This window comes from Sinohyriopsis cumingii, chromosome 4 (genome assembly GCF_028554795.1).
Source record: "Sinohyriopsis cumingii isolate HCF-2022 chromosome 4, ASM2855479v2, whole genome shotgun sequence".
Lineage (NCBI taxonomy): Eukaryota > Metazoa > Mollusca > Bivalvia > Unionida > Unionidae > Sinohyriopsis > Sinohyriopsis cumingii.
Genome location: NC_142964.1, coordinates 130,071,192 through 130,143,280, shown reverse-complemented (window position 1 = coordinate 130,143,280; position 72,089 = coordinate 130,071,192).

The following is a 72,089-nucleotide window of genomic DNA, read 5'->3' as shown; positions in this document are numbered from 1 at the left end:
GTGTTAACAGATGAGTCCAGTTTTCGATGGTTTGTTACTTTACAGCTTGTGGCTTGGCAGTGTGAACACACTTGACTATCATTTACGGACATAAGGTGTAATAACTGTTCTTATTACTTAATCTTTCAGTGAATGAAGAAAGAGACGGGGATGATGGATTCACATGAGAGAAAGAGAGAAGACAGTGAATGTTCAACTTTTACTGAGGCTGGCACACCTTATTTGGAGAATTGTCTTCTTCTTACTCCAGTGTTATGTATATTTAATTTGCATGATGTACTTGACCTTTGTCCGTAAATGAGGTTAGGAATTTGGGCCTTCTTAACTAATGTCATTTTTGTTAAAGATGTTTACTTGAATTGAAGTTCAAGACTTAGCCTTTACCTTAATAGGTTCTGGAAGCGAAGTTGTTTACACTTTGCTGTAATTTTCAAAGAAAGGCATTGATGTATTTTTTGTCAGAAAATGCTATTCCTACATAGGTCAAGTGGGGATGTATATAAAAGATGTTTGTCAAGAAAGCCTTCATTCCTGATTTAATATCAGTCTTTGGGAATATATTATCAAAGTCTTTGGTTGTGGTCAGACATATTTTGATATGAAACGTTGCTTAAATTATTCACTGGAATTACAAAGTGATCATTGACATTTTGGACTAAAACTTCTGGATTATTGTAAGTTTCATTTAAAGACATTCTTACTATTTTTACATCTGCATATTCAATATAATTGGTATATGATTCAAAATCTGGAATTCACTCGGAGCATTCTGTACTTTTGTAATAATTGTGAACATTAAGGACTATTTAGGATTTAATTCACAATATTGTCAGTTCCTTTTAAATTTTCACTTTGTATTCTAGAGAAATAAATTGTTTGCTGAATTTTACGAACCCGATTGGTTTCGCTTCTTTATGTTACTTATTTTAAGACTGTAGAGTCGTTACATCCTGGAGGCTTTGAGTTTCATTAAAAAAAAATACCCTGTTTCTAAAATTAGACATTATAAGAGTCTAATGGAGATTTTACAAGAGTTTTATGAATATGACATCACACACGCTCAAAGTAAAAGAATAACTAAATGAATGGTCAAAATTATATATGTGTGTGGGGGTGGGTGGGAATAGAAATTGCTCTTAATTTGTTTTGAAAACATGATCTTAATTGCCAGACATAGGATCAGCCACCACTTTATAAATTTATATAAAATAGAGGACTTCATTGGTCAATACACCTCTCACCCACATATGTCCCAATAAAGTGTGGCGACCTTTGTGGCTCTCTATATCTGCTTTCACTTGAAAGAGGACCGAGTTTGTGAGAAATATCTATTTAATTTGCTTTGATAAGTTACAAATGTTACTGGTCAGGATTATGCAATGGTTAGAATATTAAATACTAATTTGTTGAATTGAAAGTCACCTACACAAGTTACTTGAGTTTTTTATTGGTGTTTTATCACGGAACCATTCAATGTACATGAGCATCTTACATAATTCCAAAATGAGTAAAAGAAAGTAACCATGCAAAGTACCTAAGCAATGAGTCATTCAAATATGCGCCTTGATCCTGGGCCAGTATTAAATATCTTCAAAAATGTGTGTGTGTGTGTGTGTGTGTGTGTGTGTGTGTACGCGCGCGCGTGTGTGTGTGTGTGTGTGTGTGTGACTGACTGTTTTCTTTTCTAACTCTTATGGCTCGGTGACAAATCTTATATGGGGAAACAGTAAACATAATCAGCAAATGCAAAAATGATGATGATGACGATGATGACGATTATTATTATTATTTATTTGCTGACGTGCGCGCGAGTCTTTGTGATGGTTGTGAGTGGGTTTGGTAAAGCGTGTTTGTGCATGTGTTTGTATGAATTAAGTCCCACTTCACTACTAATATTGTTTATGTATGTTTGTCATTCTTTTGAATTGGTTTTTTAAAAAAAGTTACTTCCAAAGATGTTTGTACTTCCGATGTCTATCGCCGTAACCATGTTCATATATTGCACTATCTGCAACTCATGTACCGAGATTTTATTCTAACGTTTCATTTCGACTAATGGAAGCAAATAGGGTGTATTTCTTGACTTGCATGTTTTTTACTGCCTTGAGTTCTCAAGAATCGTATCAGTTTTCATAAACTTCTGGTTTAGCTCCATTATTTCAAACCACTTAGAAAATGACAGCGTACTCCATGATCCTGACAGTAGTATGCGCCATTTCTAGCAGACTGAGAACATAACCTCATATTTTTCGAAAACCGATTTTATTTCAGAGAACTTCGAGTTTAGCTGAATTTAGTTTAATAGATTTCCCATAAAAATGTAACATCTTACATATTTTGTATAAATTAGACAGATTTAAATGTAACGAAGAATCATGGGTCTATAGCTTGCTCGTGCTCTGTCATGTCAAATCCTGTTGTTTTGCTCGTACTCTGTCATGTCAGATCCTGTTGTTTTACTCGTGCTCTGTCATGTCAGATCCTGTTGTTTTGCTCGTGCTCGGTCATGTCAGATCCTGTTGTTTTGTCCACTATAACAGGTGTAAGAATTCAACAATCCGTCGGTGTAATCCATGTAGACGACTATATATTTCCTTCAGGAAGACCTTAAAGTTTCTTGGCTTCAAGACGTTAAGGTAACAGGGATGGAAAAATGGGCATATCATCATCAATATTTCAAATGATGATTTTGCCAAATTTTCGGCATTTGTTTTACATCATTTTCAGCAACCTTATATTCTGCTACCGGAAAGCGCGGGATCGAACTCCGGCCAAGGCATACCGAAAGCTTATAAAAATGGTACTACCAGCTGCTTCGCTAGGCGCTCCGCATTAAGAAGTAAGTGTTAGGACTAGTCGGCCTGATGTCAGGATAATATGACTGCGTGGAAAATCATGCTACATGTCTGCGGCATGATGCCCCAGTGCCAGACAACACCTTGAGCTGCCACACTGCAAACATCTTAGCGATTTGACTGAGAAAAAAATCTTCAAAGCTACGTTAAAAATGATAATCACGCACAGGTCTTCTGCTACAGTTTGATAAATGTTCTCCTGCACAAATAAACGCTCAGTACATGCTGAGTTTTATTCACTGAAATTATATAATTTAATATCTAAGCTTTCTCAAATACTTCAGATTTCGGTATTATTTGATTGATGCGGGTCTTATCATTAAATATATCTGTTACCGTCCTGTTTTCCCCAGTTTTCATAATTTCCATGACATTTCCCTACATCTGCAGAAGATCGTGACTTTACAAAGACCGTGGAGCTTTATCCTGATTTATTTCATATCCATTTTAATTTTAAGTGCTTGGCATGACTTTGATAATGATGTTCAATCCGTATTTCCGTATCGCACACACGCAGACTGAAACTATTTAGTGTTTTCATTGATGTATGCGTTACGTTCGCGTGTCATTATTCTTTCATACACCTAATCGAACATTTATCAGTTCCAGTTTGCTTTGAATTCCGTTCGTGCTTTAATTCTAACTATATTTAGAAAGCGTAAAAAGGTGAATGTAATAAATGCAAAACTGTAGTCTTGCTTTATGCAAGTTGGTGACAAGAAATCGTTTGACATGGTTTATAGCAGGGGTCTCAAACTCAAACCACCACGAGGGCCGCATGAGGGCATTTTCGATGGTCCAAGGGTCGCACCACCTATATTATCTCTTATGACACCTTGTAACACCAATCATTTTGCGTGCCACAAGTTTCGGCTTGGCGGGCATGCGGCCCGCGGGCCGTGTGTTTGAGACCCCTGGTTTATAGATACGTCTCGGCCTGACGGCATCGACGTGCGTCCACGCCATAGCAAAATGTTCTTTCTGCCGACTTGAAATAAATACGTAAGTAGTTTTGTGTAATTGTTACATGTCAACGTAATCTTACATGGCTGTTCTAACACTGGATACGAAATTTTAATAGGAATTTGCGAATCGCACACACGGGACATGAACGATTTATGTTTCCATTTACGTCAGAGCGTCATACTTACACTGGGTGAGGGAATGTGGGAAAGGGGATATCAGCGTTGATGAATACACAAATCAATTTCAAACTCGACCATTCCGCTGACTCAGAATTCAAAAATGACATATGTACTTTTGTGTATACACAGTATTCATATACATATAATATGGAAATTTGAATACATGTAAGCCTTTATAATGAGCTATAAGTAATTATGTGTTACAATGAGATCAATGACGATTATAGAGGACAGATGAGATCCTTGGCTAGGTACAAGAAGAATTCATTATGAGTCTTCTAGAAAAGGGAGAAATCTTTTTTTTTTTTTTGGTGTTATTGGTTTAAGTTAGGAGGGTTCAGAAAGTTGTCCTTTGCTATGTGTCACCATGTCAGTGCTATCTTAGGTGTTCCTTAACATTTGTCTTAAAAAGCCGGAAAAAGTCACTCCGCCCGCCCCCCACCCCCACCCCCCCGTCCCTTTGGATTCACCACTAAGTGACGATTGTGTAAGCTAGACACACTGGTGATTGTTTTTATTAGGATATGTGCCAATATTCTTGCTGTTTTATAATTCTATTGCACACTTACTTTGCAATTTGGTGAGAAACTGATTAATGAAGTGTAGGATGATTCAACGCATCCAGTACTTGTGTAGAATCGACTTAGAGACCGAAAGCTTCGCAGCTTCACTTATGTGTGTGTGTGTGTGTGTGTGTGTGTATATATATATATATATATATATATATATATATATATATATATATATATATATATATATATATATGAACGTTTATTCTAATGTCTTTCTTTGAAATATATTTACTATTGTAAATGGAATGCTTTAATTGTTAAACTCTTAACAACAATGCTACTTTTTTAACATTAAGGCTAAGTGATTATTGTACATATCGCTTTTGCACGATATGATGGAAATGCTTCGTCATGTATTCTGGAACCTGAATATATTGTATTTGTATTCCATACTTGAAAAGTAAACATCTGCAAAGCTTCGTACTGTATTTTCATTGCTATCAGCAGAAGTACTCTCTGGACAGTCATTATCCTCCTAATTACTTGTCAGCTGACTGCATTTCTCTTTATCCAAGCTGTGAGTTGCCACTTTGATGAAAGATTGTGGCCATGTTGAAAGATGGTGGCCATGGCGAAACCTTCACTTGTCTTTGATTAATGCTGTAATAATGGTGTGCATCAGAAACGCACAACATTTCTGGTTAGGTTGAAATAAGAACACTTGAAAATATTTTACCTAGTGGCTTTGGTTAGTTTCTGTTGGACATTGAGAGCGAAGATCCTTGCCAAATGATAACACACAGCAGCCGACCAGTCTGTTCTGTGAATGGAACCCAATACTCATGCGTAAGAATCCAGCACGCTAAAGACCAAGCTACTGCGTCTCTCTTGATTCTAATGTCTCCCCGTATGATTGTTTTTGTGAAAATGTAATCATTGGATGATTTGATTATGGGTCTACACTTTTATGTCACCCAGCCTATGAGCTTTTAGTTGCTTTCGTTTTAGGCACATTGTTTTTGGTTCATAACCTTTGACTTTCACATGTCGCAGTATCACTCATTTCATTGATAATAAGTACCAGGTTTTACAATTTTAAGAGACGAAGATTTGAAAGTATAAATAAATATTATTTTTAAAAAATTGGGAACAAACATATTGGTAATGTATTTATCCGCGTGAATAATGGTTGGCAAGGTTTTTGAGAAAATGCAATTCGTACCGGTGATTTCTTTGCTTGACCATTATAAGATAACGGTAACAGTTGGCAAGGTTTTGAGAAAATGCAGTAACAGCGATTTCTTTGCTTGACCACTGTAAAACAACGATTCAAATAAAGATGAATCTAGTTGCTCGTTGTGTCATAAAATTAATGATTGTCCAACATTTATGTAGGTTTTGTACACTGCCACCGATATCAGAATGTACACATAACAATTCTATGATTATTACGATCAGCCTCATAGGTGACAGTGAACATTAATTCATTTTCTAGAACTTGATTCAGATTTTAGATTTTCCAGAAACATAAATTTGATATGAATGTTCTTCTCCAACCGCTATATCTTATCAGAGCTGCATTTACATCAAATGGGATGTAGGAAACGGTAATCACAATTATGAAGACGTTTTCATAATGACAACAACAATAATGGTTCCAAGTGTACTCAAGTGTCTCCGCAAGGAAAAATCAGAAATTGATGTTACTATTGATTCCTAACTATGATAATGAAAGAAATCACGAATTGGTTGTAAACAATACGAATGTGAGTCACAATGATTACATGAGAACATCATCACCACCAAAAATAACAATAATACACCATAAATTAAAGATGACAAATGACCATTAAAACACCACATTATTTCATACATAATTATATTGCTATAACCATGCTGTCGATGTGGTTCTGGCCAGGAACGTGTCATTGTTCTTATTCTTCAGTCGTTTTGGCCACCTAGAGAAAGGCGTCTTTAGTCTGACTATAGTGTAGCTCGACGAAAGCAAAATGGCAGAAACAGGGAGCTGCAAAATGGAGCCGTATTTTATGTACTGGATCAAAGCAAGATGGTGGACATGTGGTTTACGTCTGTGTGCTATTCTGTACAACTCTGTGCTTTTATATTATAGACCATGTAGTATACACAAAGACCAAGATCGACACCAGACTAGATATTTTTTTTACAGATCTATGGGTGTTCCTTTCCTACAACACATATTTTACAGGTTAACAATCAACGGAACTAGTTTCATGTGCTGCTGTGACAGGACATTTGAGACACCTAGTGAGATATCCATACGTTAAAGAAGAATATCCATGGCAATCTGCAGATGGTTTTTCCTTCCTTCATGTATATTTTTCTCAAAGACTTCGCTAGTCCCCCAATGGGCTGATTGGCCGCAAGGACAGGCTAATAGATAGGAGAAATCTTTTGAAACTTGGGTCTCTTAGGCCGCAAATATTAAGGATAGGTGAAAATCACACACACACACACACACACACACACGTTCTGGTGTATAGTTTCATCTTTTCAATTGGATTGGATCTCTGCAAAAAATGAATAGCTTTGTATCGTACCAGAAGAATGTCGCTGATTTAGAATAATTCTACATTTTCCCCAGTAATATAAGATGAATAAATTAGGCAGCATCTGTGGCTAAGTATAACATGACATCTCCTGAATATAAAACAAGTCACTAATGATGGATTCACAGGCTGGATCTTTTTTATCGCTTCTTTGGTTATGGATATTGCTCCTATACCTCACTAGAAAAAAACACATTTTTAAGGAATGACCTCGATCGTTGATAATTGTTAAGGTATTAGAAAATTTGCAAATCTTCAAGGCATTCTAAGCAATTGTTAAATTGCCAAGGCATTAAAAGCAATTGCTGAATTGTCAAAGCATTAAAAACACTTTTGCTAAACTGTCCATGCATTATAAACAATCGCTAAGTTGTCAAGGCATTATAAGCAATTGCTAAATTACAAAGGCATTATAAACACTTTCTAGTATGTCGAGGCAATTAAACCAAATTCTAAAAGGTAAATGCATTATGAACAATTGGTAATATGTCAAGGTATAATAAAATTGCTAATATGTCAAGGCATTATAAACAATTGCTGAATTGTCATGGCGTTAAAAACAATCACTAATATGTCAAAATATGAAAAACAATTGCTAATATGTCAAGGCATTATAAACAATTGCTAATATATCAAGGCAGTAAAAAAATTACTAATAAGTCAAGACATTATAAACAATTGCTCAATTGTTAAGGCAGAAAAACAATTACTGATATGTCAAGGCAGAAAAACAATCTCTAGTATGTCAAGGCATTATAAACAATTGCTAAATTGTCAAGACATTAGCAACAGTTGCTAAATTGTCAAGGAATTAAAAATATGCTAATATGTCAAGGCGCTAAAAACAATTGCTCATATGTCAAGACATTATAAACGATTGCTAAAGTGTCAAGAAATTATAAACAATTGCTAAATTGTCAAGGCATTATAAGCAGTTGCTAAATTATCAAGTCGTTATAAGCAATTGCTAAATTGTCAAGGCATTATAAGCAATTGCTAATATGTCAAGGCATAATAAGCAATTGCTAATATGTCAAGGCATTAAAACAATTGCTAAATTGTCAAAACAGTATAAGCAATTGCTAACATTTCAAGGCATTATAAAAGATTGCTAAATTGTCAAGACATTATATAAAATTGCTAAATTGTCAAGGCATTAGAAACAATTGCTAATTATCAAGGCATTATGAGCAATTGCTAATATGTCAAGGCATTATAACAGCTGCTAATATGTCAAAGCCTTATAAGTAATTGCCAAATTGCCAACTCATTGCTAGAATGTCAAGGCAGTAAAAGTAATTACTTATATGTCAAGGCAGGAAAACAATTGCTAGTATGTCAAGGCATTATAAATAATTGCTAAATTGTCAAGACATTATAAGCAATTGCCAATATTTCAAGGCATTAAAACAATTGCTCATATGTCAAGGCATTATAAACGATTGCTAAATTGGCAAGGCATTAGAACCAATTGCTAAATTATCAAGGCATTACAAGCAATTGTTAATACGTTAAGGCATTAAAACAACCAAGACATTATAAGCAATTGCTAATATGTCAAGACAGCAAAAGCAACCGCTTATATGTCAAGGCAGGAAAACAATTGTTAGTATGTCAAGGCATTATAAACAATTGCAAAATTGTCAAGATATTATAAGCGATTGCTAAATTGTCAAGGCATTATAAGCCATTGCTAACATGTCAAGGCATTATAAACAATTGCTAATATTTCAAGGCATTAAAAGAATTGCTAATATGTCAAGGCATTAAAACAATTGTTATATGTCAAGGCATTATAAACAATTACTAAATTGTCAAGACATAAACAATTGCTGAATTGTCAAGAAATTATAAGCAATTGGTAATATGTCAAAGCGTTATAAACAATTGCTAAAATTTCAATACATTATAAACAATTGCTAAATTGTCAAGGCATTATAAGCAAATGCTAATAGGTCAAGGCATGATAAGCAATTGCTAATATGTCAAGGCATTAAAACAATTGCTCATATGTCAAGGCATTATAAGTAATTGCTAATACTTCAAGGCATTAAAACAATTGTTATATGTCAAGGCATTATAAACAATTACTAAATTGTCAAGACATAAACAATTGCTTAATTGTCAAGAAATTATAAGCAATTGCTAAATTATCAAGGCATCATAAGCAATTGCTATTGTGTCAAGAGGTTTTAAACAATTACTAATATGTACGCGGCATTATAAGAAATTGCTAAATTGTCAAGGCATTATAAACAATTACTAATATGTCAAGACATTAAAAATAATTGCTTATATGTCAAGGTAGCAAGAACAATTGCTAATATGTCAAGGCATTTTAAGCAATTGCTAATATGTCAAGATATTAAAACGATTGACAAAATGTCAAGGCATTATAAACAATTGCTAAAATGTCAAGGCATTATAAACAAGTCCTAATATGTCAAGGCATTAGAAAAAATTGCTAATATATCAATGTATTATAAACAATTGCTAAATTGTCAAGGCAGTATATCCATTTGCTGAATTGTCATGACATTATAAGCAATTGCTGAATTTTCTAGGCATTACAAGCTATTGCTAAATTACCAAGGCATTTTAAGCAATTACTAAATTGTCAAGGCATTATAAACAGTTGTTGATATGTCAATGCATTATAAGCTATTGCTAATATGTCAAGGCATTAAAAACAGTTGCTAATATGTCAAGGCATTGTGAACAATTGCTAAATTGTCAAGACATTAAAACAGTTGCTAAATTATCATGGCATTATAAGCAATTGCTAAATTGTCAAGGCATTAAAACAATTGCTAAATTGTCCTGACATTATAAGCAATTGCTAAATTGTCAAGGCATTATAAGCAATTGCTGAGTTGTCAAGGCATTATAAATAATTGATAATATGTCAAGGCATTATAAATGATTGCCTATATGTCAATGCATTATAAGCAATTGTGAATATGTCAAGGCATTAAAACAATTGCTGATATGTCAAGGCATTATAAGCAATTGCTAAATTGTCAAGGCATTATAGGCAATAGTTTATATACCAAGGTATTATAATCAATTGCTAATATGTCAAGACATTAAAATAATTGTTAAATTTTTAAAACATTATAAACAATCGCCTATATATATCAAGGCTTTATAAACAACTGCTAATATGTCAAGGCATTAAAACAATTGCTAAATTGTCAAGACATTATAAACAATTGCTAATATGTCAAGGCATTATAAACAATTGTTAATATGTCAAGGCATTATAAACAATTGCCTATATGTCAATGCATTATAAATAATTGCTAAATTTTAAACGACCTGCATGTTCTCTATTAAGCTGCTTTGAACAACGTAGCAGATTACGTTGTTGCTTATTTATTTATTTTTTCGGACAGCCGTCATCGTGAAAACATTTGTTTTCGTAGATTGGTACATTGTTCTTTAGCTCTTCCGCATATTTTAATTGATTAGTCTCTTTGTTAGTTTCTATTTGCCTTCTCGAAACTCGTTAGTTTTGTAAACAAACAATGGACGCAGACGCCAGCACTTTTGATTTGTAAAAAAATCATGTACACTCGCGTAGTAGGCGCTTTACGTTTTGGTTGATGAAATTTGTTTCTGAATGAACTAAAGCAGATGTTTCGTGGACTGCCACATACCAGCTGCTTTGCTACATTCCGCGTTAACATTTTTGATACAATGCCAGATTTCATAAAATTGCTGGGTACCTATAAATAACATGCAATTGACAGGGCATAAATTGTCTACTTTAGCTGCTAATAAGAATGGCAATAAAGATGCTTACAGTTTTACATCCTGAATTTCACCAAAATGTACTTTCTCAATTCTGCAAATCCGAATAACATGAGCCATATCATAGATACTCAAGCTTGATTACACATTTCGAAATTGTTTTGTAATTTCGAATATATTCCAAGTGCAATTACATCATCCTTACTGCACTCAAAATGAAATAAACATTAAATTCCATAGCGTCTTTTTGATAGTTGCAATTGAAAGACTTCATATGTTTCCCACTTTATCATTTCAAACATTCAATGACAGAACTGAAACACACTTGCAGATGTCAACAAGCTTCTCCCTCGCTGCTTCAATCCGATGTATTTCATGTAAAATTGTCACAGATAAATTCAGTCCATAATTATGACATTTCGTAGAATCTACAAAAATACCAAAATTTATTCATTCCAGATCAAATGGAAAAGTTGTTGCAATGCGCATTCATTCACAATATGACTCCGAATTTCAATTTTAAGTAGACACGCCATTTTCTTTCAAAACTTATGTCTACCGCGCGATAAGTTCAAAACTTCAAATTTATCTGGACGGAGTTATGTGAGCATTAACACTTGTTGTTATGTGGTGATGAATCTGCACTTGTGCATTTAGTTTGGAATACGGCATACATTCAGTCACTTTGTTTCTTGAAGGGTATTTTTGTTTATAATATTAAACCTATGGTAGAATAAGAAAGTAAGCATATAATAAAAAGGTTACTGCATTGGTATGGGAAAATATGAACCCATTTTTTCGGATGCATACACTGCACTCCCAAGGTCGTGCATTATTTCCATCCAAAAAACGAGTTCATATTTTCCCATACAAATGCAGTAACCCATAAATATGAAATCCTATTGCTGGGAGTCAAATAAATGCGGGCCGCTCCGGTGGTCTAGTGGTTATAGCGTCCCTCTTGGATGCGGGAGGTCGCGGGTTCGAACCCTAGCAGAGTAAAACTGAAGACATAAAAATGGTACTAATAGCTGCCTCGCTCAGCATTAAGAGGTTAGTGTTAGGAATGGGTGGCCTTGTGTCAGGATACTGTGACTGGGTGGGACATTATGCTACATGTCTGCGGCATGATGACCCACCGCTAGACATCACAATAAACTGCCACACTGCAGACATCGTAGCGATATGACTGAAAAGTCGTTGCAGCTACGTAAAATTCAAATCACACACACACACACACACACACACGCACACACACACAATAAATGTACTTGTGATAGTCTGTAAAATTAATCAGATAATGGTACGTTTTCTGCATTTAATCTTGACTCAAGTAAATTATATTGACCGAGATCACTACAGAAATTGAATGTGTGGTTGAAAATCGTCCTAAAGGGCTATTTGATATTATAGCCGTGTGGTTGCCAATCTTCCAAAGGGGCTATTTGCTATTATACCTGTGTGGTTGCCAGTCTTCCTCAAGGGCTTTTTGCTATTAAAGCCATGTGGTTGCCAGTCTTCCTAAAGGGCTATTTGCTATTAGACCCGTATGGTTTCCAATCTTCCTCAAGGGCTGTTTGCTGTTATACTCTTGTGTTGCCAATCTTCACTGAGGGCTATTTGTTATTATAGCCGTGTGGTTGCCAGTCTTCCTCGAGGGCTATTTGTTATTATAGCCGTGTGGTTGCCAGTCTTCCTCGAGGGCTTTTTGCTATTATACCCGTGTGGCTGCCAGTAGTTATGTAGCTGCCAGTCTTCCTAAGGGTTGTTTTGTTATTATAGCCGTGTGGTTGCCAGTCACTCCTAAGGGTTGTTTTGTTATTATAGCCATGTGGTTGCCAGGCACTCCTAAGGGTTGTTTTGTTATTATAGCCGTGTGGTTGCCAGGCACTCCTAAGGGTTGTTTTGTTATTATAGCCGTGTGGTTGCCAGTCTTCCTAAGGGTTGTTTTGTTATTATAGCCGTGTGGTTGCCAGTCACTCCTAAGGGTTGTTTTGTTATTATAGACGTGTGGTTGCCAGTCTTCATAAAGGGATATTTGCTATTATTGCATATGTGGCTGACAATTTTCCAAAGGGGCTATTTAATAGTACACCCGTGTGGTTCCCAATCTTCCTAAATGGCTATTGGCTATTATTACCTTTGTGTTTGCCAATATTTCTAAAGGGCTATTTGCTATTATGCCTGTGAGGTTGCCAATCTTCTTAGGAACTATTTGCTATTATTACAAGTAGGACTTATACAAATAATTTTCTGGGCAAATTCTTATCAGAGAAATTCTACCCGTGACAGAACATACCTTTCAAACCTCATCTTTCCTAAAAGTTGGCTTATCTACGTTGTATTGCCATTAAAACTTGTGCGAAGGAGTTATCAGATTTTGAGCTTTTGTTGGAAGTTTTGCTGCTGACAAACCTCAAAGATTGGAGACAGAAAAAAAGATGTTCATTGTCAGTAGAATGAGTTTATTATTTTCAGATCTGTTAGCAAAATTTATATTTAAAATGCAAGTCATACAATTTGGAAGTTTTGGAGTAAGCTCAAGGAGCATGGACCTGGATGGCGGAGGCAACTAGCCAGCAAAAACAAGTCTATTACACATATTCCGGTTTACGTATTTACTGGAATTGAAGTCACAAGATTCATTAAGAAGTCTGTAATGATAAAATGGATGGTTTATTATGCGTGTGTTCCATTCTATATTTCAAACGTAGCAAAATATCTTATGTTTCACTTATTTGATTCACTTGATAAGACCCGACCATCCAAAGTTCCCATTCTATTGCGCCTGCTACTTGCACCATATTTCGAAATGTTTATAGCATCATCAGATGAGCTATGCTCCAACTGAATGATGTCTAATCCGTTGCTAATCTGAGACGATGCCTAATCCTTGGCTAATCTGACATGATGTCTAATGCTTGGCTAATGTGAGACGTTGCCTAATCTTTGGCTAATCTGACATGAGTCTAATCCTTGGCTAATTTGATATGATGTCCAATCCTTGGCTAATCGGAGACGATATCTAATCCTTGGCTAATCGGAGACGATATCTAATCCTTGGCTAATCGGAGACGATATCTAATCCTTGGCTAATCGGAGACGATACCGGCATCATTGTTGCTTGACATACAGAGCATAAATATTTGTAATATTGTTTTATAAGCTGGAGTGACAATAATAGGATACGCATTTCCTCGTACCATATTATTGTACAGTCTGAGTGGAAAATGAATATATAAAATTATTGCACAGTCTGAGTGGCAAATGGGTATATAAAATTATTGCACAGTCTGAGTGGAAAATGGATATATAAAATTATTCCACAGTCACTGTGGCAAATGGGTATATACAATTATTGACAGCCTGAGTGGAAAATGGAGATATAACATTATTAGTAGTAATGTGGGAGGGTCTAGGGACAATGGGACTTGAATGTTAAAACAGGGTATATCCACTCTGGGGACAATGGAATTTTAACATTGTAGGCTTGATGGGACTTTAACGTTAGAAAAAGGGTATATCAATTCTGGGACAATGGGACTTGAACATGGCGGGCTTGTCTAGGGACAATGGGACTTGAACATGGTGGGGTTCTCTAGGGACAATGGGAACTGAACATAGGGAATTTAACATGGATGGGTCTGTATAGGGACAATGGGAAAAATACATTACAGTAGAGACAACACAGACAATAGACAAACACTGATACAACACATTAAAAACTGGGAGGCAAGAAAAGTCAATGATTCTCGAGGCCTATGAATAACCCTTACATTCACTTCACCTATGATCTACTATCCACACACGCTAGAAACAAAACAAACTCTTACTTTACTATCCACAAACCCCATGATATACTATCCACACACCTGAATGAGCCAAAACTAACCACAATCTACTATCCACACGCGCGAAAAGTCAAATCTAACCCCAAACTCTACTATCCACAGACTCTGACAAGCCAAAATCAAACCCAGAATCTACCAAGAAAGAGAAAGAAAGAAAGAATGGTAAAGAAAAAACAAACGTAGGACACCATTTTTTGGTTCCGTTATTCTTGCGGTATTATAAGACAAATAATTATTGAGACAACTGTACATTCTATATGAAATGTGTTCCTCGTTTTCATTCATTCATCAATTTCATAAAAAATGTGATATTTATTGTCGACTGACTGCTTAACATTTGCTTAACATATCTCAGATTTAAGAGATGTCCTGTGTTTCGCAGCACACGCTACCAACAATGTTACAAAGTTTTCACAAATCTAAGGGCGGAGAAAAAAGAAAAAAAAAGCACCATAACGCTTACATATTTTTTCTGAACGTGTGTTTTGGTTGTAAAATTCAGAGTTAACCATGGGCAGGGTTATACAGTGCAATGTCACTCGCGTCATTCTTGAAAAAGCCTTCTGTTTGTTTCCTTTCTTGAAAAACGGCAGATCTAGTGTTAGAATTTTTTCAGTGACACATTGCAGTGCCAAACTAAAGAGAATGCTACGATACCTGAATTGTACAAACTGGTCCACTCAAGATTTTATTTCATCCTGCGATTTACTGATTTAAAATTTGTAAGGATGTAAGTGTTTAAAAAAAAAAAAAAAAAATATTACATGACAAACGGAACAGTTCACAGAAATAGGGTGACTACTGATCATAATTTTTGGAGAGGTATCTTCACACGGGAACATATACCCTTAAGATTTCAATCAACACTACTATGACGGAGAGAGAGAGAGAGAGAGAGAGAGAGAGTTATTCCTATTGTAGAACATATCAAGACACATAACGTTTGTTTTTACAGTATATTTTCCTGAAGAAAGATTCAAAGAAACACTCATTCCACTCAGATAATCACAGCCATAGAAAAATTTCACCATTATTAAATATCACCAGAGTGAACTGCAGATTTAGGCAACTAAAATTCCCTCCTTTTTTGATAACGTGGATGTAAAGTTCTCACAGAATAGTTCATCCAAAATATGCTGTGATGTATTTGACTATAAAACTGATACAATTTCTGTGGGATCGCCCAGGGCACGATTGTTCTCGTGTTAGTTTTACTTTTTTAAAATTATTTTATAAATCGCCTAGCAGTGAGACACGACTTATCTCGACACTGTGTGAAGAGCTACTGAAGTCAATTTGTAGTGAACGCGGTCAGAAAATAAGTCTATCCAATAAAATCGTTTATGATGAGTGATGCATTGTTTTGTTCGAAGTTAGTGAGGCAAAATAATGCCTACGCTCTTGCATTGTTACCATTGCAGTGCAGACTGACTGCAGTGTGAACTTGAATCGCTCTGTTGTGTATTGTACCATTTCTTCTAACCGTATCAACTACTGAAAGGTCACAGTACTGGTTCACGTTCTGAAACTGTCAATTTCGTTTTACCTCACTTAAACATTTTGACATACACACAAAGGTAGAGTCAAAAGTGTTACAGTACTGAGTGGCATGGTTTTTTGTTTGTTTTTGTTTTGTTTTGTTTTTTTAAATTGTGGCTCTGGGGTTTTTATGAAGTAAATAAACTAAAGTACAGTGAACCTCAAGGATGATGACCCAAGCTGTCTGTCTATTGATGCGTGTATTTACTTAAGAAGAAATATGACCTCTAAAACACAAAGATATACGGCAAGCATGATTAGAATGAACACATCGGCAGCTAACGGTAGGAACAAAGAGGTGTTTTCCTTCACGTCCGTGTAACTTCGAGTTTCTTGTATCCTTTTGTAGGGCTTGAAATAAAATACTGAACAAACGTAAGCACTTTGCTCAAGATATTTCCTTTTACAGCAACAGACTATACAGCATAAATACCGTTACAACAATAGAAAGCCTTAAATCTTCTAGCAAAAAGGAATCTCCACTTTCACACATTGGCAAATTGAATACTGTTTCTTTTCTAGAGTTTTGGTAAGCCCATATGTTCTTATTCTACAACAAGGAGACACTTACGTTTTATGCCAGGTCTATTCTGATCCAGTGAGAGTGAAATGAATAGTGGAAGGCAAGACACACACACACACACACACACACCGTTATATAGACGATGGTCTGTCATGGATATAAAGTAGCCCATGGTGTTTAAACTTTAGTCATTTGACTTTTTGCTATCAAGATGAAACGATCGAATCATTTAGAGAAGAAAGAAAAAGAAAGTAAGAGGCAGAAACGTGATCTATCGCCTCGTACCATCGCTGAAGTCCTGGCACAAATTCATGCCAGTGATTTTGAAGATGACATGACTGAACCAGATTCCAGACCCAGAGAATCTGCACCTAACCAAAGTTCACCAGTTAATCCTGAAAAGTGCTATCACATTCGAGAGACGGAAAAGCGACCCTCTAGAAAATTTAGAACCACGGCTTACAAATACACGTTGAAGTTTAAAGATTTCAAGTCCTACGTACCTTTGGAGAAAGCAGAATGGTTTATCACCAAGGTGTGGGATTCTTTGTTAACCACACTCAAGCGACAATGTGAGGCCAAAGAAGACGATTTCTTGACACTATCCATAGATCACGACAGCTTGAAATTCCCTGTTTGGATCGAGTTCAGCAGACTCGCAGAACTAACCCCTTCTAAAGTCATGGACAAGATTCAACATGTACAACAATCTAACGATCAGTTTGACATCACCGATGGTAAAGCCACACTGTCCATGGCCCACGTCTATCCTCCTCAAGGAACTGCCGCAAAAAGGTCTTATTGGTGGACGATCTTCGCAGCACCAAAACAAGCCTCGTCCGAATTCAAAACCCTCAAGACCAGATGTGTTTAGCCCGAGCCATCATGGTGGGACGAACCTATGCCAACAAGAACGACACGGCAGAATGGAAAAGGGTCTGGGAGAACATTCGAAAATCGAACTGAGCCAAAACAACGAAATGAAGCAGAACTCCTGTTACAACAAGCCGGCCTGTGCAAAGATACATTCTGCGGCATTCCTGAAATGCAAAAATAGCAAGGTGTCCTAGCTCCACGCTACACCTTGAAAGTACACTCTCAAGAAGTGCGCGGGTCTCTGTTGTTTCGAGGTCAAGATTTTAAAGATCTTGAAAATACATTCACCTCTATCATCACGATGAACTTTTGATGCCATTACCACCATCACTGGGTTCTTGGGATACAAATATTATTGTGAGAAATGTGACTATGGCTATAACAATCGAGAACAACACAAACATAATGGTTCGAAATGTTCAGGATGTTTGGCCTCTCCACCCTGTCTGGACAACGGACAAGAACGAGTGCATTGCCCAGCTTGTCTGCGCATGTTTGTCAGCCCTGCCTGTTACCAACAACATCTGAAGACGCAAGGTTCACAGAATAAATGTGCTTGTCAACTGTTGAGATTGCGTCCGACGTGTGAATAAGGCATACGTACCAATAATGCCAAGGCACACGTATGTTCAGGAAAGAAAAAATGTCACATTTGTCACCAAATCGTGGACTTGGAACACCAATGTTACATGCAAAAATACCAACCCCAACAAGAGGAAGATGACCACAAGAAGAAAGGGAATTTCATCTTTTTCGATTTCGAATACACACAAGAGACTGGCATTCACATTCCTAATTTCTGTGTGGCTCATCGAGCGTGCGAAAAGTGCATTCAAGAACCTATCTTGAGTTATTGCCCTCACTGCAGTAAGATTCCTTGAGGACGTGAAAAAATCTTTCGAGGACCCAACACGTTAGCTGAATTTGCCAGATGGGCCTTAGACCCCATCGACGAGACGTGGAGCCAAGAGGACATCGAACGTTACGGGGATTGTCATCGCCATGCCACAGTGATGGCCCACAATTTCTCCGGATACGATGGACAGTTTCTTTTGAGATACTATACAGAACATGGCACCGAGCGTCCTAAAGTGACTTTGAACGAAGCCAAAACCATTTCCATGCAAGTGGGACAAGTACAGTTTAAAGATTCCATGAGTTACTTGGCCATGCCTTTGAGCCGAATGCCTAAAACGTTTGGAATGACAGAAATGGCCAAAGGCTACTTTCCACACTTTTTTAATACGGAAGCCAATCAACATGCCGTTCTACCCCATTTGCCTGAGGCTCACTATTACGATCCCGACAACATGCGTACCGAACAACGAGAAGCTTTCTACGCTTGGTACCAGACCCATGCCTCAGACCCTTTCGACTTTCAGGAAGAAATGTTAAAGTATTGTCGTTCCGACGTGGACATTTTACGGCGTTGCTGTGGAAAATTTCGAGAACTGTTCATGGAGCACGGAGGGGTCGATCCTTTGAAAGAAGCTTGCACCATTGCCAAAGCGTGTTCCTTAGTGTACAGAAAACAATTCATGCCTGAAAACACCCTGGCTGTCATCAGTCCTCAAACGACCAACTATGTCAAACGTCAATATTCGGTCAAACCCTTACGCTGGTTACATTACTTGTGCGATAAAGAAGACAAATGGATTCAACACGTCCGCAACGGAGGGGTGAAAAGACCATCGGAGCGCATTCGGTAGATGGCTGGGACTTAGAAAACCCCAAGATCGTGTACGAGTTTAACGGTTGCTTATTTCACGGATGTCCCGTCTGTTACCCTGACCGTGGCACTAAAAATCAGTTTTTACAACGGACCATAGAAGACTTGTACCAGGCCACTTGTCAGCGACGTTTGAAGTTAGAACAGCAAGGATACCAAGTGGTGGAAATGTGGGAACACGAATACGATCACCGTTTGAAAACCAATCCCGAATTTAAACGCATCGTGGAAAGTTACAAGCTGATGGAGCCCCTGAACCCGAGGGATAGTTTGTACGGAGGAAGGACCAGTGCCACCTGTTTGCTGTACGAAGCCAACGAAGAAAAAGGAGAAGAAATCAAATACTTGGACGTGTGTTCACTGTATCCCTACGTGTGCAAATATTGTCACTTTCCTGCAGGGCACCCGCAATTGTTGACGGAACACATCGACCTGACCAACATTCGACAATACGAAGGTTTGATCAAGTGCAAAGTTTTGCCTCCCACCGACTTGTACCAACCCGTCTTACCTCACCATTGCCAAGGCAAACTGATGTTTCCCTTGTGCCGTACATGTGCCGAAACGTGCAACCAAGATCAAACTTGTCAGCACACCCAGGAAGAACGCTACTTGAAGGTAACGTGGGTCAGCGTAGAATTGTTCAAAGCTCTGGACATCGGATACCAACTGTTAGAAGTGTACGAAATTTGCCACTTTCCCAAGACACAACAATACCACAAGGGTGATCCCACTCAGAAAGGCATTTTCGCAGACTACGCGGATGCCTTTTTGAAACTAAAACAAGAAGCCAGCGGCTATCCTTCCTGGTGTCGCACTCCTGAAGACCAAAAGACATTCAAAGAGAAATACTGGGAACAAGAAGGCATCACTTTGGACCACATCGAGAAAAACGAAGGCAGGCGATCGTTTGCTAAAGTGATGTTAAATTGTTTGTGGGGCAAAATGGCACAACGACCGTGTTTACCCAAGACGGAATATTTGGCAGAACCTTTCCGCTACTTCCAGATGATTCACGACAAAACCAGATTCATGAAACACGTGAACGTCGTTCGTGAGGATTTGATCTTAGTCAATTACGAAGAAGATCTGGACTTCGTACAAGCCGATGCATTTGGAAATGTCATCATTGCGGCTTACGTGACAGCCCTTGATCGCTTAAAATTGTACGAAGCTTTCGAACTGTTAGGGGATCGCGTCCTCTACTTTGACACGGACAGTTGCATCTACATCGATCGACCGGGTCAGCAACACCCTAACATCGAAGGAGACCGTTTAGGAGCCTGGACAGACGAACGTCCTGACAACAAGATTCTAAGTTTCGCTAGTGGCGGTCATAAAAATTACGGCTACGAATACCGAGACCCACAAGGAGAAGTGCACACGGAGTGTAAAGTTAAAGGACTAACTCTGAATTATCGTACCAGTCGAGTGGTGAACTTTAGGGTATTGAAAGAAGCCTTGCAGTGTGGAGAAGATGGAAACTTTTAAGTGACCACTCACCAACCGAACAAGATTGTACGTTTACCCACTCACCACATTGTTAGTCGACCCTTGGAAAAGCTGTATCAAATCGTGTACCAGAAGCGAGTGCGACTTCCCAACCACTTTACTTTGCCGTACGGTCACACTGATATTGGTCAGTATATAAAAAGGGACCATATGCAAGATCGATAGTGTATTGAGACTACCAAGACCAAGCGAACAAGATGAATACTTTCAGAGAAACACAAAACAAGTTCAGACATGTACAATTCAAGTTAGGGGATTCTCAAGTGGAGTGCGATGCTGAGCCTTGCGATGTCATCGATGCTGTACGTTGTGACATCAGTGATGCAGTAAAGCATCGCGGAAACTTTAGTATCACTACCCCTATCATGGAAAGTGATGCTGTGCGTGTCAAAACTGATGGATGCGAAAGCGATGACACTCGTTATCGTGGACACTTTACTGGGTTTCCTTGTCAATGTGAATGTCAACCTTCACGTCTACCACCCTACGGATGTCATACAGCCCTGAGCAAACTCCTGTCCATGTCACCCTACCCTCATCGAGATCATGCGAAAGACGAATATTCGTTCCCTGTGCGTTTGCCTGAATACTGCAACTTTGAAAATCGTCTTCAATCATTCAAAGGAAGATGGCCTAAGTATCTGGGAGGACCGACTCCCGAAGAATTAGCCAGAGCCGGATTTTTCTACTTGGGCGAAGTCAAGTGCTTCAGTTGCGGTGTGTCACTTCACCACTGGGAACCAAAAGATTCGGCAAACCTGGAACATGCTCGATGGTCTCCCAATTGTCACTATTTACCTTTAGAGGGACGATATCAGTAATCCCTGAATGGATGCTTTACAAGAGAACATTCGTGGCTTGCCTGTGGATCCAACATTTCAACGTCCAAGGAAAAAAGTCACTTTTGTGTTAGTGACAGTGCCAGAAAAACCCGTCACCGAGAACATGACTGTCGTGGACATTCCAGAAAGGCCCTTTCGGGAGGATACTTGTGTGACATTACCCCCTGTAAAAGGTGTCCGAACATTACCAAAAACATGTTGTACAGAAACTTGTTTCTATTCCACGTTGATCGTTTTCATGTGCTTTTTATCGTTGTACATATCTACTTGGCTTTGATGCATTTTTGTCTTTCGTGTTCATATTTAAAACCTCAATAAACGTGTCCTGAAAAAGTATATAAACTCTTGTCTTGTCTGTTTTCGTGTCACAAGTGACATTCCTGACACTATGGCTACATCTGCTGTCTTTGCTCCCTCTTCCTGCACTTTCAAAGACATCGACGAACACTTAGATCGTGCCAGTTGGGAGGCTTTGTATCTTTGCCATCCCTTTAACATGCTCATTGCTGGACCTAGCGGTTCAGGCAAAAACGAAATCGTCAAACGTTTGATCGAACATAAACATCATTTGATCGATCGGCCACCTCAGCGCATCGTGTGGTGTTACAAAGAGTGACAATCGGTGTACAGCCTCATGCGAGAAAGTCAAGGCGATTTCATCGTGTTTGTGGAAGGCATTCCTAAAGAAGACGACGGAATCGTGTCTGACCCTCGTCAAACCCATTTGGTCATTTTCGACGACATGTTAGGAGAAAACGAAGAAGAAATTAAACTGTGGTTCACGCGCAAAGGGCATCATCGTAATGCCAGTGTCGTTTACATCACTCAAAATCTGTTTCAACAAAGTAAAGCCCATCGTACCATCAGTCTCAATGCTCATTACGTGTTCTTGTTTAAAAGCCCTCGAGATAAATCGCAAGTGCAAGTCTTAGCCAAACAGTTAGGAACGCCTTGGTTCACTCAGGCGTACGACGATGCCACTCAAACTCCACATGCCTATTTACTCGTTGATTTAAAACCCACTACCCCCGATGATTTGCGATTTCGTACCCATTTGTTTTACCACTGGTTTCAAGACAGAGGGCCTGTTCTCTACACGTCCCCGTCCTCGACTTAACCCCAAAAAATCTATAAAAACCTCGGACACTTTTTGTCAGTCTCACACAGCGTCAACATGACGTCCCTTCAGTCTCATCTTCCCGTTAAACTGATTCGTGCCTTGTATGGCATCAGTCGCGAGAACAATCCACAAATACGTGCTCGTGTCTTAGAAGCCAGTCTCAAAGATCCTACGATGGTTTACGGTGACAGTACGTCAATTACTGCAAGGCATCATTCAGATTCCTCATCAAACCAAACGCTTTTTTGATCGAAACAAAGTCGCTTTGACCCGACTGGCCGATCTCCGCATCGACATTCAAACCAAAAAGTAAGTAATTTTGAAACCTGGAGGGAGCGGTACTCTAGGAGGGGTCATCATTCGATCCCTCTTAAGATGGGATCCTAATGCTCCCAAAGTTCTCCCCAAGAAAAAAGCCAAACGAAGCCCCAAGAAGAAAAAGAGCAACGGTGTCAAGACCAGGTCACCACCCCAGAAGAAGAAAAGCCCACAGAAAACACGCAAGAGAGGCACTTCTGGCTAGGACGCAACCATACATTTGCAAACCACGACCTGCAAGTACGGTGACCGCGTCTCCGGTAGCATCAGGTTCATCCACTTCTCCGTTGATGACACCACGGAAGCCCGTGTCTCCAAGAACTTCTCCAGGATTGACACCCTCCTCCTCTTCCTCGGTGCCAGTGGCCGCTGCTCACAAAGTACCTACTCCCAAAATCAAAGTGCAAGAGAGATCGGGCATGTTACAGAGTTTACTGGATTTGTCCAAGCCAGAAATGACTCGATTTAGTCCGTTGCGAACCCCTCCACGACGTGTGATGCCTGTCTTCAAGTTGATACGCCGTAAAGGCAATCAGTGGCGACGCGTTCCAGTATAAAAATGACCTGAGACAAAGTCTGGTTATCAGTGTTTTTGTGCTCCTGAACTCCCAAAAGATGTCACCTCAAAGAAGTGCACGCGGCCACCATCGTCATTCTCCTGTCCAAAAAAAAAAAGAGACCAAGACAGTCTCCTCATCCGACAAAGTGCTTAGCCAAGCATCGTTGTTACCACAAGAAAAGACACCGTACTCCAAAGCTCCAAAGAAAAAGAGGAGTCACCAAAGGGGAGGATTCTTTGGCAATTTTGGAAAACACATTGTCACTTTTTTGACGAAGCGATAGTCCAAAAAAAAAGATAAAAGGGCGTGTGCTTAGTCATCGACGTCAGTGTATTTTTGGTGTGTGTCCCGGAACCCACAAGCAAAGATGTCACCCTCCAGATAACATCCCTCTTCTAAACCCCAAGGAAAGAAAAGGAAAGGACTGCCTCCTCGTTTAGTCAAACATGGGGACATGTTATCTGTCCTGTCCAAAGCTTCTCCACCCCTACGAAAAAACTCATTCAAACAGCCTCCAAAGATGTCATCGATACCGTGTGCGAATGTTGCTTGAACGTTTTGAAAGGCACCATCCCTTTGTCCAAGCACCAGAAACAATGCTTAGGCAAACATCGTCACGTACTTCGTCAAATGGTTCAAAAGAAAATCCCTATTCGTCAAAAGAGGAAGATGTTGGTCCAACGTGGAGGAATTTTACCCCTCTTGTTAGGCCCATTGCTGAAAGGAGTCCTGGGAACCATGTTGGGAGGACTGGTGGGAGCAAGATAAAAAATGCCCTCTGGAGTCACAAGATCTCAGAATTGATCCTTGACATCGAATGGAAGGACGAAAACTAGCTTTAGTGCCTTACAAACGATGGATGGAATGCCATCGTTGGCAAGGACAACGGACCCCGCATTTGCCTCCCAATCCCAATTTGAGCGAGATGTCCCAGTTACAACACGAATTGCAGTCCTTGATGGATCGCCAAGATTAGTCCGAAACAGAAAAATCGCAAAAGTATGGTCAACTGTTGCAACGACTGCAACTCTTTCACCAGAAAGCTTTAGACGAAACAGCTCTTCCCACTCTGAAAGATTTTAAGACCTTGATGAAAAGTCCATCCCCCACGCCACTACCACCAGTACCACAACCATCCCCAGGGATCGAGAGAGATGCTACCCCACGAAAGCCTGAGGAAGAAGAGATACGAGAAGATTTTTAAACACCGTCAGCAGCTCCCATTTTTAGTAAGGTTGTAGCGTCCTTTTTGACCCCTTCCCCCATACCCCAACGAGAAGAAATGAAAGCCTGGGTTAAAAAGATGATGTCCACTCCTCCTTCGACAGAAGTGAAAAATAAAGAAGGGAAACCAGAAGTAAAAAAAGAAAAGAGGGCCAAAGCCATTCCATTACCACCTCCACCACTACCTTCGACTTCTACACCCGTAGCCCATCGGACACGTAAATCCGTTTCCAAACCACCCTTTTGTCCCGTCCAAAGTAGCATCACCGAAGAGTGGGTGACTTATTAACACACAAACAAAAATATGGAAAAAGTGTTAGCCAGCATTTACTACGACCCATCCCATCCTGCAGGTTACGGAGGAGTTCAAAAATTGTATCGTGCTGCCAAAACGCGACTGAAAAGTCTCCGTTTACCTCAAGTGCAACGATGGTTACAAGAATAAGCTGCCTACACTTTACACAAACCCATTCGACGCAAGTTTTCCAGAAGTCGCACCCAAGTGGAAGGCATCGATCATCAATGGCAAGCCGATTTAGCCGATGTCTCTCATTTGGCCAGCTACAATCGTGGCTACAAATATTTGTTTTGTGTCATCGACGTCTTTTCCAAATTTGCCTGGGTCGTGCCATTGACTTCCAAATCGAGCAGCGAGTTAGTGCGAGCCCTGCAACAGGTGTTGAGAGAAAGTGGTCGTCACCCTCTTCGATGGCAAACGGACAAAGGCACCGAATTTCATAACCAAGCTTTCCAAAAAGAATTAAAGAAACGTGACATTCATTTTTTTACCACCGAGAATCCCGAAACCAAAGCCAGCATCGTGGAACGTTTTCAACGCATGTTGAAAGAACGCATGTGGAAATATTTTACGCATCACCACACTCCGAAGTACATCGACATATTACACTGGAGAACAAATTTTTACAAAAGTCATGTTACTGAAATAAAATTAGTCAATTCTTATCAATTTTTATGTGCTGAACACGAATATGACAGTCAAATTGCAAAATTGGCTCTAGTTTTTTTGTAATCTGCAAGAAATTAATGTTTACATAACGAAATGCATTCCAATAGTAAAAGGTCAACTGTAATAGCCTACCTATAAAAAATCAAGTCATTGACTACATCTTAGATTTGTTCGCCTGTCTCTTGTACAGCTGTTCGGGAGCATCTCTGAGGAGTGTCCAGCAGTAGTCAGCCAGCATTGTAGTGGACCATTTTCCCTGGTATCTTTGTTCCATTGTTGCGATATCTTGATGAAAACGTTTGCCGTGTTCATCACTAACAATACCACAGTTGCTAGGAAAGAAATCCAAATGGGAATGAAGGAAGTGAATCTTTAGAGACATATTGCAGCCAAGTTTCTTATACTTCATCAACATGTCTTCTACTAGTTCCTTATAGTTTTCTGCCCTAACATTTCCGAGGAAGTTTGTAGAAACTAGGCGAAAAGCATTCCATGCTTGTTTCGCGTCACCTTCCAGCAAGTTGTTGAACCGGTCATCTTTGAAAAGCTCTCGAATCTGAGGACCCACAAAAACTCCCTCTTTAATCTTTGCTTCGCTGAGTCGAGGGAATTTTTCATGCAGGTATCGGAATGCTGGCAAAGTCCGGTCAATGGCTTTCACGAAGTTCTTCATCAAACCTAGTTTGATGTGAAGGGGTGGTAGCAAGATTTTCTGAGCCTCAACCAGAGCTGGGTGTTGGATATTCTTCTCTCCAATGGCTACATTCTGCCTGTGAGTCCATTCCTTCCTCATGTAGTGCATTTCCCTTGCTCAGCTATCCCACTCGCATAAGAAACACATGTATTTTGTATATCCTTGCTGCAGTCCCATTAAAAGGGCAACTACCTTCAAATCACCACAGAGGTGCCAGCTGTACTTGTTATACTCAATGGAATTCAGTAGCTGCCTTAAGTTATCGTATGTCTCTTTCATGTGGACAGCATACGCTACTGGAATAGATGGAAGAATGTTTCCATTGTGCAAAAGCACAGCCTTGAGACTCAGTTTCGAAGAGTCCACAAATAGTCTCCATTCTTGTGGGTCATGAGTGATTTTTAAAGCATTCATGAGGCCCTCAATATCGGAACAGAATATCAGATTACTTTCCTTTCTGAAGAAAGGCTCCAATTGCTGGTGGCGCTTTCGATATGCAGTAATTGTGACATCTTCTTCTAGAAGATTCCATTGTTGGAGTCTTGATCTTAGCAATTCTGCCTTGTTCTTTGATAAGTCCAAATCACGAATCAGGTCATTTAGTTCTTCCTGTGTTATTCTGTGTGGGGTTGATGATGCACCACAGTGAAAATCTGGATCACTGCATGCTGATGGACCAGGAGAAGAACAGGTCGACTCACCTTTGTCTTCGTCAGATGAATCAAGAGAATATTCTGCTGGAGGTTCTGGAATAGGAAGTCCCTCACCATGTGGAACTGGTCTCAATGCAGACGGAATGTTTAGGTAGACTATTCTCGACTTCTTTCGCTTCGTTATTCCGCCGGAAAGAGGAGGAACCAAGCAGAAGTAACAGTCATTTAGGTGGTTGCTTGGCTCTCTCCACACCATTGGGACTGCAAACGGCATTGATGACCTTTTGCAATTCAACCACTGTGAAAGCTGTGTTGTACATGTAGCACAGCATATATGCGGAGCCCAAGGCTTGTCTTGGTCACCAACCTTGCATCCGAAGTAAAGATGATATGCCTTCTTCACTTGAGAATTGATACTTTTCTTCTGGTTGGCAAATGTCACTTCCCCACAAATATAGCAAAAATTGTCCGCGGTATTAACACACTTTCGAGGCATTACTGTTCTTTATTGTACGTAAATGGATAAAATAATAAGTTTTATGTAACAGTAGCTTGAACTGTCTCGCACAACGTCTAAAATATTTTAAATGCTGAACCTATCTGATTGGGCTTTATATAGTACACTGCTTACGTCAGCTTCAGCAGCCGCCTGGCATTAGTATAATAGGCCTACACATGTATAGTACACTGCTGACGTCAACTTACTTCAGCAGCCGCATGGCATTAGTATTGCATTGCATCAGAAAATGATGCAATCAACTGTGGATGATGTGAGCATGATGGTATTATGCAATGTTACATCATTATTCCGGATGTTGCTGCAGTCCTACTGGAGAAATTTACACAGTGAAACATAGAAAATGAGGTATATGAATATCTTCAAAACGAGAGCCAATACAAATTTTTCACGGTTATATTCGTGTTCGGCACACCAAAATACTACAGATTAGGGCCTTTTCAAGTCAGTAATGATTTCACTGTTGACCAGTGTTACCGCACCTGGTGCAAGCGTACAACCAATCTTACCATCGAAGCATTGGACGTGCCCCACAAGAGGTGACTCCCGACAACGATGTGCTGGTGTCTGTTCGCCTCTTTGGTACGTCCCCGACGAGGACTGTCTCCAAGAAAAGTGGAGTGTTGAACGTAGGAGATTGGGTGCGCATTGGCACTTTCGACAAAGGTTACTTACCTAACTGGACCACTGAATTGTTTCGTGTCACTGGACGAGTGCATGGCCGTCATCCTACCGTCTATAAATTGGAAGACATGAACGGAAAAGTGCTCAAAGGAACCTTTTACTTGCCCGAGTTACAACGTGTCTCCAAAAAAGAAGACGACGTGTACGACATCGAAAGCATTCTCGAACGCAGAACCCGTAAAGTGGGCCAACGACGTGTCAAAGAAGTCAAAGTACGTTGGAAAGGATATCCACCCAGTTTTGATTCTTGGATCGACGCTTCGCAAGTCATCGACTATAAAAAGAAGTGACCATCATGCCCTTTCACACAGACTCAGCTACTGCGATCAGTCCTTCACCCAGTTCTTCTCTGTCAGATTTACAAAAACAACCCTTGTGGGTGTGGTGTGGAGAACGTGTGCCTAAAACGCAAATCGTCTTTTTCTGCAAAATCTTTGTAGTGTATTGTGTCATCGGTGCATCATTGCCAATTTGAGTTTGCAACAATGAGACAAACAACTGTGGACCATTTTGTTGAGCAGTTGCATCGGTTACCTGCTGCCCAATCCCTCCCTGAAATTCACCTCGAACGGCAACAACGGGAATCTTGTGTCCAGTGCCAGTGCCAGTCACCACTCCAACAACAATAACAATCCCATTTTGGGCGGAGACACGCCTCTGACTTCCAGTAACCCCTCGGACAGCCACAGAACTCTGGAATTATGAACAATAACAACCAATTTTACTTAACCTCACCCAGTGACAGTTCCATGGAGGTGTTTCCCAATAACACTTTGTGCTGTTACACGGCCAAATTACCTCAGGCCATCCAATTAGATCACAAAGCCCGCTGGGACGTGGCTTTGGTAGAAATCATTCACCCGACCCAAGTCCTAAATGTCCTTCCCAATCAAAATTATTTTACGGTCGAAGTTCATGACGAGCAAATGCAAAAGTACTTGAATACTTTAAAATATGACAATAAAACCTATCATGAACAAACTCAGACGTTGACCTACCACTTGTTTATTCAACCAGGCTATTATTTTAGTGCTCAACATTTGGTCAGCACCATGGCATCCAGGTTTAATGTCATGTTTCTTAAAGCTTTGGAGAGTGTCAGAAAAAGTGTCACCCTGGAGTACCACAAAGTAGTTCGTCGCTTCCTGGTGAAATTTGAGGGAGGTAAAACGATGTCTATCTTTTTTTGTGTCCTGAATTGTTTGGCTTGTTGGGCGGGGACATGGAGATGAGAAAGAAAGTTGAGCAAAAAGGTGAATTAGCAGTCATTTCCGACAACGATTCTTTTAGCAAGTTATTTCGTTCCCCGGTAGAAATGAATCAAGGACTGAATTTGATCTTTGTGTACTCCGATGTGGTGGAGTACAATGTGGTGGGACACACCTCCGTACCGTTACTGCGTGTCATTCCTTTTAAAGTAGATTCTGCCACGAACGCTGACGAGGAAGGTGGAAACAACTATCACGTTCACCGCGAATTTGTACATCCTCATTATTTGCCCGTCAGTAAGTCGTATTTGGACACTGTCAACATTGCTATAAAAGGAGATCAGAGACAAAATATCCCATAATCAAAGGAAAGGTCACGGTGAAACTTCATTTTCGAAAACGGTTCTCTAACGAGTTGTAAGTCATGTATCCAGTGTATCGATGGGTTGCACGACAACGAGGACACGCTTTAGGAGATATGTTAAAATCAGCCTTTCGTTCGGTGGCTCCCGTCTTGAAACCGATGGTGACGCGAAGATTGCACGCCTTGAAAGATGCCGCACTGACGCAAGGCAAAGAATTTCTCCAAAATGTCATCATCGACAAACAAAACCCAAAAGAAGCCTTCTTGAGGGCTGGCAAAAATGTCTTGCTGCAAACGGGTAAAGACATTTTGGGTCGACGAGAAACACCTAAAAATGCCCTGAACGCTACCGAGTCAGGCATTCCCGCTTCCCTGACTCCACGGCAAGGACACGGCAGAAAAAGGCAACGAAGAAAACACCCCTTCACCAGTCTTCACACTCCTAACGCTAGAAAGACAAAGAAAAGAAGAACTGTTCGAGACTTAGACATTTTTGATTATTAAATTATTGAGAAACAGAAGAATGATGCACCGAGAGTCTTGTGCCTGTTCCAACTCGGAACTAGATCTGTTTGCCATGCCACCCACCATGATGACGATGCAAGAATCTCAGTGGGTCGAATTTCATCCCGTCTCCTCTTTGACGGAATCAGCTCCCATCGAGTTTGATATCAAAGGTCAGCCGGAAGATTACATTGATCTGAATAGCAGTTACCTATACTTGAAAGTCAAAGTAATCAAAACGGACAACACCAATCCAGGAGCCGATGCTAGAGTAGCTCCTGTCAACAATTTCATGCATTCCTTTTTCAGCGAAGTGGACTTGTACTTGAACAACAAACTGGTCAACAGCAGCATGGATACTTACCCTTATCGAGCCTACCTGGAAAATATCTTGACGTACGGAAAAGAAGTCAAGAATACTCTTCTGGATGCTTGTGTGGTATGGAAACCTGACACAGCGGATGAGAACACGTTTAACGACACAGTCCTGACAGCAGATGACGATCCTCACAATGTGGGGTTTAATGACCGCCGTAAGAAAATTCTGCAAGGTCGTGGTTTAGAACTGTCGGATTGTTTGCATTTGGACATGTGGTTACAAGAAAAGTATCTGCTGAACGGCGTGGATGTCCGCCTGAGACTGAATCGTAGCAGTACCGCTTTCCATTTAATTACTCATGCCAACGAATGCAAAACTATCATCCAAGAAGCCAGGCTCCACATGCGTCGTGTGGAAGTGATACCTAAAGTGGGAAACGACATCAGTCACACTTTGAGCAAAACCACCGCCAAGTATCCAGTACGAAGAGTGGAAGTGAAAACATTCACTATTCCTAATGGACAACGATCCATGATCGAAGATCATCTCTTCCAAGGACAGTTACCCAAGCGTTTAATCGTTGGTATCGTAAGCAATGCAGCCTTCAACGGAGTCCACAACGAAAATCCTTTCCAGTTTGAACATTACAGCGTAGCCAAAATCGAAGTCAGTCGCGATGGCAAGACTCTGTGTACCAGACCCTTCGAGCCTAAGTTTGGTGACAGAAATTATTTGAGATCGTACTTGTCCCTGTACGAAGCCACCGGACAGTTAGGGACCAACGCCAGTCACGGTATTTCGTACGACGATTATGCAGGAGGCTATGCTTTGTGGGCTTTTGATTTTACTCCTGACCAAGGCAGCGACGAGGGACATTTTCACCCTATAAAATCCTGCCAGATTCGAGTGGAACTTCAGTTTGCTAAACCTCTACCTGCGACAGTGAACGTCATCCTGTATGCAGAATTCGATAATACCCTCGAAATCAACAGTTTGAGAGAGGTCATTCTAGACTATTAGAAGCCATGGAAGACTGTTCTCCCTCTTTAACTAGTGGAGAAACTTTGGAGATTGGATGTGAGGAGACCATAAAAGAAGAATCCCAAGACAAAGACGAAAAGGACATCGTGTTCAAGTCGAGATGGCCAGAACAAGAACAGCAATTGGTCTCCTACTGTGCTACATACCTGGCAGACACAATTACGGTATGGATGAAGCATGATTACTATGGATGTCAAAACATCAGTCAAGAAGAAATATTCAACGAATATCTGGACGAAGCTTGGAGTTTGTTTGAAAAAGACATGTTACGTTGGTGGTATAAAGACTTGCGTGAACATTCCTGTCCTCCATTAACGACTCAAGAGATTCATTACATCGAAACCCTCTTCAATAAGAGGGGGAAGACAAAAGGAAGAAACGGTTACTTGGACAAATTTGACTAATTTGACAAATTCAAAGAGAAAGTCCGGATCGAATTGATCACTTGACCAAAAGAACATTTAGTGACTTCTGGACAAAGTAGATCGATGTTTTAGTGACCATTATACTTTTGTCTTTTAGCTAGGAAACGTAGTGTCCATTCATGACTCAGTGACTTGCAACAGTGGAAATCTCAGTTTCATTCACCATGTTGTTAACCTTGTCTAAAAAAGAGTGGGAGTTGAAAAAATGTTTGTTATTGAATTGAATTTTTATAGTTGAAAAATGTGTGAATTGTTAGTGTCACTGAGTTTTGAATAAAAATGTTGTGTTTTGAAAAAAAATGCCTTTGTCGTTTGTTTTGGGTATCATGATTCATGCTCTTTGACTTCTCTCTATCCCTCCCATGTCACTAATTTAGCGTTCCGACTCGATCTGTTGCTGCAAAAGGAAATATCTAGAGCAAAGTGCTTACGTTTGTTCAGTATTTTATTTCAAGCCCTACAAAAGGATACAAGTTTGTCTTGAAAGAGGATTGAAACTCGAAGTTACACGGACGTGAAGGAAAACACTTCTTTGTTCCTACAGTTAGCTGCCGATGTGTTCATTCTAATCATGCTTGCCGTATATCTTTGTGTTTTAGAGTTCATATTTCTTCTTAAGTAAATATACGCATCAATAGACAGACAGCTTGGGTCATCATCCTTGAGGTTCACTGTACTTTAGTTTATTTACTTCATAAAAACCCCAGAGCCACAATTTAAAAAACAAACAAACAAACAAACAAAAAACCATGCCACTCAGTACTGTAACACTTTTGACTCTACCTATGTGAGTGTGTATGTCAAAATGTTTAAGTGAGGTAAAACGAAATTGACAGTTTCAGAGCGTGAACCAGTACTGTGACCTTTCAGTAGTTGATACGGTTAGAAGAAATGGTACAATACACAACAGAGCGATTCAAGTTCACACTGCAGTCAGTCTGCACTGCAATGGTAACAATGCAAGAGCGTAGGCATTATTTTGCCTCACTAACTTCGAACAAAACAATGCATCACTCATCATAAACGATTTCATTAGATAGACTTATTTTCTGACCGCGTTCGCTACGAATTGACTTCAGTAGCTCTTCACACAGTGTCGAGATAAGTCGTGTCTCACTGCTAGGCGATTTATAAAATAATTTAAAAAAAGTAAAACTAACACGAGAACAATCGTGCCCTGGGCGATCCCACAGAAATTGTATCAGTTTTATAGTCAAATACATCACAGCATATTTTGGATGAACTATTCTGTGAGAACTTTACATTCACGTTATCAAAAAAGGAGCGAATTTTAGTTGCCTAAATCTGCAGTTCACTCTGGTGATATTTAATAATGGTGAAATTTTTCTATGGCTGTGATTATCTGAGTGGAATGAGTGTTTCTTTGAATCTTTCTTCACGAAAATAGACTGTAAAAACAAACGTAAGTGTCTTGATATGTTCTACAGTAGGAATAACACTCTCTCTCTCTCTCTCTCTCTCTCTCTCTCTCTCCGTCATAGTAGTGTTGATTGAAATCTTAAGGGTATCTGTTCCCGTGTGAAGATACCTCTCCAAAATTGTGATCAGTAGTCACCCTATTTCTGTGAACTGTTCCGTTTGTCATGTAATTTGTTTGTTTTTTTTTGTTTTTTTTTTTTGTTTTTTTGAAACACTTACATCCTTACAAATTTTAAATCAGTAAATCGCAGGATGAAATAAAATCTTGAGTGGACCAGTTTGTACAATTCAGGTATCGTAGCATTCTCTTTAGTTTGGCACTGCAATGTGTCACTGAAAAAATTCTAACACTAGATCTGCCGTTTTTCAAGAAAGGAAACAAACAGAAGGCTTTTTCAAGAATGACGCGAGTGACATTGCACTGTATAACCCTGCCTATAGTTAACTCTGAAATCTAAAACCAAAACACATGTTCGGAAAAAATTGTAACAGTGTTCAAGAATGACGCGAGTGGCATTGCACTGTATAACCCTGCCCATGGTTAACTCTGAATTTTACAACCAAAACACACGTTCAGAAAAATATGTAACAATATTAGACGTATTTTCTCTCAGTTTAGACTGTGAATAGAACAAGGAGCGTTATGGTACTGTTTTTGTTTTCTTCTTTTTTCTCCGCCCTTAGATTTGTGAAAACTTTGTAACATTGTTGGTAGCGTGTGCTGCCAAACACAGGACATCTCTTAAATCTGAGATATGTTAAGCAAATGTTAAGCAGTCAGTCGACAATAAATATCACATTTTTTATGAAATTGATGAATGAATGAAAACGAGGAACACGTTTCATATAGAATGTACAGTTGTCTCAATAATTATTTGTCCTATAATACCGCAAGAATAACGGAACCAAAAAATTGTGTCCTACGTTTGTTTTTTCTTTACCATTCTTTCTTTCTTTCTCTCTCTTGGTAGATTCTGGGTTTGATTTGGCTTGTCAGAGTCTGTGGATAGTAGAGTTTGGGGTTAGATTTGACTTTTCGCGCGTGTGGATAGTAGATTGTGGTTAGTTTTGGCTCATTCAGGTGTGTCGATAGTATATCATGGGGTTTGTGGATAGTAAAGTAAGAGTTTGTTTTGTTTCTAGCGTGTGTGGATAGTAGATCATAGGTGAAGTGAATGTAAGGGTTATTCATAGGCCTCGAGAATCACTGACTTTTCTTGCCTCCCATTTTTTAATGTGTTGTATCAGTGTTTGTCTATTGTTTGTGTTGTCTCTACTGTAATGTATTTTTCCCATTGTCCCTATACAGACCCATCCATGTTAAATTCCTTATGTTCAATTCCCATTGTCCCTAGACAACCCCACCATGTTCAAGTCCCATTGTCCCAGAACTGCTATACCCTTTTTCTAACGTTACAGTCCCATCAAGCCCACCATGTTAAAATCCCATTGTCCCCAGAGTGGATATACCCTGTTTTAACATTAAAGTCCCATTGTCCCTAGACCCTCCCACATTACTACTATTATTGCACAGTCTGAGTGGCAAATGGACATATACAATTATTTTACAGTCTGAGTGGCAAATGGACATATATAATTATTGTATAGTCTGAGTGGCAAATGGGTATATAAAATTATTGTACAGTCTGAGTGGCAAATGGATATATTAAATTATTGTCTCTACTGTTGTCGAATATACCTACTTCCAGCTACAGTTTAATTATCTTTTTGTTGTGTATTTACAGCTTGACATTTTCCGTGAACTATCCTGAATTTATCAGTAACAGCCTATTACTTAAGAGTTTAATGTTGTGTTGTTGTTTTTCTGAGATTATCGTGGAATAACTGTCAGCTGCCGAATTACACAGCAAATAACGCCCTGTAAGCTGTTTGAGTCGGCAAATGACATTTTATATCACGATAAACTCAGAAAAACAAAGTTAAACTATTATAATTGTCATTATTTTTAGTTTCATATATTTATATTGTTATTTTGTTTGGTTTTTTCAAAGATATTTCCTATCAGTTTTGAGTCTGTTTAAGGATATGAATTGATAATAGCTACGTCAATATCAAGAAAAAATTATACCAATGGTAGGCGATCTAAAGTTTTGAACATTCCACGGCATGGTCTTAATCTTTTATCTAAATTGACATATGTTTTCTGAGTAGATGTTGAAAGCAAAGGATGGGTTGTTTTGTTTGACATACGAAAGACTCACGGATTTGATGCTATAATGAGTTCATTGTGACTTGACCGAATCGTTATTGTCCAGTCACGTGGTAACCAATTTAAATCTAATTTTGTGTTGACTAACAGTTTAGGCTACCTACAGGGGCTACTTACAAATAAAATTAAGACTATCGGTAAATGGTTATAGTGATGGGGGTCCAATAGTCAAACGGTGCAAGACATCGACACTGGCAGTTATGATGGGGGTGGGGTTGTAGCGGATCTCTCACTCACCCCATATCGTAACTATCAAGGTCGGCGTCTTACATCGTAGGACTGTTAATCCAATTGTTATAATGCTAGTCTTTGACTCCGCTCTCCTCCCAGTCCCTTTATCCATTTGCCTATAGTTTTGAATTCATTTGTAACGAGCTTATGTGAAAGTGCTATAGCCCCAATGTTCTTGGCAGGTTTTGAGTTTCCCAACTTTTCTTTCTCAAATCTTGTCAAAGAAATAATTATTTAAATTCAGAAAAACAGCAGAGACGTGTAATTTGATTCTGTCAAATCAATTTATTCAATTATATCGTCCAGTGCCCCAGGTCTTCGACTCACAAATCCTCAACGGTGTCAGTTTGTCTACTCCCAAATTGTTTTATTTGTTTTTCCTTTGTGAAAGATACCAACACCATTGGATTTTTTATATTGCACAAAAGATTATTATGATTATAAGTAATTATTATTGCTAATCTATAAATATCTCATTATTATATTTCATAGTAAATTCATACTGTTCATGTATTAAAAATCAACATCTGTAATAATAGCACATTTAAACACCAATCAACCCAATCTCTCTCTCTCTCTCTCTCTCTCTCTCTCTCTCTCTCTCTCACACACACACACACACACACACACACACACACATCGGTGTTCTACCGATATACAATTATGAGGCTGTATTTCGTTACCAACATACCCACTCAAACCAGTGTTTGTATTTTTAATTTGTATTATTTGTTGGCTTTTCTCAATGGTTGTATCATGCATATCTGTATTTTGCAACTGATCCTTGTCCAAAATCATGTTAATGGTATATCTAACCAGTAACATTTATTTTGTAAACAACATGGTACAGAGCTAATATTTCTCTATGATTATTGACTAAATATTCTGATCATTATTATTCAAGGTAAACGTGATTGTTTGTATCGGAGAGTAGGACATAAATTTTCACTATGAAATTCCTGATCTTGCCGACAACCTTGAATGTTTTAGAAAGGAAACAAACTGTTATCCTATTATGGCGATCTGGTTATCGTTATCTAGGAGATGATGGACCACGGTGTTTTTGCCCGGATGGAGCAATAAATAAAATAAAGATATGTAATTAATGGCTGAAATAACAGAGGTCTGAGCAAAGATAAGGAGCAGAACAACACAAGCCCTAGTATGTAAAATGTACCAATCTGATCAATTACATAAACAAAATAAAGTTGAACATGACGTTTGAATGATACACTTCCTCTTAGATAATTATAAAATTTATCTGAAATGCAATTTCTGTTATACCGATGTAACAAACTTCATCATAAAATGGAGTGAGTGATGATCGAACTCAAATTGCCGGCATGTCAGCATAACCTGATTGCTTCCGGTCGTTTCCGTTCTTCTTCTTCTTCTTCTTCTTCTTCTCTCTCTCTCTCTCTCTCTCTCTCTCTCTCTCTCTCTCTCTCTCTCTCTCAAAAGTAATTTGGTTGCAGTCTGTAATCCTTCCCACTGTTTATTACTGGTATGAATCTATTTCCCCTTCAAATAAATATAAAATGCAATCTAAATATTTGTCAGGTTTTTCTTCTCCTGGGATCGAACAAAAGTCCCATTCCTTTTTACGTCCGATATCATCTTATTGTAATTCAACGGAACTAAGCTATTGAGATTAGTTCGGGAACTGACAATGTTATATCCTATTAACATGAAATTAATATCTTCCTAGCTGCTATCCGCATTCCTAACTGAGACCTGGACCTCTCTGATAATGATTAAGTCCCACTATGGGCTGGAAATTACTAGCTGAACGGTGTCAGTCGAGACCCTCCGATTTTCTCGATTAAGATAATTCATAATTTAAATACACAAATGGACTTCACGACTTGTCTTAACTACATTTCTTGCTAACTAGCGATTTATTTACATAGACATTGTAAAATAAATTCTTAGCATACTGGCTTCATATCATTTAAGACAGATAAATTAATTCTCACAATTCGTATCAGAGTAATGCATGAAATTCCTGCAATACATAATTTCTATTGCATACAAACCACAAAAGCCGAACGCATTCATATCAATGAAATATTGTATGACATTCTTACAATATATGAATCATACAATATTGAAGAAAATGAATGAATGATTAACTTCTTAACTCAAGGAAAACTTAAGTATGGATTTAAAACGAAGAAATTCAACAAATAAGTACAAATGTACATGAATGAGCATATTGCATGCGATTGAGACAATACCATGTACTTTCCCGAGACTCGCTCCCTTATCAATCAATCCGAATCTCTCTTTCCATGTCATTCGACGTTCCCGATAATTACTTGGACAATTTTAATGAGAAAAGTACTTTTCACTGATCTCGGAGCCAGCTTCCCCTTCCACGGGAAAACTTGGATTGCCCAATATCTCAAGGTAATTACTTAAAACCTCCATCATTGTGTCTTGACTTTTAATACTAATGTTGTTTACTTCAAAAATTACTCACTTCTAGCTTAAAATCCCAAGAGCAATTAGTCTTAGTTTTGATTTCAGTCACTTATTTATCTAAATTATTCACTGGAATTACAAAGTGCTCATTCATGCTTCTTGGACTAAATTATTATTTTGGAATTATTGTGCATTCATTGAATAACCTTATGGATTATATTATTGTGTTACATCAAGAGTGTCAACACATCGCCACATTCCAGACCATTGGAACATTCGTACATTCGAGACTGCAGGCACATTAAACATTCAATATTGTAATTTATTTAGAACACTTATGGAATTCATTTGTAACTGTATATATTTGGACTTGTGAAAGATCTTTCAGGACTATTTTGGACTTAATTCACAATACTGTTAAGTTCATTCTAAAATTTTCACTTTTTCTATTCATGGGATATAAATTATTTGTTGAATTTGATAAAATCATTTTGGTTTTCGCTCTTTATATATAAAAGGGGTATGGAAGTGGGGAGCGCTTAAAGAAATAGGAAGGAGTCTGTGGAATGTAACCCCTGAATGGGGGAGCTTGTGGGTGATGCCACCGCAAGCGCCTGGCGCCTGCATTTTAAGCGTCTTGGGCATAATTCCAACCACCTAACTGTAAAAGAAAACTTGTTATGAAAGGTTCTGGTTGTTGAGCGTTCATTTGTCGATTCCCCCTCCCCCAATGTAATGAATGATGTTTGAATGTAAGAAATGTTGGACTGAAATATTTTCATGTTCCATCTGAGTCAACCGAATTAAGTAAAAGGAAGTGTTGTAAATGTTACCTGGGTTGTCTTTTCTTCACCTTTTCAGCATACATAAAAGTTTAAAAAAACGCTGTGTGCCATAATAGACAGAATATTTTTACATTATTTATACGCTGTCGTCAAGAGCAACACGGTTATGAGCCATAGTACGATAACACAGCATATAACATCTGTTTGTAAGAAAGACGTCAAACAGGTGGAGATACTTTAAATTAAGTAGATCTATATGATGTAAGTTCTTTAATTTGCAGACTTGCTGTTGTGGTCAGTTACACTCATGTACTTTTTGTGACGTAAACATCAAGTACGGCACATGTTTGCTATTAACACGGTACGTACATGTGTGCGTAAACACAAGCTAAGTTATTTCACCAAGGATTCGGTATGTTGGTAGCTGCCATGCAAGCAATTTGTTTCCGCTTGGGTGAACGATTACAGTAAATGTTCAGTCAGTCTATCGTGGAAAATATTTTATTAGTAATACATCTGCGATTACCGCAAAACTGCATAACGTTATGTCACGTTTGCTCTCCTATTTCCCTACGACCAACCTGGGACAGAACTATCAATTTGTTCCAAATCACTAACTAGGATTCAAAACGTTTAAACGGGTATAATTTTGAAGGACCGTTATGACAGAAATGAGTAAAGAACGTACCTAATATCGTTGAAACAATCGTCTTACTCGATACATATTATATGAACCTAACCACATATGACAGATCCGAGTGGAAAAAGTCGACAAAACAAAAGCTGATAGATGCGAGTGGAAAAAGTCCACGCAATAGAAGCTGACAGATGCGAGTGGAAAAAGTCCACAAAACAAAAGCTGATAGATGCGAGTGGAAAAAGTCCACAAAACAAAACAATGCCAGAGAAAAGTCGTTCGCGTTTTCACACACACACACACACACACACACACACACACACACACGTTTATTTATTTATTTTTTACTTATGTCACTATGAAATATACCTCTTAAATACTGCGAGACACCATGCATATAGTAAAATGATACAAGATTCATTCTGTCTTAATCTAAACTTCTGCTACAATACATGCTGCACATTTTATCAATGTCAGTTTCATACACTAAACCTTTCTTGTCTTATTTGAACCACGTAGTTATATGGCCAGCAAATTCCATTTAAACACGTATATATATATAATTTTTTTCTTCTTCAAATACGCTTAATAAATACGGCTTTGAAGGAGATTAACAAGAAAAGAAAGATATTACTAATTATGTCTAACGGTTAGAAAGAAAAGAGGAGATAAGCATTATGTATATTTATAATTAGTAGCATGTATCTAATAGGATTAAAATACACCTTAAGTTTTAGTAACAAAAACTGGAATATCTCGGAACTAAAACGGCAATAATGTTAAGTGAATGACTTCGCTTGCGTGAGAGCGGTTGAACAGAACGGCTAAGTTTATCACATGATGTGTTGCTTGCAAATAAAAGTTTATGATATATTACAGAGATTCCGAACGGTAACAAGCGGTGTCTACCAATTTAATTCTACATTAGGTCCGATTGGCCAGTATTGTATAAAGCATTAGGCCAACCACAGTAAGGCACGTGATGTGAACGCCTACTTTTCTGGCCTTTCTCTCTTCCTTCTATATTGACGTAAGTCAGTAGAGTAATTCAAGTGTATGCAATCTGAGAATTGATGGTGGATTCTATAATTTATTTTATGAATATCCGCGTACATGTACTTCCCCATAGAGGATTATTATCATGGCCCCTGGGTCTTTACAAAGAAAATAAATTTAGTGAAGATTTTCTCCCTCTGCACATCAGTATTCGTTAATACACACTGAATTAACATAATTTAAGGGAAAAAATCAGGAGCTGATAAATTAGTAATCCTTCCACAGCTTTTATTTTAAAGTTTTAATACGTCTTGTAGAAAATGTATGGTGTTTAAAACTTAGACATATGGCCATCTGTGTCATATTTAGCGTTGACCACTCTTAAACGATCATTATCTGAAAAAGGAAACGTAAACCGTAGTTAGCAAAGAAAACAGCTTATGAAGAAAGAAAAAGAAAAAACATACCACATAATGGCTTTCATTATTAATATGGGTAGTGCCATAACGTTATGGCTTTTATGTTAAAAACAAATTTTCCCGGAGTCTTTTTGATTCTGGCAAAATTATATTATTTCGGTGAATAATCATTTCAAATATTTAAATGGAATTAAACGCTACATCGTTATAACGTTTCACAAAGAGACCACATAAATTTCCCCCAGGTCATGTGGTCTGGAGTTCATTACAAACTACACGTGTTAAATGCAGGAAACAATAGCATCAGGCGTATCTGCATGACGACGTGTCAGCAACAGTCTATAATCTCAATTTATAATCTAATTGTGGTATGTTTCAGTACATGTGGTTATCACACCTCCAGCGGAGCTGTACACAGTCAGGAAACAAGACAATAAACACGGTTAACATGACATGTTCAGCTATTCGGTAACAAAATATAAAACCTGCAATGAATGCATCACTTTTTTTAAATATAAATGCCAGATGACTATTTTCTTCAGAGAAGTTGACACAGAGTACAATAAATAACGTCGTGAAGGGCAGTGGAATAAAAGTAAAAGGTTAAAGCGTGAGTAGTTTCATTGGACTCAGACTGATTTTAGTGAGACTAAGGGGGATATTTGTTCTTGCCAAATTATGTCTTTGCGACAGTTGTGCTCTTCGTGCGTATAAACAGTCGGTAGTTCGTCTTCCACAACATCTTCGCTAGCCAAGGTTCTGATAACCCTATCTACATAAATAAGGTTATCGGAACCTTGGCTAGCGAAGATGCTTCCACAAGGACAAGGTGAAATATACGAACATTTCATTTGGAAAAAGATGAAAGAAAAATATGCACACACCCCAACTGATCTAATGTTTGGCCAGTGGTCTGCTCAAATGTCTCAGATAACCAGGAAAAACTACGCGACCCTCAAAGGAATTAGCGATATGACACGGCAACAAACTATTGTATGAAAACACCGCGACCAAGAAACCGGCAACAAACAAAGAAATAGCTAAGGCGGAATGCTTGCACTCAAACTGCTTAATATCTTTATTCCTGTGAACAATGTAAACGTTAAAACGTTGATATTGTTCCTGCTTACAGCATATGAGCATTTCGGCACAGAGACAAATGTTTAAAAAGTGAATCTAAACTGCTTGATACATTTGGCAAGATGGCATTTACAGGAGAAACAACTATATGGTCATAGCGGGATTTCGACCACAATTATTACTTCTAGGACAGTATCCAAAATTGTAGTCTCTATCTATTATTGAAGCATGCTTTCCTTTTAATTTTTGCTGGTGGTCCTTGGCATTCTTGGTCTGCTCTTCAAACTTGAAAGAATTTTGTTCTCGTTAGAACACTAAGATTATAGTGTGATTCTCAGTGTGTATTATTGCTACAGTGAACAGAGAGTAATTAGGAATTGACGCCGTCGCTGAAGTGAAATCTGTGATTCATGTCACTTTGCTTTGTTTTCATACTTAATTCGGCAAAAAAAACTGTCAGATAACCTATGACAAGGACTTCACCTAAGTTTGGCTAGGAAGACACTTTTGATTAACATGTGATTTATTTGGATTTGGACACAATGGCAAATTCACAATTGAAAATCAAATGTTGTTCATATCAAAGAAAATAACTGTGCAGAATCATGTCAGTGATTCTTACAAGGGGGAGGGGTTGTACATGGTCATTATATCTCTCAATTCTAACTAGCGAATCAAGACTTGCAAACTCACACATTTTTTGCATATTTTATTAAAAACTTTAAACTAGTGTTCTTTCATATTGTTTAAAAAACTTAGATTTAATTTATAAATTTTGTAATTAAAATTATTTTTAAGTTCTTTTAGTATGAAGTATGTGACGATTTTGTTGTTGTTTGTGTCTGATACTCATTTTTCACGGCCTCATTTTCTCTTTTACCTCACATTATTATGTATATTCAATCTGTATTGTTTGCTGGCTTTTCTCTTTGATTATATGTATCTCTGTATTTTGTAACTGACCTTTGCCCAAAACCAAGTTAATGGTCTACCTAACTAGTGACATTTATTTTGTAAACAATATAACACATAGCTAATATTTCTCTATGATTATAGATTAAATATTCGGATTATTATATTTGGAGGTAAACGTTTATTTGTATCTAAGTGCAGGACGTTAGATTTTCACTTGGAAATTCCTGTTCTTGTTGACAACTTTGAATGTTTTAGAAAGGAAACTAGTCTGCATCCTGGCTCTTTTATTTTGTCTGAGATTTTTATATTGATGTTGTTTAATTCAAAATTATTTATTCCTACCTTGACATCCGAAGTGGAATGAGTCTTATTATTGTGTTCAAGTTTTTATTTGGGTGGATTTATATATTTAAATTATTCACTGGAATTACAAAGTGTTCATTAATACTTCTTGGAATATATAAATTTTTCGGAATTATTGTGAATTCATTTGAGACCTTTTGCTTTATATTATTGTGCCACATCAAGACTACTAACACATTGCCACATTCTAGGCCATTTACACATTAGCACGTTCTTGGCTACAGACACATCAGCACATTCAATATTGGAATGTATTTGGAACACCACTGGAATTCATTTGGAACTCTGTACATTTGGACTTTTGATAGACTTGTGTTTAGGACTAATTGGGATTTGATTCAATATACTGGAATTTCTTTCTTAAATTTTCACTTTTGTATTCTAGGGAAATATAGTATTTGCTGAATTTTGCAAAACTTGTTGGTTTTCACTGTTTTATGTTACATAGATTAGGACAATTGGGTCGTAACAAAATCTACACCATAATGGGTCTTTTATTCAAAACATATTAAGACATTATATTAGTTGTTATTTTGCCTAGAGATTACATATTTATTTTGGATCCAAGAAGTTAATTTCTGTGTTTATCATGGTCAATCTTTTGACGTAATATGTCAGTAATACATGTTTGCTTTGACATAATATGTCAGTAATACATGTCTGCTTTGACATAATATGTCAGTAATACATGTCTGCTTATGCAGTATACAACAATTATTATCAACATGATTACATAATTACAGACTACTTAATGAAGGTATGCAGATTAATGTTATCACTACAGCCCAGTCTTTCTGTCTACCAAGCTATTTTATACTGCCCACTCATTGTGTCCACTATGTCAATATTTAACCTGCCCACACATTCTGCCTACTAAACGAATTTAAACTATCAGATAATGAGGAATATGGAAAGAAATACATGTCAGTGATAAACTGTACTTATTAACTTAGTAAAACAGCAAAATTAAGTAAGTCTAACATACAATACATTCATCTTTATTGCTAATATCAATTGATACAAAGATTTACATTGTCTGGCATTGTAACGTAAGCTGATATCATATTCTAATGAACCATTCCACTTAATAATTGTTAACTGACCTCATAAATATACGCCATAAATATTCCAAAAGATAATTTGAATTAGCTTTGCATAATTGATTTTAATAAGTGCATGTTTACATGCCCCAAATGATAAAATGTCTATCCATGTTCAGTTATTAGTGGGATCCGGATCAGAATTCACATTTAGTTGTGGATGTATAATCTAATTATATCTGTAGCTGATATGTCATGCAATTAATAGGTATATGCACTTAAAATATCCCATAATGTTATTTCCATATTGAAATTAGCTGATGGTAATATATTGTAATTGAATACTTTGCTACTGAATCTCATTTTATGTTGCTGTGTTCCAATTATTGCGCAAATTATCAAAATGTCCCCTTTCTCCATTGCATTTAAGTGTATTGAAGTTGGAATTTATCATTAGATATTTAACTGTAAACGGCTGAAATACCATGACAAACATGCTTCGGAATAACTCGTATATTTAGGGATGAATAGTCACTTTAATACATGTTCACTACTTTGCAATTCTGAGTCACTACGTAAAATTTAATATATGTCCTGTACTTAATGTCATTTTAAAACCTTCATATATACCGCATTTACCTGCAGCTTGGTGATCAATCGTCAAAAAAAGAAACAAATTTTATTCTCTTTTCAGGTCTGGTATTGGGAACAAGGTGGAATAGCTGGATTAACATGGATGCTGCCCTGACGTCATGTGATGATTACAAGGCTTAGATAGGACATGCCCAACGTACCCAACAAAGGTCACCAGGATTAGTTCATACCACCCAGCTGGAAAATAGCACCTGAAAGACATTGCTTAGGTTGCATCATACAGGTAAACATCACTGTTTAGTGAGACAGAGCCTCCATTCAGCTGTATTGTCCTACTACGGGGACACATTTGTGGCTTTGCACCTTTTGTTATACGGTATGGTTCTACTCCCATCTCAATACAGCATGGTACTAGTCCCATGGCTATGCAACATAGTACTAGTCCCATCGCTATACGACACGGTACTAGTCCCATGGCTATACAACAAGGCACTAGTCTATGGATATACGTACGACATGGTACTAATCCCATCGCTATTCAACATGGCACTAGTCCCATCGCAATACAACATGGCACTAGTCCCATCGCTATACAGCATGGTACTAGTCCCATCGTAATAAAGTACAGTACTAGTCCCATCCCTATACAACATGGTACTAGTCTCATCGCTGTACATGGTACTAGTCCCATCCTTTTACGACATAGTACTTGTCCCATCACTATACAACATGGTACTAGTCCCATCCCTATACAACATGGTACTAGTCCCATCAATATACAACTTGGTACTAGTCTCATCGCTGTACAACATGGTACTAGTCCCATCCCTATACGACATAGTACTAGCCCCATCGCTATACAACATTGTACTAGTGTTTGAGTTAATTAATATTTGATTTAATTTAATTGTTTGTTTGTTATTTTTTTATTTATCCCATTACATGATACTGTAATGTAATTGTATTTACTGGATCTGACATTTTCCAGAAATTCAGTTCAGTTTTTCGTGAACACTAATAATATAAACTTTGTATCTATTGCTGGCCAAGTTCCCGACCTTGATTCAGAAACTAGTATAGGATTCTTGTAAACAACTTTTTAAAAAATAATCCGGAAGGATTACTGTAATTAAGGATCGAACCCTGATAGATGTAATGTTGCATCGAACCAGTCAATGTAGTGTTCTTTTCCTTGTACAAACGCTCGTATAAAATAATCACAACTGAAAAGATATCTTAAACACCATATTTGTTATAGCATTAGGAGATAGTTCTCACTAACTCACCCCAGCCACGCTCACAAACATATCGTATTCCTCGTATAATATTATGATATAGAAATATTGAAGATATCATTATTCCAATAGAGAGAAATCAGCATTTTCTATAAGTTTTCAGTACGGTCTCGTCTTCAAAGATCACTGCAGGTTTTGTGTCTTTGAATGTACGCACCTGTTTCATTCTACTTTGTTCGTAATGCCATGACGTTTATTGCCAGCAAGAATCTTGAAGAAAATGGATGCCATCATCTGCTTAGTGAATAGCGAGACCTTATATTTCTAAGATATTATGTAGCACCAAAAATTGTGTTTTCTTATTCTGAACTCAACTCTTTGCATTGTCCGTTTTCATTTTCCTATCCAATTTTTCTCACAACCGCTTTTACTCAGAATCAGCTGTGTACGTTCAGAAACCAATATTTACAGTCATCCTCGCGAACTTCTGACAATCGAAACCTATTGTGTCAAATATAAACTCAACATGGTCATTACCAAAACCAATTAAGTCAAATAGAAACTCCACATGATCATTACCAAAATCTATTGTATCAAAAAGAAACTCCACATGATCATTAATAAAACCTACTGTATCAGATAGAAACTGCACATGGTCATTACCAAACCCTACTGTGTCAAATAGAAACTCCACATGATCATTACCAAACCCTGCTGTGTCAAATAGAAACTCAGCATGGTCATTACCAAACCCTACTGTGTCAAATAGAAACTCCACAGGATCATTACCAAACCCTACTGTGTCAAATAGAAACTCCACATGATCATTACCAAACCCTACTGTATCAAATAGAAACTCAGCATGGTCATTACCAAACCCTACTGTGTCAAATAGAAACTCAGCATGCTCATTACCAAACCCTACTGTGTCAAATAGAAACTCCACATGATCATTACCAAACCCTACTGTGTCAAATAGAAACTCCACATGGTCATTACCAAAACCTATTATGTCAAATAGAAACTCAGCATGGTCATTACCAAACCCTACTGTGTCAAATAGAAACTCCACATGATCATTACCAAACCCTACTGTGTCAAATAGAAACTCCACATGATCATTACCAAACCCCACTGTGTCAAATAGAAACTCCACATGATCATTACCAAACCCTACTGTGTCAAATAGAAACTCAGCATGGTCATTACCAAACCCTACTGTGTCAAATAGAAACTCCACATTTTCATTACCAAACCCTACTGTGTCAAATAGAAACTCCACATGATCATTACCAAACCCTACTGTGTCAAATAGAAACTCAGCATGGTCATTAACAAAACCTATTGTGTCAAATAGAAACTCCAAATGATCATCAGCAAAACTTATTGTATCAAAAATAGAAACTCAGCATGGTCATTACCAAAACCTATTGTATAAAAAATAGAAATTCAGCATGGTCATTACTAACCCATATATGCATCTTTATTAAAGTGGATTTTCATTTCTGCATGGGTAAATAAAATTTTACTTATGAATTCAACCGATGAAACAATATCGTAATGGTTTTACAGAAGTGTATGAGGAGATTGCGTTGTGTCTGGTAAGGTTTATGCGAACATTGTTTCCTTCCGATTTGACGGAGCACTCAACCGGATACAGTTTTTATGTGATTGGAATAAATGTTTGTACCCATATCTTACAGCCATCCAATTAGTGTTGGATACAGACAAGTAGAGCCGGAAATGCGTCACTAAAACATGTGCTAACACGCATGTGCGAGAAAGATGAAAGTCAGAAGCCTTCCGGCGCTAATGAGTTTGTAGTAATTAAGTTTAAAGCTAGGAAATAACAGGGCGTTTATATGACAATTTGTGGCCATTAGACTCGATTTCTGGAAAATCAATTTACGTTTTCTCTTGAATAATGTTCCCACCGAAGAGAAAGATACTGAAATAAATTCTTCTCCGTTGCTCCCAGGGCTTTTAAATGCAAATAACAATCGATGTTACCACCTATCCGCGAAAAGTTCCTATTTTTCAGGTCATTTAAAATCATTGATCTCGCTAAAAGAATGTCCACTGAGGATGGACGGAATTGGTTCATCTGACTTTGACAGTAATGTCATTTGAATAAGTACTACGTATACCTTGGCATTGTGAACATTGAGTCCTAATTGTTGCTGTATGTTCTTGTAGGTAAAATAAAAATAATAAAATAATCATTCTAAAAGGGAAGAAAAATCATGAAAATTGATATCAGGGTAGATTTGATGTGTTTGTTCATATAAAATAGAAGGAACCGTGTGGTTCAAGGACGTTTCAGGAGCAGAACATGATCTGTTTGGTTACGTGTGTTTGTGTGTGTGTGTGTGTGTGTGTGTGTGTGTGTGTGTGTGTGTGTGTGTGTGTGATTTGGATTTTTAATATAGCTTTAGCAATTTTTCAGTCATGTCGCAACGATGTCTGCAGTGTGACAGTTTATAGTGATGTCTAGCACTGGGGCATCATGCCGCAGACATGTAGCATAATGTCCCACCCAGTTACATTATCCTGACACTAGGCCGACCAGTCCTAACACTAACCTCTTAATGCTGAGCGCCAAGCCAGGTAGCTGTTAGTACCATTTCTGTAAGTCTTTTGTATGACTCGGCCGGTGATCGAACCCACGACTTCCCGCATCCGAGGCGGACGCTCTAACCACTAGGCCACCGGAGCGGTCTGTTTGGTTACGCATATCACTAAACGTTTTGATAAATACCAGCGTGTAAAGCTGTGTATCTAGCTGTTGAGGTAAATTATTCCTATCCAAATTCATAAAACGGCTACATCTATCAATCATACCTTTCACAAGAATAACTATGAAACGTTTTTACTAAAACCCTTCTTCAAGCCAGTTTCTACAAAAATGCACAAATCAAAAAATTATTATTATTATTAGTAGTAGTAGTAGTAGTAGTAGTAGTAGTAGTAGTAGTAGCAGTTGTAGTAGTAGTAGTAGTAGTAGTAGTAGTAGTAGTTCTGTTATTATTTCCATTATTTTTGCTTTTGTTCTTATTGCCGTACAGCCTATCCCAGATGGCTTCCTGTTCATATCAGTGATAAGGTCTACTTACTGATCAGGAACCCATCCATCTATGTCAAATGTATAGTTACAACAATAGAGTTCAACTAAGTTAAATCCAATTGTTTATTTTTTATATCATTGTCGTTGTTTTTTGTGTGGTTTTTTAAATAAGTTTTCAGCGCCATTGTTATTATCTTCCGCAAATGATTTCCTTGAGTTTCTCTTCCCCATCATCATTTGACTAATTAATACACATACGTGCGTATAAGTGTGAGTATATGTAGGTTTGTATGTGCATATGTGTATTCGCACATATGTGTGTGTGTGTGTGTGTGTGTGTGTGTGTGTGTGTGTGTGTGTGTGTGTGTGTGTGTGTATATGTGAGTATATGTGGATGTGCACAGGCCCAGCGAGAGGAAGGCTACATGGCCCGGCCCTCAACCCCCAAGGGGCCTCGGTTTTTACCAGCTATTTTTAAATCTATCAGTTGTCTTTTAAATCCTTATATAGTACATTATGAGGACTTTTTTCGGCATTCGATTCGGTTCCAAATATAAATATAACCAAGTCCTAGAGGTCGTAAACTATCGAAGTGATCCTGGCCTCTCTTAACCTCTGAATGTGACTATGTTTATGTGTCTGTCTGCCTGTATGTCTGTGTGTTTTCGTGTGTGTCTGTGTTTGTATCCATGTGTGTCTCTGTCTGTGGTGTGAGTGTGTCTATGTGTGTGTCTCTGTGGTGTGTGGGTGTGTCTTTACATGTAATTGATGCTATTACAATTCAAATGTGATTAAATGTCTTCGTCCAGGAATGCCAGTAAAGAAATTCAATATTTCAGGTTGTTTTCATATGAATTTGTGTGTGACCCATTATCTCAGAGTACCTCGCCTTTATTTTTTCCTTCATCATCTCGTACATCAAATACTGATTATTTTATATCGTTTTAATTCTTACACTATTATGACTCCAGATCTTAAACTATGTAACAGAAAGGAGCACAGCCAACACGTTTAGTAAAATCAACAAACAATTTATTTATCAAAATTATAAAGTGACAATATAAAAGACAATTTTAGTACTGTGAAGTACTTCTCAAATAATCATAAATGTCTTAAGTCCAAAAGTACAAAATGTTCCGAATGAATTGTAATAGTCTTGAATGTCCTGATGCGTCACACGGATGCAATCCAGAATAATTCTAAAACAATTTGTTAATCCAAAGTCAATAAAAACTTAGTAATTCCAATGAATGATTCAAATAAACAATTCTTCCGCTTGAATTATATCTGAATACAACTGCAGACATTGATTATGGATTCTCCCAGACTGATATAAAACAGGAATAGATTATTTGTTTATCAAATCCTTATTTATATAGATTTTTACTAGACCTATAACGCAAAAGAATGCGAAGAGTTTTCAACGGGAAAACCTAGCATGACTGTAAACGAGACTGAACAAGAACCAAGAACTCATGCTACATAAACATTTTGTTTGCAACTTACATTCATGGACAAACCTAATCATAGACAAAAGTTAAGCCCACATTATAGATATCCATATCAACACTCATTCAAATATATTTTTTTTTTAAATTTATATGCATGTTTTGCATTTGTTACGGGAAAGGCTATTCTATGTTGGAAGAATTTGCGTCTAACTCTTTTGCTTTTCAAATATATACAATATAATATATCTAAATCCAAATAAAACATGTATGTGAGATACATAAGAGGTTAAATCATTATTTAAAAAAAAAAAAATAGCTACGTTTTCACCACCACATCCATTGGCAAAGTTAATAAAGAGATGCAAACATTAAAGGATTTGGGAAGAAGTTTTAATTTGTTGTCATTTTCGGCTATGATCGGAAAGAACACTTCGTTAACTGACAGTAAATGTATAATTTAATGTTTCGCGTGGAATAAATACATCGATATATTTCGCTTAGAAAAATGAATCCGCGGCTGGTCACTAAAATTAATTAGCTGTCAGGTGGCATCGGCGTCAGAGAAGTCACTGGACAGCAAACAAAGTCGTCTGGAAAATTACGAAATGAATGAATGAACGAATAAATAAATAAATTTACACGCAAAGAAACAAATAGGAGAATAACAAAATACACTAAAGCACAAACGAAAATAAACAAGAATAGCTTCAATACACCTCTTCACTGCAAATTACAAAAATGACTGAATAATGATTTAGTATTTTCATTGTAAAGATCAATACAGCAAATATAGTAATGGTACACATTAAAATAATTGAACATAGCTGACAAGCCATTAATCTCCCCTGGCTTGACCATTAATTTCCCCTGATCTGAGACAACAAAACATGACTTCAATCTATTTAATCTGGAATCTGTTTTATTTACTGTGCTACATAGTGTGTTTTATTTACTGTGCCACATTGGGTGTTTTATTTACTGTGCCACATCGGGTGATTATTTATTCCCTGTGTCGTGTATGTACATATAGAACAATTATATTTAAAAATTTAAAATTGTGAAAAGACATAATGAGCATGTATGGGATATAAACAAAATTAATGTATTGCTAATATCGCCAAACAGAGGGACCATCTATTTCTTTCACGAATATGTTTTAAACAGTTCTCTTGGAATTTCAGAGTTAAAGGTAATGAGTGGCCAGAGTGAACCTGATCAACGGTTTGATAATATTTATCATAATTTTCAGATTTTACGTAATATAAGCAATCATGAAACCTGCAGTACTGTAAGAAATGGAATTTTCTGAGTGTAATCGAGATTATGGTTTTCATTTTGTAAACATCATTCTAATAGGTTAATCTCCATTAGGTAATTTCTTTAATAGAAAATTCTAATTGTGACCTGAGGTCAAGTAGAGAACTATATAAGCTTGTAATGGTGCGGACTTGGTCATTCGTGCTTTAACATATAGCACCATGAAATTGTATTATGGTGAGTACATATGAATCTTTTTCTTCAAATTATAGAATTCAAGTGATTATTGTCTCTGGAAATACAAAAGTGCTCTGATAAAATGCTTGAATATAGACATTCACTGGAATTTATATTCAATTCAAACCTGGAATTATATTACTGTGATTCAACAAAAGACTATTGACACATCAAACTTCTATAAACTATACAAAATAAAAACATGTCATCGCCTTCAGTTTTGGGATTTCTTCGGACGTGTACTGAGTTTTGCGCAGGACTTTAAATTACTAGGACTTATGTCTGTAATTCTTGGATTATTTTGGGATTTAAGTTATTGTTTCTCATTTTCATTTTGTACTCTAGGGAAATGAAATAAAAATTTAATTTTACAAAGCTTATTGTCTTTCACTCTTTTATATTACATATTTTAAGGACATAGACTCGTAACACTTTAAAGTTGTGATATATTTGGGGAATTGTGTTGTGAAGATATTTCCCAGTGAAATTACTCAGTTTCTAAGCAAAGAAGTCATTGTGAACCGTATTAACGGGACTATATAGTAACATGGGTTATTTTCGAGAAAAGGTACTTGTCAAATTCATAACATATGAAGTTCTTGTGATATTGTCATTTATATATATATATATATTTAGTAACAATAAATAGGTATAAATCTGTGCGATATATGTATTTGTCCTCTTTTGTGTCACGTGACGTGAAATAGGTATCACTCTGTGTGGTATATGTATTTGTCCTCATTTGTGTCACGTGGCATGAAATAGGTATCAGTCTGTGTGGTATATGTATTTGTCCTCTTTTGTGTCACGTGACGTGAAATAGATATCAATCTGTGTGGTATATGTATTTGTCCTCATTTGTGTCACGTGGCATGAAATAGGTATCAATCTGTGTGGTATATGTATTTGACCTCTTTTGTGTCATGTGGTATGAATTAGGTATAAATCCGTGTGGTATATATAGTTGTCATCTTTCGTGTCACGTGGCATGAAATACCGGTGTATGTGTTTGAACTGAGTATTGATAAATCATACCATTGCGAAGTTTCCAAAAAAAGAGCATCGTGGTCCTCAGCTTGATATGGGGTAATTATTTACGGTATTGGCGTGTTTTATAGAATCCTTAAGTGACAACCAGTGTGTCTTAGGTCCATTGAAATATAGGGGAAACAAAGACCGGACGACAACTCACACATCGTGTTCAGCGTTGTTTTTCCGCTCGGTTCTGATGTGCACTAATGAATTAGCTGATTTTAGACAACTGGCACGTTACAATACCACTGAAGCAGATTAATTAATCAATAACCGAATGGTAAGCAATCTCCTAAGATGGGCTGATTGGTCAAAGGGCCTAATGGATGGTTTCAGCCGTACTACAGGCCAAACAACCATTCCTTCTCAAATATCAGTTCCAGCGCAACCAGATTTGTGTTTGTAGGACACGCACGCCCACATACACCCTAAACAAATCGTGTAATGGAAACTGTCTAAAACCGTTAAATAGCTATGCAAATTTAATCAGGTGATTCACATTTAAAAACGAAAATCTATTTCAGTTTTATTTGTCTTCAGGAAATAGATATTGTACAATCGTGTTAAAAAGATTATCACCCAACAAGTCTCAGTAAACCAAAAATAAGAAAATATTTTTTTTTAAAAAAATGCAAATACATGAGACTTATATCCTGAAGCCTGTGAAAAATAATATGAATGTAATTCAAAAGATACGACACTATGAAACTGAATTTCCTTGGAAATTCTTGAAACTCGAAGTGAATCGGGTTGTAGAAATGCTGCATCACACAAGAACTTGACAAATGTATCAGCTAGGAAAGTTAAGTCAAGCTTCCTGCAAGAGTATCGGAAAGGGATTGCTTTAATAATCCCAAATTTATTAAAAAGCTTGAATTTACAGATTAGGATTTGCCCTACGCATTTTAGGAAATGTACCTCTGTCCCCAAAGTACCCTTCATTAATACAACATAGGTCCGACGTTACCATGTTATTACTCGATGCATTACTACCCCATCCCGAAAGGAATGCAACAACGGTATGACGCTCCTGTCCTAGTACTATATGCAGTGGTATCCCTGTCCCAAAATGAGTCTCCCTAATACAGCATAGGCCTGACGCTCCTGTACTATTACTATAGACAATCTTACCCCCATCCCCAAAGGAGTCGCCATTAATACAGCATCGGCCTGACGCTTCTATCCTAGCACTATCTGTAATGTTACCCCTATCCTCGAGGGGGCGGTACTTAATGCAACATAGATTTTACACTACTTTTCCAGCACTATCTTCAATGCTATCCCTATCACCGAACAGCCACCGTCTGACGATTCTTTTACAACTATCTGTGCAATTATCACTCTCCCCAAAGGAGTCTCCCTTAATTCAGCATAGATCCAACACTCGTATCCCAGCACTATCTGTAATTTTACTCCTATCCCCAGAGTTGCCCTTAATACAACGACAACCCTATTTCATCACTATCGGCCTCGTAAACTTAAGTTGCATATTTCGACAAGCAATCATCTTAAATGAACTGATGAGAAAAGTTCTCAAGTACATTCTTACAATTTCTGAGTAGCTATTTTAGTATTTCTGAGCCAAGGAACGTATCGTGGCGTGAGACCATATAAACTATCTTGTATGTTTTGTCATTACGAGTTGTCTGACGGAAGCCGGTGACTCGTCAAAAAAGTCGATAGTTTCCAGGACAATTCATTAGAATGACATCATGAAAAGTCACTGAAAAGTAGATGAGAGTAGAAGATGAGGCGAGAATCCTCGAAAGTTTTTTTTATTTTATAGATCAGACTGGATTTTGATGGATGAAGCCATAATTATCTTGTTGGGACACCCTTCCCAGCATTTTGCAAAGAATTACACTGACAATCAAAGATTAATCAAAGACGGATCATCTGCAATGACCTGCCGTCACGAATCCCCACGCCTTCTGCTGTATATTTCTCACCACTATACCACCCCATCCCACTCAGTACGTCACTCCCACCCCCCATCCCACAGGCCGTGACCCAAGGTTATAGTGAAAAATTCGTCACTTATATTCGTATATGTACATGTATTAAAAATGCCTGATGTCTATGGTGTGTCTTTTGGACAAGGCAAGTTTGTCCAAGTGCATTTGCAATAAATAATATACTTGTGTTTTTGTACACACAAAAAACCCACCAAACCAAACCAAAGCAAGTATGTCACCTAGCGGCATGAGTTTAATAAAGTTTTGTTCTCTTCTATTCAGCATGGTTTAGATGAAAAAAGACACATCGACGTCAATACAATAATACAGTTATTCAGCTCTAACATCAATACTATCAAAATATACTCCCTACCGTCAAAGGTCCATATAGTTGTTTCTTAGAATATTGTCCATTAAAAGTTAGCATTAGTTATTCTCCTTTACGATCTGACACAGACAAAATCTTTTTAAAATATGAAGGGCATATGTCAATGTAGGGACATACTGTCCTTGCTTCCCGTCTGCTTAATCAGCACTAGTTATTAATTAGTCCTCATTGTCAGTAAATTCAATAGCTGAATTACACGCTTGATTTAATACTTCAGCATCAGACGGACTGATAAAGGTCACAAGGAGGATCTGAAACGTGACAAACGGCGCTAGTGATGACACAGAATAATGGCGTGACAAATGAGAACCAGCTTCCGCACTGCACACAAAGAGCGCCTGCATATATGATACGTTCGATTGGAACAATTAGAATTGAGGGCCAGGTGCTTTACAGAGAATAGAATGCTGAGAGTTATTACAGTACATTCTACTGACATATGTTACGAAGATGCATGAATGATTTAAAAGAAGAATTTATCCCATCTAACATCCAAACGCTCATTTTCTCCGAATATGTCTGGATCATGATTGTTTTCGGAAGCTAAAGATTCAATATCGCTAACAAAGAATGCCTGACGCAATACTAATATTGAGACCCTGGAAGGTAATTAACATTCATTCACATAGAATGCAAATAATTTGATCTTTTGTTCCAAAATATAACCAAGTGTTTCTGCAAATCTGTGAAAGAACACACTCAAGTTTTACTTCCGTAAAATTGAATTATACAAAATTCGTATCCATTACAACGTAAACAATATGAAGGTGACAGTGTATAATTTAATATTTACGAATACAACGATTTCCTTCAGTCACAGTTATTTCTGAACGTCAAAGTCGATGACTATACATTGCCTATCAGCATCTCGATACTTTGATTGCGTCGGTCATTGTTTGCTTGCATAAATTTCGCTTTCGGATTATAAATAAAATTAATCTGTCCCGAGTTTCCAGCATTGTTTATTGCTCATGTCGGGGAATCCTGTATTTTGCTCATACATATTTCAAATTATCAACGGTATTCCTAAAGAAAGATTCTTTATGAATTATATGCAGCATACAACATTGATCAGTCGCGATTCTGTTGTAGATATCGTCATTGATCGATATAATTTTATTTGGACGATATAGTTATGTCATTGATCGATATAATTTTATTTGAACGATAGTTATCTTCATTGATCGATATAATTTATTTGGACGAGAGGCAATCTATAAGAGAGTACACAGAGAATAATCATAATTAAAAAAAATTAAGCATTTCGATTTAAATTTTTTTATATTGTCCTTTTATTCGCTCACCATACATTTTTTGTAGCTGGTTACGGGTCCTGTTGAGAACAATACATTCTTACTGTCTTTATAACGGTAGACTGTTTTACTGTTTACATTTTTTGTCAACCTTTGTACGTGAATTATTCTCAAAGAATACCTTCGGGTCAAATATGTCAGAGACACAGGTATGTTCGAGGAAATGCAGCTTTAAATGGCAGTGACCAATTAACAAATCGCCAATACAGTTATGACCAAGCATGCTCATTAACGTAAGACTTGTGAATGGTTGAGCAACATGCTGGCTCAACGATAAGCTTTGTAAGTGTGGTATGGGTAAAATATGGAATTGCGCAGACAGCAACAGGAAGACTGCGGAAAAAAGTGCGGACTGGAAATCCGGAACCGTGGGTAAAATACGGAATACTGAATGTTATAAATAATGTTGTTTTTTGCATATATCGCAAACGTAACAGACATAATTTTTCTTAACACCTACACACGTGTTGTGGTGTTATCTTTGACAATTTTTACAACAGATCATATCATAGACCTTACTTTCTCTGGATTTCCTAGCTGATGGCGATGCTGCATTGCATACGTGACGTATATCGTCACGTATATTAGGCCTCGAGGGTGTTTTAGGTTCAGGTAGAATTTTAGGTTCGTCTTGGATCGTCGTTGCAATGATCGGTCTTGAGGTTTTAATGGCTAAGGCAGGATGTTATGTTCATCTCAGGTCGTCGTTGCAATGATTGGATAGCATCATTGCAGCCATCACGGTCGATTGAATTCTTCTTGGATACTTATTTGTTGTTTTCATAGCCGTCACGATTGTGTACACAAATAGCCACAATGCAACGCGTTCATCTTGCGCAGCCATTTTGCATCCCTAACAAACCTTTATCAATACGTATATTCAAGAACAAAAAAAATCTGATTTAACCGTCGATAAAGTTATTTACGTCATCGAAATAATACAAAAAATATACTTGAAATTACGTGCCCCAATAGCACGAAAGACAAAATTAAGCTGGAAGTTACATGGCTTATGTCAGAAGATGGAATTGTGAAGTTGAACTGTAATCATGCATATTACTACCAAACAGAGATGCAATAATTTCTGAAAAACTGACAATATTGTAATTTTTAATGCTTGTAATTTCTATAGTGTCCCCAAGATTGCCATCTTGAAAGAATGTTTCCGGACAATGGTCTTTGGGATTCAAAATCAAATACGGAATTAAAATTTCATAGCATGTATATTACTTTTTATGTACAAATACTTTTTGCGAAAGTAAGTGTTTGTGCCAAAGACAATTAACAAACCAATATTAATTATCAAGGTCAAATAAACTGTATTTCTTGTTGAGACGATCGTCGACGGATAATGATATTGTCTGAAACCGTTCAAAAATGTTGTTTCATCATCAGTGTACTAAAATTAAACGTGTCCAACGGAACATGCATTTGTGTCGAATATCAAAATCGAGTATTCTTGAAATGCTTTTAATAATATGAAATTATATATTCACAATTTACTTTTTAATTTCAATGATAACCAAATGATTTCGTGAAAATTTAAAAGTCATTCCATGTTTTTATTTGTTTGTGTATCCATTTGTTTATGCATGTGTTTATTGATGGATCTATTTGTTTGTGAAAGATTAAGAAAGATGGTTGCAGATTTTAATGTTGTTTTTTTTAAAGAAAAAAAAAGGGGAAAAGTCACGAATTCGGTCTCGTGTGGTCAACATGCCTAACAGACTGTGATGTATTGTAACATGCTTACACACAAAGTGATTCGTGCCTTTCTAATTTTCAGGGGAGAGCACTCTTGTTAGATGACGGGTTTGCGTGGCGCAGGAATCCAAAATGGGGGATATGAAAGCACGCAAGTCTGATGATGTCACGTGAAACAAAGTATAGCTGATAATCACGGAATCATGCAGAATGATTAAGTTTAGTATATAGGCTTCATTCAGACGGTCTAATTTTCCACGCAGTCTGGTATACTTCGTTTCAAATTATCAGAGTTATTATTTTGATGAATGATTGCTAAAATTAATTTATTGTTATCTATGTTATCTAATTGTTTTTGACGGCACACATTGTATATATATATATATATATATATATATATATATATATATATATATATATATATATATATATATATATATATATATATATATATATATATATATATATATATGACTCGTACTTTAATGGTCTGGTTGTATTAAACGTCACCTGTAGTACAGAAAAATATAAACAATATGTGGATGCATTCTTCTTGTGGACATGCAGCTTAAATATGAATACTAAGTTAACAATGCATACGATAGGACTATCTTTAGGGACCAACCATTTGATTTTTTTGTTGGAGGTGAGGCTGAAACTAATTTTTTTAGGGATGTAGTAGGCTCTTTTATCTTTAAACGAGTGCAAGATTATTTTTGGAAGCAAGTTAAGTGCCGGATTTTAAAAGGAATAAAATAAAAGCCCCCCACCCCAAACAAAAATATTGATAGGTTCCTTATTAATCACTATATAATGACCCTCGTGGTTTCTTTCTCTATTCATAATGCTATATCGATGTTCAATCGGTTATATTGCATTATTAAAGACTGTTAATTACTTGATAAGCTTGAAATTTGCATCACGTTCTGTCGAATGTGGAGGACCATGAATGACCTCCAGAAATCTACATCGCTAATCTCAGATTCATCGACAGGCCGTTGCGTATACTTTCTAGTTTAAATCGTATTTCCGGTGCAGCTGTTCCAACGGTGTCTTAGTTTGATCTACCTAATTTAATAGTTGCATGCTAGACCGTAACGCATTGCCGCGGCCGATAAGAGGATGGGATGTGGGGGTGGGGTATTTTCTACACATATATGGTAGCAGCTATACATAAACATTGCAAACTTTGACATTTCCCACAATCGTGCAATCTTAAAAGATTCCCATTATGTAATTATGTGACATTGTCAGGTTGGATGAAAGGTTTCCTCTTTGTACGTCTCGCTACAGATGGTTATCGTTGGAGTTCTGTCTTCTTAGCTTTTTGATCGAGCCTTTAGATAGACATGTCAATCTTCTAAAAAGCTATTGAGAACATGTAGCATTACTTGACACGGAAGCCATTTGTATCTCTCAATACTAATGAAAATCCATCCAAAGAGACCAGCTGAGAAATGCGTACACATAAAACATTAATCAGAGACCAATACTTAATTGGTTTGGTAGACGGAGTACAAAATGTTGCACACAGAGAAACAGCAATTGCAATATTGGATATCTAGATCTAAAAATAGTATATATCACATTTATGCCATGTAAGACAGGCATTGGAAATAGTATTATTGGGTACTTTGTAAAATACTCTGATGTACAAATAAAACTTGTATCCTCAATTTTTTTTAATCAGTTTGGCGATTTATTATGACGTAATTTTAAATTTGAAACTATCTGGCTTCGATCCTTACAAGGTTCCTGAGCTTTCTTCTCCACGACAAAACCACCGACAATTACAAAGAAGCTAATGGCCTCGAAAGAGGTGTTCTCATGCTTGTTTTCCCTTGAAAGTCCTCTATACTCCACCTCCTCCTTTGACAAAGAGTATTGTTATTAATTCCTACTCAAATGTTTGTGTTTTGCAGTTACAAAATTAGGACCTTTTCTGCCGTTATAAAATTAGGACCTTTTCTGCCGTACAAAATTAGGAACTTTTCGGTCGTAAAAAGATTAGGACCTTTCCTGTCGTTATAAATGTCGGACCTTTTCTGCCGTTATAAAATTAGAACCCTTTTTGCGGTTACAAAATTAGAACCTTTTCTGTCGTTACAAAATTAGGACCCTTGTTGCCGTTTTAAAATTAGGACCTTTCTGCCGTTACAAAATTAGGACCCTTTTCTGCCGTTATAAAATTAGGACCGTTTCTCAAACATGAAATGCTTATAGCCCTGGCACTAAAAAACTCATGCAACGTTTGTAAACTTCGATCTCAAGATGTCATAAAATATTCTTAGCTTACAAGTATGGACTATCTTGATATAAATCATGTTTTCTTGAAGGGCATCATAATGTCTGAAGGGCATTATGCTGTCTGAAGGGCATCATGATGTATGAATGACATCATGCTGTTGTTTCAAGGGCATCATGGTGTCTAAAGAGCATCATGCTTTCTGAAGAACAACTGCAGACTTGCATTACAAGGTAAAATATATTTGTTCTTCTTATCCAGACGAGATGTCTATTGTATATTCCATGGATTCTGAAACGCAAAGAATTGTCGCTTTGGCAAATGATAGTGAAAACTAGATAGCTAGAAATGTTTGGACGATAAGACTGATAGCTGTTTGCCCGCGAAGCTCGATATATCGACCAAAGACGTAAAATCTTTGCATGGGCTAAGGAAGAGTCTTGATATAGTCAACACTGACTTTGTTTCAGAAATGCTTTACATATATTACATTGATCAGTCTGCTTAAAACACAACTCTTCGCCATTACTTCCTTTACAGGGTCCCCGAGTGGCCGAGTGATCCAAAGCGCACTTCGTTACGGATCACTGCCATCTCACCTCTGTCTGCGTGGGTTCGAGTCTCTGATTCAGCCAATGTGGGTATGTGAGAAAGCTTGCCAGTAGCTTCTCGAGGGTCGGTGGTTCTTTCCGGGGATTTCCCGGGTTCTTCCTCCACCATTAATACTGGCCGCCATGTATCGCCTATCGTGTGCTGAAAAATGGCGTTAAACCCTACAACAACAACAACAATAACAACAGCTTCCTTTACAACTCTTTGCCACTACTTCCTTTACAGCTCTTCGCCATTACTTCCTTTCCTTCCTTACTTCTGAAATCCGTAGAGGGTGAAAAATATTTCCGTCGATTGCGATTTCCAATTAAAGTCATTTCTTCCATAAGTTCTTATACCAAAACTGTTTTATTTCATGTGGAGTTTTCAGAAATCATAGTAGTTCATTGACAACTTATCGACTGCTGTATTGTTTTCACAAGCTAGCATTAGTTGTACCTGTAAAGATGTCATATCCAATGTGGTGACGATATGCGACCCGGTTAAACGTGGTCTCCTTTGATTATATATCAACCTTTCCGGGTACATTCTATTGATGAAATCAAATCTTAACCTTTTACTTTTATTTTCAAGAAGAAAACAAATAGGGCCGAGTGGTACTTAAGACCAAAATATGCAGCTGATTGACGATATTTGCAGTACCGTATGAAAAAAGCGTTTTATTTGACCCCCATACAGTAACTATTTTTCAAATTACACTATCCAAGTGTATCAATCCATACAGAAGATAAATGTATCTTTCAAATGCAACAAGCTAAAAAATTATCTCGCTGTTATTAACCAATCAGATCACATTGATGAATTAGATATACACCACGGATTCCACTAGTAAACTGAACCAATCAGATGATTTAAATGTAAACCACGGATTGCGCTAATGAATTGGACCAGTCAGACTCATTTTAAATCTACCTCATTCCTGTAATTTGCAGCAACATTTGAAGTAAAGCTCATTCTTGCAGAATCACGGGCTTCTTGGAAAATTTTATTTCATGTCCCAGGTCGTTGGCTCGACCACTTCGAAAAGAACTGATTTATGACCGATGTCTGGTTTTCCAATAAAGACCTAGAGCGAGTAAGGGTAGTGGGTGTCTGTATCAATCTGACAAAGTAGAATCAGAAATATCCTATTAACGACCTCTGATGATGATTGTCTTTCAGAAGATGCAACCGACTGCAACTAATAGTAGTTATTTACCCCAGTATTTGGTGCAATTATAGAAGCATTAGCATATTTTCCTGTATTTGGTGCAATCATACAAACATTTGCATGTTTTCATGTATTTGGTGCAATCATAGAAACAGTTGCATATTTTCATGTATTTGGTGCAATCATAGAAGCATTAGCATATTTTCCTGTATTTGGTGCAATCATAGAAACATTAGCATGTTTTCATGTATTTGGTGCAATCATAGAAACAGCTGCATATTTTCATGTAATTTGGTTCAATCATAGAAGCATTAGCATATTTTCCTGTATTTGGTGCAATCATAGAAGCATTAGCATATTTTCATGTATTTTGGTGCAATCATAGAAACAGTTGCATGTTTTCATGTATTTGGTGCAATCATAAAAACATTAGCATATTTTCCTGTATTTGGTGCAATCATAGAAGCATTAGCATATTTTCATGTATTTTGGTGCAATCATAGAAACAGTTGCATATTTTCATGCAATTTGGTGCAATTATAGAAGCATTAGCATATTTTCCTGTATTTGGTGCAATCATAGAAACAGTTGCATGTTTTCATGTATTTGGTGCAATCATAGAAACAGTTGCATGTTTTCATGTATTGGTGCAATCATAGAAGCATTAGCATATTTTCATGTATTTTGGTGCAATCATAGAAACAGTTGCATGTTTTCATGTATTTGGTGCAATCATAGAAACAGTTGCATGTTTTCATGTATTTGGTGCAATCATAGAAGCATTAGCATATTTTCATGTATTTTGGTGCAATCATAGAAACAGTTGCATGTTTCGTGATGAGGATGCATTCAGCTCTTGGCCTGGCCATGCGCAGTCAAGTAAAGTAATCGGTCATCCACCCATCTGATCAATACACATTTCCCAGAGGAGACCTCATTGTTTTTGCGGCTAGAAGGGTTCGCCGAAGCTGTATTTCGTGTGGAATTTCAGCTTATAATGAAGATAAGTAGATCGTGTATCACGTGACTAGCTCTACGCAGCTAAGAACCAGTCATATTATCTAGACGCTGTAAAAGTAATATTGGAGGCGTGGAAAGCACGTGACTGGCGTTTTATAAACTTTATAAACATATCTAGTTACCGCATTACCTTGTTACGGGTGCTCTGATCGGAGAATTAGACAATACATTCTGATCTCATCGTCCAAGACCCATGATGAAGAAATTTTCAAATGAATGCTTTTAAAGTGAATCGGTTCTTAAACATCACCCTCAACATGCGTTTGCTTTATAACTGATCATAGTTATTCGCAATAGTCTGACTATAAGAAAAAGATCGACTCTAAAATTTGCCAAATACAAGGTTACTTTCAACATGGCAGCCAATCTCTGATTATGTATGTTTTCAGCGTTGTTAATTACAATGTCATCACGTCTCATTGACGAGAATAAGATGGAGTTGACAATCGTCAAGTTGACAATGACACAAGGCCTCGTCCTGTTTTGGAAGGTCTTTGACAGACATAATGGTCGATAAATAGGTTTTGACTGTGTAGACAATCATCTTAACCCGCATGAATGCCGACATAGACACCATATGTAACCGGACTCTACAATGATCATCGATAACGCATAACTTCAAATTTTGCCTGGACGAGACGAGTTTAGGTTAGTGAGTACAAAATGTGGTAGTAAATTATGTACAAAAAAGCGTTAGTACAAGAATAATATAGCTGAGTTATTTAGCTTTGTTCAAAAGAAACTTTTGGAAATGAATCCAGCAGATGATGCTAGGTAGGTTTTTAGTGACGTATTGCCAGGTAGAAATGCTTTGGCAAGTGACCAGCTAAGAAATGGTAAACAATTCCAATCTATCTGCTGTAACAAAAGCAATCGGTCGAGTAAAGTGTCACATACTGATTATAAATAAATCAATAGAATACATACATGATAGTGTGAACTATACACTCGCCCGAGAGCAGGGACTAAACTGGACACGTGAGAAACCTCGAGCCTTTCATACTAATATTAATATATACACGCTGACTTACTTGTTACATGCAGTAAAAATAATACGTGTTTACCATTTTTCGTTTACAACAATATAATAATAAACACACTACAAATTATCTCTGCCGACCTATAGTAGTTGAAAACCTGAATACTGAATGGAATTTGCAGGAGCGTTAATTTGATTGTTACAAAACGTGTGTTACATAATCTTATTTTGTTCAATTTTGTCAGGTTGAAAGACTCGGGAATGAAAGTAGCACGGGATGATTGACAGCAGTTATTTCTCTTACAACAGGCTTACAGATCGCTATTCCGATTCCATATTGTCTAAGCAGTATTTATTTTTCTTACAACAGGCTTGCACATCGCTGGGCCAATTCGATATTGTCTAAGCAGTATTTATTTTTCTTACAACAGGCTTACACATCGCTGGGCCGATTCGATATTGTCTAAGCAGTATTTATTTTTCTTACAACGGGCTCACACATCACTGGGCCAGGTCGATATTGTCTAAGCATTATTTATTATTCTTACAACAGGCTTACACATCGCTGGGCGGATTCGAAATTGTCTAAGCAGTATTTATGGTTCTTACAACAGGCTTACACTTCGCTGGGCGGATTCGATATTGTCTAAGCAGTATTTATGGTTCTTACAACAGGCTTACACATCGCTGGGCCGATTCGATATTGTCTAAGCAGTGTTCTATGTAAGGACATCAGAAAACAGAAACATACTCCAGTTAGATATGTAAGTAGTATATGGGGCCACCCTAGCGACAATGGGAATTAGCATTACAAAACCCCTTGGGCCACTCTAGCGACAAGGGAAATTTAACATGGAGAAAAACCCTGGGTCACTCTAGCGAATTGAACATGGAAATTGAACATGGGAATATCACCTGGGGATCAGTGGGAATTAAACATTGGTAACGTCATAGGTTTATAGGGTCAAAACCTTTTATAGGGTGAAATGTATTTGTAGGGACAAAGGGTTGATAGGGACAAACATAGACATACAGAAACAAACAAATACACATTGAAACACACAGAAAAGAGGACAGAAATATTCTAAAGAAAGACTCACAGATAGAATAGAGACTCGATAAAGAAAAGTCTGTTGTATGGGTTCAAAACATTTATTCAAGTACATATATACATGGGCTCTCTGGCCTGTGCTTTGGTCTAAGCACTATCCATTAAATACATAAACATTTGAACATAAAAGAAACATATTTACGAGTTGTTTAGTTATTGACTCTAGTAAACTAATGTTTAAAATTAACGTTCACTCCTTTCTAAAATCACTTCATATGCAACGAATTTACATTAAATGTTCGTTTATAAGAAAAAGTCAAAACAAAACAAGTAACAAACAATCAAATAAGAGAAAGTTCGTGTTTGTCTCTCTATCCGTTACACACGTTGTTTAATATCTGGTCAGCTACCACTTGTGTCCCAGCATAGATGTTTCCGATCTCGTATTCCCTGTCAGTCGTAAATCTGCTGTTACGTCCATCGTGCTAGGTACACTTATCGGTAAGCAGATCAAGAGCAGTGATCGTCTTCTTCCCATGGAGGTGCAACATATGCCATATGAATAGTCACTTTTCCATCGGTGATGTCAAATTTTTCTCTCACCGACCGCACGTCTTCAATAGCCCTCAAAAGTTTGGAAGAAGTTATTTATGCAGGTGTGCTAAATTCGAGACATACAGGCGAGTTCAAACTGTCGTGATACATAGATAGGCTCAAACGACCTTCATCTTTGACTTGGCAATGACATTTGAATTCCTCTAACAGTGAGTCAAGTAGATCCGTAATGAAACCTGATACTTCCTCGGCTGGAACGTCAGACGCGAAGTCTTTAAATTTCATCGTGTAGGTGTAAGTTGTCGTTCTAAATTTTCTCGAGGTCGCTGTCTGGGTCATTTGGATGCTAAAATACTCCTTTAGGTCTATTGAATCCTTTCCCTTCTTGAACGCACTTTGCTGTGACGGTATGGTGGTGAAAGAGGTCAATGATGTTTGTTCCTTCTCTTTTTTCTTCTGCGTAGAGTTATTCATCTTTCTCGTCGCTTGTCCTCGCAATGAAGTGTCGTTCTTGGAAGTCGTCCCTTTTTATACTGGGTGATATCAGCATGTCCATAAGGTAAAGTTTTGTGGTCTGGAAGTTTCACTGGTTGCACGTAGTTTGTCATGGCATTAGTACATAACAACTAAGATGTGGTATTGCATTGGTGATGTGATCGTGAGGCATAGAATCACACCCGAGTTTCTCGTTGGACTTGAGTCTTACGCTCTATACTTGCTGTTTGAAAGGATTCATTTTTGTCGATTGGTCTTGGTAGTGACAATGAACTATTGGTCTTGGACGTTGTCCCTTTTTATATGCTGACCAATATCGATGTGACCGTACGGCAACGTAAAGTGATTGGGAAGTCTCACTCGCTTCTGGTACACGATTTGATAGATTTTTTCCAGGGGTCGACTGACGATGTGGTGAGTGGGTAAACGTACAATCTTGTTCGGTTGGTGAGTGGTCACTTTAAAGTTTCCATCCTCTCCCGATTGCAAGGCTTCTTTCAATACCCCAAAGTTGACCACTCGACTGGTACGATAATTCAGAGTCAGTCCTTTCACTTTGCACTCCGTGTGCACTTCTCCTTGTTTGTCCCGGTATTGGTTGCCGTAATTTTTAGGACCTCCACTCGCGAAACTTAGAATCTTGTCGTCGGGATGTTCGTCTGTCCAGGCTCCTAAACGGTTTTCTTCGATGTTAGGGTGTTGCTGACCCGGTCGATCGATGTAGATGCAACTGTCCGTGTCAAAGTACAGGACGCGTTCCCCTAACAGTTCTAAAGCTTCGTACAATTTTAAGCGAGCATGAGCTGTCACGTAAGCCGCAATGATGACATTTCCAAAAGGGTCGTCTTGTACAAAGTCCAGATCTTCTTCGTAATTGACCAAGATCAAATTCTCTCGAACGACGTCCACGTGTTTCATGTATTTGGTTTTGTCGTGAATCATCTGGAAGTAGCGGGAAGGTTCTGTCAAATATTCCGTCTTGGGTAAACACGGTCGTTGTGCCATTTTACCCCACAAGCAATTTAACATCACTTTGGCAAACGATCGCCTGCCTTCGTTTTTCTCGATGTGGTCTAAAGAGATGCCTTCTTGTTCATAGTATTTCTCTTTGAATTGTATTTGGTCTTCGGGAGTGTGACACCAGGAAGGATAGCCGCTGGCTTCTTGTTTCAGTTTCAAAAAGGCATCCACGTAGTCAGCGAAAATGCCTTTCTGACTGGGATCACCCTTGTGGTATTGTTGTGTCTTGGGAAAGTGGCAAATTTCGTACACTTCTAACAGTTGGTATCCCATGTCCAGAGCTTTGAACAATTCTACGCTGACCCAGGTTCCCGTCAAGGCACGTTCTTCCTGGGTGTGCTGACAAGGTTGGTCTTCGTTGCACGTTTCGGCACAAGTACGGCACAATGGAAACATCAGTTTGCCTTGACAATGGTGAGGTAAGACGGGATGGTATAGGTTCGTGGGAGGCAAAACTTTACACTTGATCAAGCCTTCGTATTGTCGAATGTTTTTCAGGTCGATGTGTTCCGTTAACAATTGCGGGTGCCCTACAGGAAAGCGACAATATTTGCACACGTAGGGATACAGCGAACACACGTCCAAGTATTTGATTTCTTCTCCTTTCTCTTCGTCGGCTTGGTACAGCAAACAGGTGGCATTGGTCCTTCCTCCGTACAAACTATCCCTCGGGTTCAGCGGGTCCATGAACTGGTAACTTTCCACGAGGCGTTTAAACTCGGGATCGGTTTTCAAGCGGTGATCGTATTCGTGTTCCCACATTTCCACCACTTGGTATCCTTCCTGTTCCAACTTTAGGCGTCGCTGACAAGTGCCCTGGTACAAGTCTTCCATGGTTCGTTGTAAAAACTGATTTTTAGTGCTACGATCAGGGTAACAGACGGGACATCCGTGAAATAAGCAACCGTTAAACTCGTACACGATCTTGGGGTTTTCTAAGTCCCAGCCATCTACCGAATATGTTCCGATGGTCTTTTCACCCCCTCCGTTGCGGGCATGCTGAATCCATTTGTTTTCCTTGTCGCACAAGTAATGTAACCAACGTAGGGCTTTGACCGAGTATTGACGTTTGACAAAGTTGGTCGTTTGAGGGCTGATGACAGCCACGGTGTTTTCAGGCATGAATCGTTGTCGATACACTAAGGAACACGCTTTGGCAATGGTGCAAGCTTCTTTCAAAGGATCGACCCCTCCGTGTTCCATGAACAGTTCTCGAAATTTTCCACAGCAACGCCGTAAAATGTCCACGTCGGAACGACAATACTTTAGCATTTCTTCCTGAAAGTCGAAAGGGTCCGAGGCGTGAGCCTGGTACCAAGCGTAGAAAGCTTCTCGTTGTTCGGTACGCATGTTGTCGGGGTCATAATAGTGAGCCTCAGGTAAATGGGGTAGAACGGCGTGTTGATTGGCTTCCGTATTGAAAAAGTGTGGAAAGTACCCTTTAGCCATTTCTGTCATTCCAAACGTTTTAGGCATTCGACTCAAAGGCATGGCCAAATAGCTCATCGAATCTTTAAACTGTACTTGTCCCACTTGCATGAAAATGATTTTGGCTCCGTTCAAAGTCACTTTAGGACGTTCGGTGCCATGTTCCGTATAGTATCTGAGAAGAAACTGTCCATCGTATCCGGAGAAATTGTGAGCCATCACCGTGGCATGACGATGACAATCTCCGTAACGTTCGATGTCCTCTTGGCTCCACGTCTTGTCGATGGGGTCTAAGACCCATCGAGCGAAATCGGCTAGCGTGTTCGGTCCCCGAAAGATCTTTTCACGTCCTCCAGGAATCTTGCTGCAGTGAGGGCAATGACTGAAGATAGGTTCTTGAATGCACTTCTCGCACGCTCGATGAGCCACGCAGAAATTAGGAATGTGAATGCCAGTCTCTTGCATGCATTCGAAATCGAAAAAGATGAAATTGCTTTTCTTCTTGTGACCATCCTCTTTCTCTGGTTGGGGTTGGTATTTTTGCACGTAGCATTGGTGTTTCAAGTCCACGATGTGATGACAAATGTGACATTTCTTTTTTCCTGAACATACGTGTGCCTTGGTACTATTGGTACGTATGCCTTGTCCACACGTAGGGCACAATCTCAGGAGTTGACAAGCACATTTCTGCTGTGAACCTTGCGTCTTCAGATGTTGTTGGTAACAGGCAGGGCTGAAAAACGTGCGCAGACAAGCAGGACAATGCAATGGTTTTTGCCCTTCGCTCAGACAGGGTGGAGAGGCCAAACATCCTCGGCATTTCGATCCACAATGTTTGTGTTGCTCTCGATTATTATAACCACGGTCACATTTCTCACAGTAATATCTGTATCCCAGGAATCCGGGGATGGCGGTAATGGTATCGAAATGTTCATCGTGATAATAGACATGAATGTATTTTCCGTCCTTAAAGTCTTGGCCTCGAAACAACAGAGGTCCGCGCACTTCTTGAGGGTGCACTTTCAAGGTGTATCGTGGAGCTAGGGCATCTTGCAAGTTTTGTATCTCAGGAATGCCACAGGGTGTGTCTTTGGACAGTCCGGCTTGTTGTAACAGGAGTTCTGCTTCATTTCGTTGTTTGGCTCGATCGGATCGTTGAATAGTTTTCCATGTTCTTTTCCATTCTACCGTGTCGTTCTTGTTGGCATAGGTTCGTCCCACCACGATGGCACGGGCTAAACACATCTGGTCTTGAGGGTTGTTAATTCGGACGAGACTTGTTTTGGTGTTGCGAAGGTCGTCCACCAATAAGACCTTTTTGCGTCCAGTCCCTTGAGGAGGAGAGACGTGGGCCATTTTCAGTGTGGCTTTACCATCGGTGATGTCAAACTGATCATTAGATTGTTGTACATGTTGAATCTTGTCCATGACTTTGGAAGGGGTTAGTTCTGCGTGTCTGCTAAACTCGATCCAAACAGGGGATTTCAAGCTGTCGTGATCTATGGATAGTGTCAAGAAATCGTCTTCTTTGGGTTGACATTGTTGCTTTAGTGTGGTGAGCAAAGAATCCCACATCTCGGTGATAAACCCTTCTGCTTTCTCCAATGGTACGTCGGACTTGAAATCTTTAAACTTCACCGTGTAGGTGTAAGTCGTGGTTCTAAATTTTCTAGAGGGTCGCTTTTCCGTCTCTCGAATGTGATAGTACTTTTCAGGGTTAACTGGTGGACTTTGGTTTGGAGTGGGCTCTCTATGTCTGGTCGCAGACGTGGAAGGTGTTGGTTCAGGTTTGCTCATGTCTTCGTTTTGAGCGAACACTTCTTTTCGTGTGTGAGGCGATACGTCACTTCGCTGCCTCTTACGTTCTTCTTCTCTCTCACTGAAATCGTGCGATCGTTTCATCTCGATTGCTGATTCAGAAATGATTTAACCAAGTTCATTCTCTCCATATATACCCTCTCTACCTCTTGTTGTCACAATGACTTGGTATATTTCACAAGGGCAAGTGAAAGCCAAGCATATAGGAGCCCAACGACAGCGGTGCGTCTTAAACACCTCATGCATCTTGATGACCCTTCGATAGTAGTGAACGGGGGCGCTTTACGGACAATGGGAATTAGCATTAAAAACACCCCTGGGTCACTTTACGGACAATGGAAATTTAACATGGAGAAAAATCGTGGGTCACTTTACGGACAAGGGAATTTAACATGGCAATAAATCGTGGGTCACTTTACGGACAAGGGGAATTTAACATGGCAATAAATCGTGGGTCACTTTACGGACAAGGGGAATTTAACATGGGATTTTTTTTTTTAAAAATTTAAAAATTTTTTTTTAAAAAAAGGGGTAGGCAATTCAAAGACTGTCTCTTTTCGAGAAATATGGCTGGCCCTGAAAAGGGCCTTTGGGTTTTCTTCT